General features: G+C 35.3%; 6 protein-coding genes across 10 annotated transcripts in view; 4 read left to right on the top strand and 2 right to left on the bottom strand.

Moving 5' to 3' along the window:
* Positions 1-1706: 1706 nt before the first annotated feature.
* On the bottom strand, positions 1707-6587 carry LOC125187947 (putative late blight resistance protein homolog R1B-14). Its single transcript, XM_048084629.1, has 3 exons — positions 5331-6587; positions 3731-4006; positions 1707-3643 (listed from the first exon to the last, which is right to left on the bottom strand). The coding sequence occupies exons 1-3, from the start codon at positions 6330-6332 to the stop codon at positions 1751-1753; spliced, it is 3171 nt and encodes a 1056-aa protein (XP_047940586.1). The 5' UTR covers positions 6333-6587; the 3' UTR covers positions 1707-1750.
* A 3818-nt stretch (positions 6588-10405) lies between these two features.
* Positions 10406-18382, top strand: LOC125187802 (putative late blight resistance protein homolog R1B-23). 3 transcript variants are annotated; one of them, XM_048084443.1, is made up of 3 exons: positions 10406-11709; positions 15265-17513; positions 18047-18382. In XM_048084443.1, exons 1-2 carry the CDS (start codon positions 10573-10575, stop codon positions 17467-17469), a joined length of 3342 nt encoding a protein of 1113 aa, XP_047940400.1. In that variant the 5' UTR covers positions 10406-10572; the 3' UTR covers positions 17470-17513; positions 18047-18382. The 3 variants fall into 3 exon arrangements, with proteins under 3 accessions (XP_047940400.1, XP_047940401.1, XP_047940402.1); XM_048084444.1 differs by having other exon boundaries at positions 18033-18382; XM_048084445.1 differs by lacking the exon at positions 18047-18382 and having other exon boundaries at positions 15265-17112; positions 17171-17327.
* A 9246-nt stretch (positions 18383-27628) lies between these two features.
* Positions 27629-46275, top strand: LOC125188366 (DENN domain and WD repeat-containing protein SCD1). The gene is made up of 29 exons (XM_048085163.1): positions 27629-28183; positions 29322-29463; positions 29586-29686; positions 30872-30935; positions 31076-31189; positions 32783-32997; positions 33859-33913; positions 33991-34074; positions 34182-34377; positions 34478-34607; positions 34697-34757; positions 34827-34871; positions 36449-36524; positions 36646-36719; positions 36807-36857; positions 38796-38953; positions 40193-40240; positions 41041-41098; positions 41206-41289; positions 42102-42354; positions 42431-42630; positions 42946-43010; positions 43236-43359; positions 43893-44074; positions 44198-44269; positions 44355-44515; positions 44603-44644; positions 45210-45418; positions 46060-46275. Exons 1-29 carry the CDS (start codon positions 27714-27716, stop codon positions 46153-46155), a joined length of 3630 nt encoding a protein of 1209 aa, XP_047941120.1. The 5' UTR covers positions 27629-27713; the 3' UTR covers positions 46156-46275.
* Positions 46276-55417: 9142 nt separating this feature from the next.
* On the top strand, positions 55418-59503 carry LOC125186217 (aspartyl protease APCB1). Its single transcript, XM_048082565.1, has 9 exons — positions 55418-56091; positions 56933-57050; positions 57190-57419; positions 57497-57736; positions 58074-58227; positions 58317-58402; positions 58832-58946; positions 59027-59099; positions 59239-59503. Exons 1-9 carry the CDS (start codon positions 55520-55522, stop codon positions 59364-59366), a joined length of 1716 nt encoding a protein of 571 aa, XP_047938522.1. The 5' UTR covers positions 55418-55519; the 3' UTR covers positions 59367-59503.
* A 217-nt stretch (positions 59504-59720) lies between these two features.
* LOC125186218 (probable E3 ubiquitin-protein ligase HIP1) lies at positions 59721-63071 on the bottom strand. 2 transcript variants are annotated; one of them, XM_048082567.1, is made up of 5 exons: positions 62282-63071; positions 61412-61567; positions 60520-60618; positions 60281-60436; positions 59721-60116 (listed from the first exon to the last, which is right to left on the bottom strand). In XM_048082567.1, exons 1-5 carry the CDS (start codon positions 62807-62809, stop codon positions 59967-59969), a joined length of 1089 nt encoding a protein of 362 aa, XP_047938524.1. In that variant the 5' UTR covers positions 62810-63071; the 3' UTR covers positions 59721-59966. The 2 variants fall into 2 exon arrangements, with proteins under 2 accessions (XP_047938524.1, XP_047938523.1); XM_048082566.1 differs by having other exon boundaries at positions 60520-60645; positions 62282-63031.
* A 3274-nt stretch (positions 63072-66345) lies between these two features.
* Positions 66346-68259, top strand: part of LOC125190836 (lipid phosphate phosphatase 2-like) — a 2773-nt gene continuing 859 nt past the window's right edge. Inside the window, exons 1-7 of one of the 2 annotated variants that reach the window (XM_048088241.1) lie at positions 66346-66400; positions 66901-66960; positions 67047-67288; positions 67372-67459; positions 67558-67667; positions 68054-68147; positions 68230-68259. The exon at positions 68230-68259 is cut by the window's right edge and continues 159 nt beyond it. In XM_048088241.1, coding sequence (XP_047944198.1) covers positions 67064-67288; positions 67372-67459; positions 67558-67667; positions 68054-68147; positions 68230-68259 — 547 coding nt within the window. In that variant the 5' untranslated portion in view covers positions 66346-66400; positions 66901-66960; positions 67047-67063. Of the gene's footprint in view, positions 66401-66900; positions 66961-67036; positions 67289-67371; positions 67460-67557; positions 67668-68053; positions 68148-68229 lie in introns of those variants that run through there. The other variant, XM_048088242.1, reaches the window with a different exon arrangement.

Here is a 68259-nt window from a genome sequence, read left to right as displayed (position 1 = left end):
ATGCTCACCCCTATTGAAAAAGATAAACTAAAAAGCCCAATCTAAAGTCCAAATATTATACCAAACCCTAATACCTTTCAAACCCTACACCAACCAGATCGGCGCCGCCAAGATGACCGCCGCAGCTTCTGTCTCACCGACGTTCCTTCCACTCGCCGTTTCACCACCCTGCCTCGTCAGTTGTTCCAGCTCTACTTCACGACCGATTGCCTCACATCGTCGCCGTCCACCAACCGTCGTCTACTTCTCTTTTCCTCCTTCCTCTCATTTTCTTCTTCTCGCCTTCATCTCACATCTCTCCATCGGTTTCACGCCACCGGCGATGTTGTCGTCCTGCCGCCACTGCATTCGGCGGTTGCACTCGCCGCCGTCACCCTCTTTTCCTTCACGCCGATGTCGCCCCCGGTGAGATATCTTTCTCTCAAGTTTTCAAAATTTCTAAAATAAACTCGATGTTTTAGTGTTAGATTTTGGTGGGTCTGCACTGCCTAGCAGCTATCGCCTGATTCCAAGAGCTCTGCAGTGCTGCAATCAAAAATAAAAAAATCAGTCCACAAAAATGCACATTCCCTCTTTGGTTAAAACTAAATGGTGGGTTCATATGAGTGTTTTAATCTTTTTTGAGAAGCTATTATTGCTCAATAGGAGCTGCTTTTTTTCAATCTAATGATTGCTATTTCTCAAAATGACTGAAAGGATAAACAAAATAGCTTTACATTTTTCATCCAAAAAGAGCAAAAATGTCTTTTTGATAAACTGTCTCTTTAGATTAGTAAGATTAAAATAGACAGATGAGGCGTCTGACTCTACAAATAAAAATAATGAAATGTTAGTACGAAAATATAAAACTTATTGTATAGAAAAAAGATGTAATAGGTGTGACTTTCTATGTAGCCTATCCCTAGGTTTACTTTTTGTTAGTTCTTCATATTCTAAAACTTCCTCCTATATATCTCTTCTTCCTCTCCTATTTCTATCTTACAGAATACAGACACATCTCCACGCATACTCCAGAGGACGGCCATGGCAGGGTAGTGGTTCGGTGCCGGCCAAGCCCCCACTGGAGCGGTGGCTTGGCCTGAGCTAGGTCTGTCCCTGCACTAGACAACACCTTTGATAGATACTATCAAGCTAAACATGAATGTCTCTTTGGAGGAAAGTTCAAATCGTGTGTTTGGTGGAGGTTTATCTCGCGATGCTTTAGGGAATTGGAGAACTGGTTTCGTAGCTAACATTAGAAGTTGTTCCATTAATTCTGGTTGCAGAAATATGGTGCATATTTCATGGGCTCAAGCTAGCCAAGGAGCTATGATTATGAGACGGAATGAAGTGTCTATTAATTGTCGCTCCATAGTGCAGAAGATTTGTGGCTTATTCCAAGAGTTTGATGCAGTAACGATTCACATGTGCATGAAGAAGGGAATCATTCTGCCAATTTTTTGTCACAATTTCTTGTAGTTTTCAGAGAGGTGTTCATGTTCTTGAGACGTAACCGTTAAGTCTCAGTGGTTGGTTGCTTCATGATAGATTAGGTATTTCATATCATCGTTAGTTTATTTTGTTACCAAACTTTGCCGCTTTTATTAGCAAAAAAATATATACAGATCCTATATAAAATGAAAACATGCTTTTGAAATGAAAATTCTTTACACTCTACCAAATAAGAATTAAATGGTAAATAACTTAAGTCAGCATATAAACCTGATCATGTTATGAAAAATGAGATTAATCAAAATTTTAATACTAACCTTTAATTTCTATTGAAAGAGTCATCAATTTGATTAAACCTTGAATCATTCCATGATGATCGGATATCATGTTCAAGAGTTTGTACCTCTATCCTCCAATTCTTTTCTTTCATTTTCTTTGCCCAAACCTCAGATAAAGGGTGGCTTTCAACTACTTCTATCTTTCGAACACAAGCAAACAAAAAAGATGGGAGTTCTTCCAAATTGTAGCAGTGTTTAAAGCTTAAGAACTCAAGTTTCGGGATGCCAAGCATTTTTATATCCCAACTAACCAAATCAACATCTTCTATTGAAAGAAATTTGAGTTGGCGGAATTCATGCCAACCTATCTCCCAAGTTGGTCCTAGAAAAGCATAGCATCTCAGTTTTAGCACTTGAAGATTGGGTAGTTTTCCGATTACCTTCATGTACTCCCAAGGATATCCTACCCCACTCAAACTCCACCTTTTAAGGCTTGATGGGAGCATAGAACTAGGAATAAGCGGGGCAACATCTTCTAACCCGAGATCCGGATTCACAACGACACATTTAAGTGATTCCAATTTACTAAGATGATATATATGATCTAAGTAATTTAAGGAATCACTATTGTCATCTGGTGCCAATTCAACTTGAATTCCAAGCTTTTTAAGATTAGGCATTTTTTTGAGAACCCTCATTGTACAACTATGGACACTCACACCCAAGAGTGAACACAAGTTTGGTAAAAGGGACTCCTCACAATCTGGATTAGGTAGCTTGTGACCTGAAACATGAAGATGTTTCAACTCCTTCATATTCCATATTTCATTAGGCAAATACGAAGAATTGCTCAGGGATTTTATACTCAAGTATTGTCTCACTCTCAAGTATTGTAGATTCCAAAGTATGGATATGGAAGGTGGGAGGTTTCCATCATAAGTGAGGGCAAGGTACCTTAGTTGAACCAATGTCACTACTTCAATCGGAAATTCGTAGAAACGGATTGCAAGAGCTTCTAAAACCTTCAAATTTCTTGACTTGAAACATAATGGAACTAGATATTGATGTATTGGACCGGTACATAGCAAAGTACGTATAGTTGAGAAGGCCGACATTGCATCATCCATGATTCCCAATAAAATGCTATTTGGAATACATAATCTCTGTTGGCTCTTCAAACTATCTTCCATTGAATTGATATCACCAATATTCAAGATGTGGAAAAACTTACTCTTGATGGCTTCCCTTCGTGATAGATGCCAAAATACTGGATGGAGATCACAAGTCTTGTTATGTTCCAAATCAGAACTCTTTTTAGCCATAACGGTAGTAGAATAAACAAGCTCCTTCAAGCATCTTGCAGCAAAATCCTCAAAAGTTTGAGACGAATTTGGTTCAAGAAAGCCTTCGACAAACCATAAATTGATGAGCTTAGAGGTAGGGATGTCAAACTTTTTGGGAAAACCCCCCGTGTAGAGAAAGCATGCTTTCAAGTGTTGAGGTAAAGCTTCATAACTCGGAAGCAATGAGTTTGATATTTTCATTTCTGCATCCCTAATAACCGGTACTTTTCCAGATGCTACCATGCTCCATTCCTCCAAGGTTTTCTCAAGTCCAGATAGCTTATCCGCGACTGAGAGAATCAGGAGAGGAAGGCCTTCACAACTCTCAGCAATCTTCCTTCCCATAGATTCAAGTCGAATAGGGAAAATCTCATTGCCAAACACCTTCTCGCGAAGAAGATCCCAACTTTCGTCTTTATTTAGGAAACGCAATTTCATCATTCTATCACATGGTCCAAAAAGGCCAACCTTGAATAGTCTAGTCGTAACAATAAGTTCACCCTTGATGCTAGGTAAAAAGTTTTCCAAGATATGCACCGGAGCTTGGTTCCATAAATCATCTAGCACAATGAGGCATTTCTTATGGAGTAACTGCGCGCACAAATCCATAGTTAATGTTGCATCATCCTTTATATTTTGTTTATCAATATAAGGATAGAATTGAGCTAGAGTATATACCAAGATTTCTTTTGATTTATAATTTGAGCCCACATTCACCCACGCACAATGGTCGAAACGATGCATGATTGAGAGGTCTGAAAAAATATTTCTGATAAGAGTAGTCTTACCAACTCCGGCAATTCCATATATAGTCATAATTCCCATTTTTGAAAATAACCTGTCTGGAGAAAGAACATCCTTGGTTCTCTCTACTAATATAGATATGTTGTCGTGAAACATAACTTTCGACCATACTTGATCGTCTTCTTGCATATATTTTTGTACTTTATGTGCCTGCCAATAAGGGAAAATTCACGTGAATGACGAATTTGAATGAATAAAATTAGACAAAGGTGAGAGAAAAAGCAATGTCGAGATTAATACGAGATAGAGAAGTGGGTGTAAAAGATGAGAAATAGAGAAGAAGAAGAAGAGATACTAAAACACAACCCCTATATAACACTGTAATAAAAATAAAAGTAGAATGTGTCATATTTTATCTTTACTATAAATTTTACTTATTTTGATTTACCTAGCTAGTTGTAAAGGATAAAAAGATAGCGTTAACTCATAACCCACTCATTGTAGTGTTGTAAATTACTTTTATTTTATAATCATTCAAAATCTAATAGCTAGATTGTGAATTTAATGTATTAGCTGAATACATTAAAGTCATTAAAGTCATGTTTGGTACGATGGAATAGGATAAGTGAACAATGAAATAAGGAAACGATTAGAATGGAAATTGGAATTGAATGGCTTGTGCTTGGTAAGCGCAAGGAAATTAAAGGAATGAAATTATTATTTCTCGATTGATTTCATTTTTAGGCTTGATAACTACAAATAATATACGAACAAAATGAATATGAACAATTAATCAGTGTGTGTGTGCAGTACGTGAGTTTGTGTATAGTGTGTGTTCATGTGTGTTTATGGGAGCAGTGTGTGTAGTGTTTGGGAAAAAATTTAATTATTAAAAAAATGTTTTATATCTCTCTCCGTCTTCCATTAATTGACACCAATTTTCTTTTTCGTCTATCTCCAATTAATTGATACTCTTACTTTTTACTACTTTCGGTAATAGACCTCATATCCCACTAACTAATTGCATTACATTTTATTATAAAATTAATATATAAATGTAGGACTCACTATCTACTAACCTTTTCCATCTACTTTCCGTTATATTTCTTAAAATTCATGCCAAGTCAAACGGTATCAATTAATAAGGGACGGAGGGGAGTATAAAATTTAAAATTTATAAGATGATATTTGATTGAAATATAATAGGTAATACTTCCTTTATCCCACGTTATTTGAGACACTTATTTTTTGCATTTTTTTTGAAAAAAGTTATACTACATAAATAGTTAATATGGAGAGAAGGTAAAGTAAAAGAGAGAATACGAACAAGAATAGTCATTTTTACAAAACAAGTGCATGAAAGAAATAACTCAAATAATGTGATAAGGAGAGGTTATAATATCAGTGAGGAGTGTAAAAAATGTCACGCTTGATCTTTCTGTTGATATTTAAATGTCAAAATAAAGACGTACCTGACATCGATCCTCAAGAATAAAACATTAGATCAGTGAGTTTTATATTTGTATAGTCGTACCTCTGATATTTCATCATCCATCATATAAACGCGATCATGTTGAGCCTCAGCTAGCCCGCTCCAGATCTCCGCCTCCTTCTTCATTTTCCTCAAAATCAGAATAATTCTGCCCACCACTAGTCTACAATTTCCACAGTTTCTGGCAATCTTCCTCCCTATTTCCTCAAACTCCGGCGGCGCTATGCCCTCGAAAAACATAGACCGTATGTAAGGCCAGATGAAGTCTTCATCCATCAAAGGCGGTATAAGGAGCACAAAGCTCTCGTCGTATTCAGCTACTTCACTTAATTCCGTTGTCAGCAACACCACGCTTCCGTTGTTCTGCTCTGGCAACGATCTTCTCAGCTTGATCAGAACGTCTGTGTCGCGAATGTCGTCCAATCCAACCATGTACCTCCTTCCTTCCAAACTAGTGTACACATATTCCCCCAATTTCTCCTCTCCTAATTGGGAGCTCAGGAGTAACTCGTGATCATCTACTTCTTTTATTTGAGAAATGATGTTTAAGAGGAGTTGTGTGAGGTCATATGTTGAGCCTATCCTCACCCAGGCGCTGCATTTGAAGGAGCCTTGTATGTCGTCATAGACCCTCCGGGCCACAAGGGATCTCCCGGTGCCTGGTTTGCCGAAGAAGGAGAAGAAACCGAAGTCGTCTGGCCTTATCACTCTCATCAAATGATCTTTGAAATCACTGTAGACGTCGGATAATCCAACCATCTTTACGTTACAACCGATTGTCTGTCGTGATGCATAATCATCATTTTCATCACAAGATGGATTGTCGAGATGTTGATTGTAGTCTTCCTTCATCTTCTTTGCTGCTTCCGCGAAGGAGTTGAACTCGTGCGATACTTCCTCCAAGTCTAGCTCCAGAGGAAAGGAAATGGGGGCATCTTCCTCTTCGATATTTGATACAAACTGGGATTCGAGGGAATCTTCTAAGCTGTGTATCGCATTCTGATTTCTTCTTCCAACGCTCTCAATCCGTTGCTGCGGATGCATTCGTCCGATTTTTTTAGGGTTTTTTGTAAGGATGTGAGGTGATTGTGTGCAACATCTAGGATTTCACGACTCGAAGAATCAATGGAAATGTTGGAAGAACATAGGAGTCCTTGTATAGTTTGCTTGAGAGAAGTCGCAGCAGCATAAGCCATTGTTTTTTTCTTTCTTCTGGTTGCAATGTTAATTGTGTGTTGTTTTTCGTGTGTAGTATAAGAAACTGATGTTATATTTGATCATAGTAGTTAATTTGGATTAGTTTAGTTGTGACCTAGTCCTCACCGTATGAAACCAAGAAACCAAACTTAAGTTAAATATTCTTAATCTAGTGGGTGAAGTTTAGTAGTACTCCCTTCATCCATCAAATTTTTGCCACATTTGCAATTTCGGTCCATCCACAAAATATTGTTCACTTTATTTTTTAAATTTTTAATAAATGGACCTCACTTTCCACTAACTCGACTCTCATTCTATTATAAAATTAATATTACTCCTATATAAAAGTGAGACTCGCACCCCATTAGCTTTTTCAACTCTTTTCTTCACATTTTTAAAACTCGCCCCAAAATGTAGACAACATTTGGTGAACGGAGGGAGTAGTCCATATTTTTTCGTCCAACTATATAATTTTCAATTTTGTACTATATTCATTTTAACTTTAATTTTAATTTTGGATGTTTTAATTGAAATATGTACTTATTATCAAGATTTAAGAGTTTATTGCACAAAATTACGACATTTAATTATATTTTTAGAACTAATTATTAATTATAAATTGATAGAAAAAGAAAATCAAAAGTAGGTTGTATAATTTCATAAATTTTATAGTTTTTTCAAATAAATATTATTCATTTGTTATATTATGATGAAGTCATTTGAATAAATTTGTCATTAAACGTTTACTTTAGGGGTATATATGACATGCCGAATGAGATATTTTCTGTCAATCCTAGTTTAGGAAATAATAATTTTGATGTCAAATATAGCTTGGGGAGGCACGGGTTAGGTTTAGGACTTTGGTTGATAAAATTTCAAAATAATACTCTCCTACTACTGCCTTTATTAGACCAATTCACAGAGGAGTTACTCATTTTTTACTCATATCACTTGAAATTCCTAACTACTCGCTCACCATTTCGTAATTTTAAAAATTGTTACCCGTCACTGAATTTCCCTTGATTTTAGAGTCAACACGCATGCAACTTAAATATGAAATCGATGGAGGTTATCATTAGATCACTTCTACACCCAAAGTCAAAACACAAACTAGTAACTAAACTAATTGACGGGAAAAATATACTTATAAACTTCTACACTTGTATACATAAAATGGTTGGTTGCATGTCGACGACGACTGTAACTTACCTAATACACGCAAAATATCTACTCGCATGATAAAAATGAAGATATCATCTACGTATAAAAAAAATACCATGATTGCTATGCGTGATTTCAAGATTAGTTTGTCAACCTTTCCATCGTTATGTAATCTTAAACACCTCCTTTTTAAGTTGAGTGAAGAATCTAAAACATCTGACGTCTTTAGCCTTGATCTTTCTCGCTTTACCACTTCTCGACAAAATTAATGTTTAAATTATTCATTCAACTTGAAAATGAGGTGTTTTAGATTACATTACAATGGAAAGGTTGACAAACTAATCTCGAAAAATTACCCATAACAATCATGGTATTTTTTATACGTAGATATAAATATCTCCATCCAGGCTATGTTTTTTTATCATGCGAGTAGATAATTTGCGCGTATTAGGTAAGTGACAATCGACATGCCACCAATCATTTTATGAATACAAGTGTATACGTAGAAGTTTATAAGTATATTTTTCCCGTCAATTAGTTTAGTTACTAGTTTGTTTTTTTGACTTTGTGTGTAGAGTGACCTGACCTATTGATAACCCCCTTCAATAAGTTAATGCATACATTTCAAAACAGAATCTCTTGCATATATTTCAAATATACGATTATTGTACATATTAAAGTTGCATGCGTGTTGACTATAAAATCAAGGGAAATTCAGTGCCGGGTTACAATTTTTAAAATTACGAAACGGTGAGCGAGTAGTTAGGAATTTTAAGTGATATGAGTTAATAGATATACTGTCGCTATTTCTAGTAAAATACGCTAATGAAGTGCAATTGTTTTAGTAATAAATTGGTTGTTTATTGTGGGTGCAGTTAGAAATCCACTTTCGTTATAGTTTTGAAGTGATTAAGTTAATTTTGGCTGAGCATCGAATTCATTTCTTTAATTTTGGCTGTTGTTGATAAAATAAGAGCCGTATTTTGGCTATAGAAATTAGAGTAAAGGTCAATTTTGGTCCTAAATATATAACCAAAATATGAATTTGGTTCAAAACATGCACTTTTTGAAAAACAGGTCCAAATGAAAATGTCGTCGAAGTAGTCCTTTTTTTGACAGTTCCGTCAAAAAACTAACGGTCAACGCTAATTGCACAGGGCATTACCGTTACTTTTTTACGGAACTGTAAAAAAAGGACTACTCCGACAAGGGTTTCATTTGTTATGAACCTGTTTTTCAAAATGTGAATGTTTTAGACTAAATTCTTATTTTGCTCATAAGTTTAGGCCCAAAATTGACATTTACTCTATAAATTAATTAGGGAGAGTTAAAAAATGGAATGAGTAAGTTATTTGTGGACGGATCGAATAAAAAAGTGAGCATTTCTTCCGTGAACTAAGGTAGTACTCCCTTCGTGTCCAAAGCCTTTAATTTTTCCTAGCGGCAAGGAGCTTAGACATTATTGTATGAGGTGCCGAGTTCGAGCCCTCTTGACATCATTTACAATTTCCTCTTTTATAAAGGAGTTTATTTTTAAAAAAATAATTAAAAAATAAATAAAAAATAAGGTAGTACTTCCTTCGTCCCACTTAAGAGACGCGTTTTCCTTTTTAGTTTGTTCTAAATAAGATGATTCATTCCTCTTTTAGAATCTTTATCTCTCCAATTAAAACCACTTTTTCTCATTCCTATAAAAATATCCATCTTTGTTTCTCTTTCTATTTTAATACTTACACTCACATTTTCTCTTTCTAATTAAACAATATTAACCAATAGCTCATAAATCTCGTGCCGACCAAAAAATTTGTCATCTTAGCCTGAAAGGAAGGAATAGTAATAAATACTCCATTTGTCCCAAAATAGGAGTCATATTTGGTTTGGACACGAGTTTTTAAAAAATATAAAGAAAAGTGTATTGAATAATTTAGTGGAATATGAGTCTCACTTATATATAGTACTCCCTCCGTCCCATATTAGGAGTCACTTTGATTTTTCTGCACCCGTTTTTAAAAATGATACTTAATAAATAGTTAAAGTAGAGAAATGGTAAAGTAAGAGAGAGAATACACTAAAGAAGACGCTTCTCTACATTATTCTCTCTCTTACTTTACCATTTCTCCACTTTAACTATTTATTATCATTTTTATAAAACGGGTGCAGAAAAATCAAAGTGACTCCTAATATGGGACGAAGGGAGTATTATATTTTTATAATACTCCCTCCGTCCATGAAAAATAGACCACATTGTGAATGACACGGGTTTTAATGTGGAGTTGGTAAAGTAAGAGAAAATGGAAAACAGTAAGAGAGAAGCAGTATTAGTGGAATGTGAGGTCGATGTTATTAGTAGTGTTTAAGTTTAATTGTGTTAGGTACGTAGCAAATGTGAGAACCTTTTTCAACTTGGTCTTTTTTCGTGGACAACCAAAAATAGCAAATGTGGTCTATTTTTCGTGGACGGAGGGAGTAAGTGTGAGTGGAATAAGTTGGTGGAATGTGATATCTACTTACCATTTATGGTAAAAATGAAATATGACTCTTAATGTGAAATGGATTTTATGGTAAAAATGAAATATGACTCTTGTTGTGAGACGGATAGAAACGACAAAATATGATTTTTATTGTGCAATTGGTGGAGTGTTTTGAAATTTCATCATCAAAAACCTAACTCGTGTTAGAGTCAAAGGGTAGATTAATCCGAAGGGAGTATTTAGTTGGACGGAAAAATATGGATTGCTAAACTTCATCCACTAGCTAGGTTAAAAATATTAAACTAAAAAATTGGTTTCTTGGTTTCATACAGTGAGGACTAGGTCACAACTACTACTATGATCAAAGATAACTCTCATATTACACCATCGAACACCCTAAAAACAACTCACAATTAACATTGCAACAAGAAGAAAGAAAAAAAAAAAAAAAAGCAATGGCTTATGCTGCTGCGACTTCTCTCAAGCAAACTATACAAGGACTCCTATGTTCTTCCAACATTTCCATTGATTCTTCGAGTCGAGAAATCCTAGATATTGCACACAACCACCTCACATCCTTACAAGAAACCCTCAAAAAATCGGACGAACGCCTCCGCAGCAACGGATTGAGAGAGTTGGAAGAAAAAATCAGAGATGCGATACACAACTTAGAAGATTCCCTCGAATCACAGTTTCTATCAGATCTCGAAGAAGAAGAAGAGGCTACCATTTCTTCGCTAGACCTGAAGGAAGTATCGCACGAGTTCAACTCCTTCGCGGAAGCAGCGAAGAAGATGAAGGAAGACTACAATCGTCATCTCGACAATCCATCTTGTGATGAAAATGATGATTATGCATCACGACAGACGATAGGTTGTAACGTAAAGATGGTTGGATTATCCGATGTCTACAATGATCTGAAATATCACGTGATGAGAGTGATAAGGCCAGACGACTTCGGTTTCTTCTCCTTCTTCGGCAAACCAGGCACCGGGCGATCCCTTCTTGCCCGGGGCGTCTATGATGACATACAAGGCTCATTCGACTGCAGCGCCTGGGTGAGGATAGGCTCAACATATGACCTCACACAACTCCTCTTAAACATCATTTCTCAAATAAATCCTGACGAATTCATCACCTCCCAAGGAGAGGAGAAATTGGGGGAATATGTGTACACTAGTTTGGAAGGAAGGAGATACATGGTTGCGTTGGACGACGTTCGCGACACGGACGTTCTGATCAAGCTGAGAAGATCGTTGCCGGAGCAGAACAACGGAAGCGTGGTGTTGCTGACGACGGGATTTATTGAAGTAGCGGAATTCGACGAGAGATTTGTGCCCCTTAAACCGCCGACGATAGATGAAGACTTCTTCTGGCCTTACATACTGACTATTTTTTTCGAGGGGGGTATTGCGCCGCCGGGATTTGAGGAAATAGGGAGGAAAATTGCCAGAAACTGTGGAGGTTGTGTGCTAGTGGCGGCCAGAATTATTCTGATTTTGAGGAAATTGGAGAGAGAGACGGAGATCTGGAGCGCGCTAGCTGAGGCTCAACATGATCGCGTTTATATGATGGATGACGAATTATCAGAGGTATATTCTCACTTTTTCAGTGTGCATATACATATCTCAATTATACAATTTTAATCAACACTTAAAATATAATGACGTCATTATTTATCATATATAATGTCGTTTGATACAATTAAAAAAATTAAAAAATTATTATGATTTTATATTTCAGTTTTGAAGATTATAAGCAGAGTTTTCTTCGGTTAACGAAAAATTATAATTATTTTTATAAAAATATAAATGTAAAAGTTTAATAACATTAGCAAATAACACATCGATCATTTTATTTTCGGATACTATATATTATGGCAAAACGGGGCTTTTTACAGGTAAGTTATCAAGTGTTTTTCAATATCATTACAACTTATGCTGCAGCTCTGTAATAGTTTTAACTAGGTCTATAAAATGGACGATGAAAATAAGTAGTACTCCTTCCGTTCTGCATGACATAATTCTTTTAGGCACATACATTTATATATATATATATATAGATAGTGGTGTTTAGTGGTTAAATAAGAAAATAAAGTAGGAGTGAGAACAAAGTAAAAGAGAAAAAGTAGGAGAGGGGATAAAGTAAGAAGGAGATGAGTGTTGTTTTTAGCCATAAAAGGAAATGTCTTACTTATAGTGGGACGACAAGAGTATTTAAAACTTATACCTACCCCTTCATTTCCTAAAGTGGTGAAATTAGTGTTAGTAAATTATGGGGTCAACATTTTGAATGATGTATATGGTTAGTATTTGTTTAAAACTTTTCATATTTAGAATTGGTGTAATTTTGGTGGACAGTCAAAAGTTCTAAAATTAGTCTATTTTTTTTGGGACTAAGTAAGTATAAATAGGGATGTCAACGTAGCCCGCAATCCGTGGGCCGGCCCGAATAGCCCGCCAAATTTACAGGGTTAGGGCTGAAAATTTCAAGCCCGATAAAATTACAGCCCGATTAGCCCGCACCCAATTAACCCGCAACCCGTTAGGGCCAGACCCGAAAACCCAATGGGCTGGCCCGAAAACCCGATAAAATTTCTATCGTTCTATTTATTTGACTCTAATTCGACACTTCATTGGTTATTTTATAATATAGATTACTAAAAAAATAACTTTTATTTTTATATATTAAATATATAAATTATATGTTAAATATTTATTAACATAATAATAGATATATAAATTAGAAACTTCAAATTCACTAAAAAACTATATTTAAATTTCTAATACATGCTTTAAAATTTCTTAATGTTTATGTTTTATTTTACATAAATATCAAATATTAGTATTTGATCATGTATATGTTTGAGTTTAAGCATATATCTCAAATTTATCATAATTAAATATTTTACATTATATAAATATAACTAATTTTCACCATTATCTATCGGATTCAATGCATGTTAATTTTATCGGTAGTAACCCGATTAGCCCGTTGGGCTAGCCCGAAACCGGAGCTTTTAGGGTCAGGGTTGAACTTTTATAACCCGAAAAAAGCACAGCCCGATTAGCCCGCACCCGATTGACCCGCAACCCGAATAGGGTTGGCCCGAAACCCGGTGGGCTGGCCCGATTGACATCCCTAAGTATAAATTAAGCTAATTAACATTTGATCACAATTTTTTTTCCTAAAAGTCAAGTGTTTAAATATGTGATTAATGTCTTAGTGACAATTAAATTTAATTCTAAGTTATTCAATTTCCTTAGAAGTATCCACTTCTATAAAAAAAATCAGGTAAATACATAATTCATTTAAAATGGTTCAAATTTGTTTCATATTAGTACAAAAAAATTAAAGTTTACATAAATCATACAAAAAATTTCATTCGTGTTTCAGTTTAATTCTGTTATTTTTGTTTGGATGTCGTTAACTCTTTGTCTATTTAAAGTAAAATAAAAATGTTTCATAATTATTTCATGTTGGTACAAAAAGTATTATCATTGTTTCATATTGGTACAAAAAAATTCATCATTATTTTATGGTCTGTGCATCACATAAGTAAAAAGTTAACATCATTTAAACACATATAACAAAATGTATTAAAATAAAACACGAATGAAACTTTTTGTATAATATTTTTGTACTTGTATGAAACAAAAATGAAACATTTTGTATAGTTATGTATTTACCTCAAAATTTTTACATACAAAATATTATGTGGAATTTGAATTGCTATGTGGAATAAAATTATCCATTTTGAAACAAATTAGCATAAATAATTTATTTTTATTCACTACTTGTCATCTTAATGATATTATTTTATTTTACTTGAGTATAAAGTAATCCATTTATACAATAAATGACTAAAAATAGTCCTTTATTAATTCCCTCCATCAATGAATAAATGTTCATTTTTTACTGGCTCGGATTTTAAGAAATTGTTTGACTTTGTAAAAGAAAGTGGTAGAAAAAGTTAGTGGAACATAGAAATATTAATTTTTACAATAAAATGTGAGTAAAGGGAACAAACCAAAAAGTAAAAATGAGACATTTAATGAGGACATAGAGAGTAATTAAAAACGACAACAATGAAATTAGTAGGATATTTAGAAAATATTGTTTTAAGTTCTTCAATTTCCATTGGAAAAGATAGTAATCTTTGATTCTTAGTTTGTCAAATTTTCTTTTATTTTCTATTTTGAAAAGGAAATTTGTGTGGAATAAAGGAGGAATTTTATATAGTTTACGAAATTAATATAAATAAAAAATATTATGTGGTATTTTAATTGTTATGTGGAAATTAAATACTTATATAAATTGAATTAAACTATAAATAATAATCCTACAAAATGTATAAAGTTTCGTATCTATTTTAAAATAAATTAAACTTTGGTAACCAATTTGATACAAATATTATAATTTCATAACCATTTTATGTAATTAACCTCAACTGACAGTTTGTCTACAATTCTAGCTCAAGTATTTCTTTGTGAATTGACCTTATTTTGCAATCATTTTCGGACTATTTAAAAAAATCTGATTTCATATTCCACTAAATTTTCCAACTAATTATTTTTTACTCTCTCCGTTACATAGTAATAGAGTCATTTTACCATTTTGGTACGTTCCATAGTTATACAGTCATTTTCCTTTTTAGTAAAAGTCAACACATTTTTTCACACCTACTTTACTCTCTCTTACTTTATTCTCTCTTCATCTCTCTACACTTTTCTTTTTCCACTTTACTCTCCCTTACTTAACTCACATAACACAATTTTTCTTAATCTCCGTGTCGAAAAGAAACGCCTCCATTACTATGGAGCGGAGGAAGTACATTTTTTAAAATCTGTTCCCATCAAATATAACTCTTATTGTGGAACAGGTGAAGTAAAATTTATAGTAATGAAAAATGTGAAACATTTTATTTCTATTTTTATTACTACTATGATATATAGTGGGTGTGTTTTACAATCTCTTTTTCTTCTCTATTTCTTCATATATGTTTTACAATTTTTTTCTTCTCTATTGCTCATCATTTACACTCATTTCTCTATTCATATTCATCTCAACGCTCCTTTTTTCTCTCAGCTTTGATTAATTTTATTCTTTCAAATTTGTCATTTATGTGAATTTTCCCTTATTGGCAGGCAAATGATGTACAAAAATATCTAGGAGATGATGATCAAGTATGGTCGGAAAATATGTTTGACATATCTATATTGATAGAGAAAACTAGGGATGTTCTATTTCCAGACAGGTTATTTCCAAAAATGGGAATTATGACAATATATGGAATGGCCGGAGTTGGTAAGACTACTCTCATCAGAAATATTTTTTCAGACCTCTCAATCATGCATCGTTTCGATCATTGTGTGTGGATGAATGTGGGCTCAAATTATAAATCAGAAGAAATCTTGGCGGATACTCTAGCTCAATTCTATCCTTGTATTGATAAACAAAATATAAAGGATGATGCAACATTAACTATGGATTTGTGCACGCAGTTACTCCATAAGAAATGCCTCATTGTGCTAGATGATTTATGGAGCCAGGCCCCGGTGCATATCTTGAAAAACTTTTTACCTAGCATCAAGGGTGAACTTGTTGTTACGACTAGACTATTCAAGGTTGGCCTTTTTGGAGCATGTGATAGGACGATGAAGTTGTGTTTCCTAAATAAAGACGAAAGTTGGTATCTTCTTCGCGATAGGGTGTTTGGCGATGAGATTTTCCCTATGCAACTTGAACCTGTCGGAAGGAAGATTGCTGAGAGTTGTGAGGGTCTTCCTCTCCTGATTCTCTCAGTCTCGGATAAGCTATCCGAACTTGAGAAAACCTTGGAGATGTGGAGCATGGTAGCATCTGGAAAAGTATCGGTTATTAAGAATGCAGAAATTAAAGTATTGGACTCATTGCTTCCAAGTTATGAGGCTTTACCTCAACACTTGAAAGCATGCTTTCTCTATATGGGGGGTTTCCCTAAAAAGCTTGACATTCCTACCTCTAAGCTCATCAATTTATGGTTTGCTGAGGGTTTTCTTGAACCAAATTCATCTCAAACTTTTGAGGATTTTGCTGCAAGATGCTTCAAGGAGCTTGTTGATTCTACTACTGTTATGGCCAAGAAGGGATCTGATTTGGAACACAACAAGACTTGTAATCTCCATTCTGTTTTTTGGCATCTATCACGCAGGGAAGCCATCAACAGCAAAATTTTCTACATCTTGAATTGTGATGATTATTCAATAAAAGATAGTATGAAAAGCCAATGTAGATTATGTATTCCGAATAGCATTTTATTGGGAATCGAAGATGATGCAATGTCGGCCTTCTCAACTATGCGTACTTTGCTATGTACTGGTCCACTACATCGATATCCAGTTCCGTTGTGTTTGAAGTCAAGAAATTTGAAGGTTTTGGAAGCTCTTGCAATCCGTTTCTACGAGTTTCCAATTGATATAGTGGCATTAGTTCAACTAAGGTACCTTGCTCTCACTTGTGACGGAAACCTCCCACCTTCCATATCCAAACTTTGGAATCTACAGTACTTGAGAGTGAGACAATACTTGAGTATCAAATCCCCGAGCAATTCTTCGTATTTGCCTAATGAAATATGGAATATGAAAGAGTTGAAACATCTTCATGTCTCAGGCCAAAAGCTACCCAATCTAGATTGTGAGGAGACCTTTTTACCAAACTTGTGTTCACTCTTGGGTGTGAGTGTGCATAGTTGTACAACGAGGGTTTTCAAAAGAATGCCTAATCTTAAAAAGCTTGGTATTCAAGTTGAATTGGCACCGGATGACAATAGTGATTCCTTAAATTACATGGATCATATATATCATCTTAGTACACTGGAATCACTTAAATGTGTCGTTGTGAATCCAGATCTCGGGTTAGAAGATGTTGCCCCACCTATTCCTAGTTCTACGCTCCCATCAAGTCTTAAAAAGTTGAGTTTGAGTGGTCTAGGATATCCTTGGGAGTACATGAAGGTAATCGGTAAATTACCAAATCTTGAAGTGCTCAAACTGAGATGCTATGCTTTTATAGGACCAATTTGGGAGATAGATTGGCAAGATTTCCCCCAACTTAAATTTCTTTTAATTGAAGATGCTGACTTGGTGCGTTGGGATATGAAAATGCCTTGTATCCCGAAATTGCACTTCTTAAGCTTCATACACTGCTACAACTTAGAAGAACTCCCTTCTTATTTGTCTACTTCTGTTCAAAAGATAAAAGTAGATGAATGTCACCCTTTAACTGGGGATTGGGCAAGGAAGATGAAAGACAAGAATTGGATGATGGAGGTACAAACTCTTGAACATGATATCCGGTCTTCATGGAATTAGTTGAAGTTTAATCCAAGTGAGGACTCTTTGCACATAAGTTAAAGGTTAGTATATCAATTTTGATTAATCTCATTTCTCATGTAAAGATTAGATCTACAATTACATGACACAAGTTATTTTCCATTTATAGATTATATGCTAGTGTTAAAAAATTCTGTTAAAGAAATGTTTTATATTTAGTGGTAAAAATTATGAGCGTTGATATTAGACCATTATTCCTTTTTGGGGTGTCCCAACATATTTGAGTCATTTCTATTTATGGTAAAAATTTATTTTACTATCAACTCCACTTACACCACTAAACAACATCTCCTAAATTCTTGTGCCCAAAAAAAGGGCTCTAATATCTTGGGACGGAGGAAGTACTATATTTTATTTATTTTTCACTCACTCCATATATTTTTCGGTAAGGATAATAATTTTTAGGGACGCAAAAAATATTTTGGCCAACCCTATTTCCACTCCAAAAACTCATGATAATATTATGATAATTGAAAAGCTAGTTTTCGTCACTTGGTTGAAAATGAATTACGCAGTTAAATTGGTAAAAGTTGTGCATGAAGGATGCTTTTTTTAGGGAATGAAGATGAATGGCCGAAAATCTTGTGAAGAGTTGGAGCTTGAAAAGCACGCGTTAAAAGAGGAAGAATTGAGCACAATATTGAACATTTGAGAGGGAAGGAGCTAAAAAGGTAGTCTACATTGCCTAGTTTGATAACTCGGCCAATTTGAGCGCGTCGTCAAAAGTACATTGAAGTTGTCTCGTCAAAAATACTGTGGCTGATTCTTGTGTGTTTAGTTTCGAAAACCCTTGTTTGTTTAGCTTTTAAGTTTCAATTGGTTACATGGTAATCTCCAAAGAATCATTGATTGCTTACGCTTTCTCCACGTATTGTTATTCAATTCTATACATTGATCTTCTCACTGGTTCCCGAACTATATTTTGATATAGGGTGGACTGATCTCATCAAAATTTATATGACTAGAAGATGAGACAGAAATCCCGTAAAGTGTAGGAGGGAGATTTGTATCGCCCAAGAGGAGAGGACGGAAAAATGAAGGAGGACCCAAATGTTCCTCTCATCCTTGGAAGACCATTCCTTGCAACCGGGAAAGCTTTAATTGATGTCACTAAGGGAGAACTCACCCTTAGGCATGGAAATAAGACAGTCATCCTCTCTATGTTGGACAAGATGAAACGCCACGAGATAGAGGAATCAAAGATGGTGGAGGTAGAAGAATGCAAGGTGATGAATGTTGCCTAAAGACATCGAATTGACGATAAAAAATTGCGCTATTTGGGAGGAACCCTGGAAAGGTAATTCCTGGGATTGTTTCCGTTTTAGTTTGTCTATCATATAATTCCACTTCTCCCCCAAAATTTTTTAAACTTATTCTACGCGCCTTGAATAATTTTGGGGGGGATGATATGGTGGATAGTGAGCCTTATGAGATCTTTGTTGTTTTTTTTTGTTTTAGATTGATTAGTTGTCTTTTGTTTTTTTTTTTTTTATTTTTTATGGTAGATTTTTTTTTTCTTTAAACCTCTGTGAGTTGTTTTGGGTTTTTTGGGTTGTTGAAATTGAACTTGTTTGAATTTTGGTTTCTTGGGGGAAAAGGACTAGTTGTTAATGATAAAAACATCACCCCCCCCAAGCTACCCATGGTCTTTGATTTAAGAGTTTGAGAATAGGTGCATAAGAAACAATTGCTTGTTTGCCTTGATTCATGCTTTTCCCCAGTGAGATTTGACCCAAACATTCATTTCGGTGTGATTTTATCATTTACTTTTTTTTTCTAGAACTTGCTCCCCGATCATATTAAGTCTACATAGTGAAGGGAGTTTAGGAGATGACGTTAGGCTATCTTTGTTCCTCTTTCACAAGTGCTATACCCCCAATCCCAGTTAACCCTCTTAGCCTAAAAAGTTCTCCAATGTTTTTGGGATTTGTTAAGTTCACTCTCAAAAGTGTCAATCTACAAATTTGAAAGCACAAAAGGGGGTTGGCGTTACTTAAAAAAATGGAGGTATAAGCTAGACGAAGTCTAGAAAAAAAGGGTGAATTTTACTCTTTATAATTCTACCCGGCCGGGTACGTTATTTTGGCATATTTTCTTGCCAAATACGCGATTTTTTATGGGGGGTTAATAGGAAGAACGCCTAGGGTTCACGAATTCAACATTCCACCTCCTCCAACACATTCCACACTTCCCCAAGAACACTTTGAAGAGAGATTTGAAGATTGAAGACTACAAATCGAGAGATTGGGGTCTCTAATCCATAGAATCGTTCCACAAGAGTATTTATTTGCTTTCTTTGATGTATTTGATTGAATCCATTGTTTTGGTTTTCATGAAGAACATGAGTAGCTAATTTTATTGTGGAGTTTTGGTGAAGACTACAATGGATTTTTGTGATTAATTCAAGGACTTCTTTTGATTGCTTAGCTCTTGTGATTCCTTTGTTCATTCTTGTGCCTTTTCAATTCAATTGCTTAGCTACCAATTGGGTTTGTTTACCTTTATAGTTGTAATCGAGAGATACCTATCTAGGTTTGATAAAAGAGTAAGCATCACTTTGATAATCTACACTCGAGAGAGGGGAACCTTAGTGAGGGCTTGGGTTTTTTGTTCTATGGAGTTAATCTAAACATATTAGAAGGAGACTTCAATATTAAGGGTTAATCAACGGGGTGAGTACACTCGCAAGGGGGCTCAACCTAGATTAGCGACTTTCCTAGTAATCCTAGAGACATAAAATGGGTAATCGAAATTGTTGAATCAATCACAATACAATTCCATTGTAGTTGGATCCAAAACTCTACTCTCCTCTTTGTGGTATCTTTTCACTTGTGTTTAATTCCTCTTGTTACTATTAATTCATTGTTCGTTGTTATATGCTTATAGTAGTGTTAGAACAAAATCATTGCTCTTTGGATTGTCTAGATAGTAGTCGAAATTTGTTCGTGGTACTTGAGTTGATACAATCTTGTCTCTGTGGGATACGATACTCTTGCTTGCTAATTGCTACACTAGCCCCGTACACTTGCGGGTATTATTTGTGTTAAAATAAGTTGAGCCAATTCCAACTTACCAGTTTATAAATGATAAAAAATTTATTTCAAACTTCGCTTGAAGACATTATCAAACCAGACTCACCTATGGCGCGATTCAACATAATAGTCATTGATAAGGCCAATTCCATGCATTGGTTATGAGAGTAAATTCAACAATTTTCTGGGTCTAACACATGTTTTAAGTCAGGTTGTGTAGAGAAAATCGTCAGGCCGAGGAAATAAGAGAAAAAATTTGTCAGGCAAAGGAAAGGAGCAAAAGAGCAACAATTTACAAGACGGAGGGAGCTTCGAAGACGAAGGGCAAAATAGAGAATACAAGGAAGGATCTAGAAGCCGTCTGTCTATAAATACTGGAAGCGCATACAAAATCGAGGACACTTTTTCACGCTCCAGCTTATAGTTCTTAGCTCATTAATTAAATTTTCTCTGCACACACTCTGCACCATGGGATAATTCGGGGAGGTTCGCATATCGATCGATAGTTAGTCTGTGTACCACCGTCTCTACGTAAGGCGAAGAAACAATTGCTTTAAATTTCTGTTTTTGCTACTTTTGAGTCGAGTCTTCGTTGTTCGAAGCTCGGCGACCGTTTCGTTGTTGAATCACCGTTGAACGCTGGTTTATTTTGCAATGGAAGTTTATATTCTGTTCTCGATTCATGTTGAATCCTGTTTTATGTTTACTTTGGATGCTTTTCGCACTTGATCTATTTTGTTGGAGTTGAATTGTGCTGGAATTGAAGTTGATCGGAAGAATTTGGTTGGATAAAGATATTGGAGATGGAATTTGTTGTTATTTGTTGAGGATTGCTTCGACCCAGAGCAGATGAAAGTATCCGAAGTCTAGATCTGTTGAAATTTTGCATGGTTTTGAAGTTTAGTTACTGTTTTCTCATTTACCTCGTCTAGGGATAGTAGATCTGTTCTAATTTTCAGTTTAATAGCAATTTGATCGTTTAATTCGACATGCTCTGTTCCGATTTGATGTTTTACTCTGTTTTCTGCATATGTGATCATGGATCGTTGGAGAGGATGAAGTTAGTTGTTAGTTAGAACCTGATTTGCAGCTTTATTCCGCACTATTTCTATTTTAGGATAATGGTCCCCACAGTTCATTTTTCCTCGGTCTAGCTATTTTAGGAAAATTGTTCACTAGATCTGGTAAATTGCGTTGTTGAAGTGATACTATGTTTAGATTTCTATTTTCATCATGCATATTTTCATTATGTTTTTCTTTCCCTAGGTCTAGCTGTTAGAGTAGATCATTTGCATTTACCCAGTCTAGTAGTTAAGTTCTCAACCCAAGTTTGCGTGGCAGCAGCCAAACTCGTTCCAAGTCCTCTTAACTCTCACTCGCGTCCTATTCCTCTCTGTGGGTTCGACCCTTGCTTCTCTATGCTAGTTACAGTATAGTGGGTTGAGGTATTATTTTCTTTGACAGCAGGCTGAAGGTGAGTCCGACGACCGTAAACATCTTAGTTATTGAGTTCCTAGACCTTGTAATCTAGTGAATTCCCTTGACCTGGGGATTATGAATTAATTGATATGTACTCTGCCCTCAGCTTGACCATCAGTCATTCTAACATCGCTAGATATAATTTACCACTACCCGAAACACCAAGAATCTTGGGTTGAGAAAAACCCGCATCATTTGATAAATCAAAGTAATGCATAATCAATAACGTATGTTGTGATGACCTTGAAGTCACGGGTTCAAACCCCGCCACCCACTGGGAGACTTTCGGCCTTAATTCGCAAACCAGTCGAGCAAGATTAGTCGGAGTCTGTCATAGGCGTTGTTCGGTACACCTGTGGCCAAACCAAAAAAATAACGTATCCTCAAAGCTAAATATATTGATTAAGAAATGATAGTTTATCAAGACCTCGTCTTTCAGTAAATAGCATAAAGACTTGTCTTACTGTTAGATCCGTCAGTGCTATACAACATCAATGCCATCTTATTTTGTTAATGCTTGGAAATATACGAATTGACATTGCAACCTTTCACGATAGGTGGTCAAAGCCTATCTAAGTTGTGAAATACTATTTTCATTTGTTTATATCTGACCACGTTACCTTAAAGTGAATATTGCCCACAACCGGTCTACTAAAACAAAGACTTCGACTCTTCTCAAATCTGGTTAAAAGTGGCTTGTAGAATTTATTATATACAGACAAAATTTTATTTGTGGAAACTGGTCGAAATATGTTTTTAAGTATACTCCAATCACTTTATTAACAAGATATTAAGTACATACATAAATCATACAATTTTAAATGTTAGTGACCTGCTGTGGAGACGTGAAATTGAAATGCACATATCACTGTAAGTGATGCAAAATTCAAATGTGTAGTCAATTCAACCCGAAACCCGTGGGCCGGCCCGAACAGCCCGGTAAAATGAGCGGGTTAGGGCTGTAATTTAATTGCCCGAATACAAAACGGGCTAAATGGGTTGGCCCGAATGGGTTGGCGGGTTAAACGGGTTGGCCCGAACGGGTTGGGTTGCGATTTTAATTATAAAATATTAAGTTTTAAGAGTTATTTATATTTATGAATCTTCAATCTTCATTCTACACAATTATTAGTCTTATTCAATTTTCATTCTACATTTTTTCACTCGATCCCACAATATCAGCTTTCAGGTTCCACCTCAACTCATTATTACACCGTCTCATCATCTGCCAATAGTGTCTTACCACCATCAAAGCCAATCAAGATAAAATTAAGAACTAACCCATCAAAATCTCAATATATTTTATCATTTTAATAATGATTCTTGTAAGATATGATTTTTTATTTTCATAAAAAATTAGTTACGAACAATGTCATAATAATGACACGAACACAAGCTTTAATATATGTTGTAGTTGATCGAGATGAAAAGCTTCTTTTCAAGTATTATTGAAGAAAATTATAAAAATTTGAAGATTTTTATATGATTCCAAACTAAAAAGAAAAAAAGTATCTAAAATTTAAAATCATTTTATGGAAGAAAATTTTGATACAAGAGATTATTTTCGAAAGCTTTTAGGCCCGAATAGCCCGATGGGTTAGCCCAAAATCCGGCAGGTTAGGGTTAGGGTTGAAAATTTATGATCCGAAAAATCCAAACCCGAATGACCCGCATCCAAATAGCCCGGCAACCCGAGTGGGCTGGCCTGAACCCGAACGGGTTAGCCCGATTAACATCCCTAGTAATGTCCATTGGAACTTAAAAAGCACCTCTCCTAGAACTTTACTCGTTCTTTCAACTCAATCTTCGTACTCTTCCTTTTTTTAGTTATCAAAACTCGACAAACCATTAAACAACAAATTTACAAGAACTTATATATAATTAAAACAATAAAGAATTGTAGTATTAAAAAAAATCCCACTAACATTTTTTCTGAAACACTATCAAACGAAAAACTTATACTCATCCAAACCAAAACTTTAACATTGTATTAACAAAAGTGATTGAATTAATATAGTTGAAATATACCCATCATTTAAATTGATCATATGAAAAAATAAATAATTTTATGGTCATAAAAATAGTACTACTAATACTTATGCATTGACAAATTTTAGTTTTGTATACCAACTTTAAAATATATCTGTAAATTATCAAATTAGGAATTTGTTTTATTTTTAATTATTTCACTCTCTTCGTCGTTGAGTCTATCCTTTTTTGGGTTATTAAAGATAGTTGAGTCATTTTCAGTTTTGACAAAATTTTATTTTTCTCATACTTTATTGTCTCTTCTGTTCTCTTACTTTACTTTTTCTACTTTAGCATTTAACACATTCATTTCTTAGACATGTATACAAAAGAAATGTTTCAACTATCTTGATGTCTTGCAACCAATCTAAATTATGATGATACTCCTAATATAATTTGATGGCTTAACTAGTTGAATGTAAATCAAAATAATGTTATATTTTGAAATAATGAAACAACATCATGGGACTATACTCAAAGGGGGTATTCGGCTTGCAAGATTGTATCACGGATTAAATATATAATGTGTATGGTTCATGAGATTCAATCTCACAATTCAATAATAGATGGATAATCATGTCATAATTAGTCACAGCTAACCCCTATAACTAAAATAATCTCACAATTCAATCATAGATTATATATTGATATTATTTTATCTAGGAAACCGAACACAACCTTTGGGATGGATGGAGTACTAAATTAAATAATTTTATTTATTCAATTAGAGTTTAAGGAGTACCATCATTTATATTAAAATTAAAATTAATTGTAAAATTAATTAGGAAAATCGGCGCGAAAGGGCGTGGGGCCCCGATTTGGTGTTCTCCAAAACTCGATTTAGCGGCCCAATTGGGCAACGTTTTTGGGGAATGTTTTATTCCGATATGATGTACGCTCCACCCATGATTTGTCGAAGATGAAGGGTACAACCATTAGGGGTTTGGGAACGGCGATAAGGAGCCGGTCAAAGCCCCGGCGGGGCCCCCCTAACTCGGAGGGGCCTCAGAAAAACCGTTCCCCGACGCCGACATGCGCCCAAATGGGTGCTCTATTGCTCCAAAAAAATTTTAAATTGGGAAAAAATTTCCGGGGGATTAAAAAAGGGGTAGTAATTTTTTTTTATTATTTTTTTTTTAATTATGTATTGATTTTTTTTAGGACACATTTTTTTTTTTAAATTTTAAAAGAAATTATTGCTTTTGAAAATGTGTCTAAAAAAATTTTCCCTTTTTTTTTGTTTAATTTCGAAAATTTTTTTTTTAATTTGATGGCTTAAAAATCTTTGATATTATTTTGGGGGTTTGGGCAATTTAGTCTTTTTACACTTTTAACATTTTAAATCTGATATTATTTTAGTTATGTACTAAACTTTGATATTATTTCAAATTTATCATCCTTTTTCCCTTTTGTCATCCTTCACTTTGTTTCTTTATTTCAATATTAGATTTAATTTTACAAAATTTTAAATTTTAATTTTTAAATATCAATAAATTTTTTAATTATAAAAATTATTAAATAGCAAAAATTAATAATTATAATCAATATTTGATAGTGTATAGTACTATGTAATCAATAAGGTATGACAACGCCTTAGTTTTAATCAATATTTAATACTCTCTCTGTCTCACGTTACTTGAGTCATTTCTTTTTTGCACTCGTTTTGGAAAAATAATAATAAATAGTTAAAATGGAGAGAAAAAAAGTAAGAGAGAGAATAATGTAGAGAAGAGTCTTAACTATATTATTTTTTTTTACTTTATTTTCTTTCACTTTAATTATTTATTATTATTTTTTCAAAACGAGTGCAAAAAAGAAGTGACTCAAGTAACGTGGGACGGAGGGAGTAGCTTTAATCATAAATAGATTATATAACACAATTTATTCTGAAATAAATATGCATCTAATGTAAGACTAATATAATTTTCGTTTATTAATTTGAAAACAATCAAAATTTACTAGAAAATTTCAACAAAAATACTCCTATATAAAATTTTAAGTAGGATCAAATTTTTAGTCAACTTCATAATATTTAATCACAAGCAATTATAACAACCGAACGGAGGCTAAATAGAATAACTCTTATTTTTCCATCATGATTAATGTACTTCTTCAATTCAATTGAATATTATGTTAAATAACTAATAGTTTTAATTAATATTTATAGTGTCCATGAATTAATAGTTTTCATTAAAAAAATTTATTGATATTTAAAAATCTAAATATTAAATTTAATTTTATAAAATTAAATCTAATATTGAAATAAAAAAAAATTCAGTGAAGGATAACAAAATGGAAGAAGAATGATAATTTTGAAATAATATCAAAGTTAGTACATAACTAAAATAATATCAGATTTAAAATGTTAAAAGACCAAATTGTCCAAACCCCCCAAAATAATATCAAAGGGTATTTTCGTACCAAAAAAAGCCAAAATGACCAATTTCGAGATAAACCCCTTAGTCCGGGGACTACCGACGATATTTTTAAAGTCCAGGGACTATGGGCGAGATAAACCCATAGTCCAGGGACCATTTTTGTAGTTCACTCAAAGGTCCTTTTGCACGGTTTTGAGACGAAAATGCCCTTTTGAGGGGTTTGGGGGGGTTTGGGCAATTTGGTCTTTTTACACTTATAACATTTTAAATATGATATTATTTCAGTTATATACTAAATCTGATATTATTTCAAAATTATCATTATTTATCCCTTTTGTCATCTTTCACTTTGTTTCTTTATTTCAATATTAGATTTAATTTATAAAATTAAATTTTAAATTTTAATTTTTAAATATCAATAAAAATTTTTAATTAAAACTATTAATTCATGGACACTATAAATATTGATTAAAACTATTAATTTTTATTATTTAATATAATATTCAATTGAATTGAAAAAGTACAGAAAAATAATACTCCATTAATCATGATAGAAAAATAAGAGCTATTCTAATAAGAGCTTATTAGTCTTACATTATATGCATATTTATTTAAGAATAAATCATGTTATATGATCTATTTATGATTAAAGCTATTAAATATTGATTAAAATTAAGGTGTTGCCATATCTTATTGATTAAATATTAGACACTATCAAATATTGATTATGACTATTAATTTTCGTTATTTATTAATTTTTATAATTAAAAAAATTTATTGATATTTAAAAATATAAATTTAAAATTTAATTTTGTAAAATTAAATCTAATATTGAAATAAAGAAACAAAGTGAAGGATGACAAAAGGAAGAAAAATGATAATTTTGAAATAATATTAGATTTAGTACATAACTGAAATAATATCAGATTTAAAATGTTAAAAGTGTAAAAAGAACAAATTGCCCAAACCTCCAAAACCCCTCAAAAGGGCATTTTCGTCTCGAAACAGTGCAAAATGACCGTTTTTAATATTAACCCTTAGTCCATGGACTACTGGTGATATTTTTAAAGTCCAGCAACCATTTTTGAGATAAATCTATAGTCCAGAGACCATTTTTGAAATTCACTTTTTTAATTTTGATTGTTGTGACTAGTCTATTGCTTATCCAGTTGCTTATTAGGAGGAATTTTAATGGCTAGACTATTGCTATTGAGATGCTCTAAGCAAGTTTCTCAAAGCTCAATCCGCAAATGAATCTCGTCTCATCGCTTAACCACTAAAACCCCTCCCCAGATCCGGCATCCCGATGGCCCGAATCTTCGAATATTTCGTGGTCTGCGGAATCGGGCCGGAAATCCGAACTCTCGACGGAAACCGAGGCTACCATGGCACCGGCATCATGTACTTGCCCTCCCTCCTCGATCAGTACCCTCCGTCCAATCACACGCTCTATCCTCCTCCTCCACCGCAGCTCCCCACCTGCGTGCTGCCGGCAGGCTCCCAATTTTACTCCTCTGGCTTCAATTCGCGCGATTCGTCGTCGTTTCCGCGGAGCTACCCCATTGTGCTGACTGAGGGCGATGGATCCAAAATCTACGTCACCTGCATTGCCTTTCGGGATCCCGTGTGTGAGGACATCGTGGAGGCGTACCGGTTGCCGGCCAATTCGTTTGCTGACAAGTGCATCTGCTTCGTCTCGCGTGCCCCTAGCTTTGGGGTTCTGCGCGATGCGTTGGAGGAGATATTCCTGCTGTGTTTCTCGGCTTCTGGGAGCAGGTAGTGACGTGGATATGATGTGTTTGCTGATTCGGGCGTTTGTGACAGTGGTTTAGGGGTTTGGAATGCCGTGAATTAGGGATTAGTTTAAACTGTTTTTTAATCTATATAGGCTAATCCTCACAACTAAAAGCCACCTAAGTATCTTTTTATATCATCTTCGAATCAGTTTAGGATTTACAATGGGTTCCTCTGCTCTCCACCAGCATTTGGTTTTAGCTAGTTAAATAGTGCATTGTGTTTGTTTTTGTACGATTTTTGGTGTGCTTGATGTTTATCTTATAGTAAATGATTTAGCCTGAACAATGATGGTAAGAGTGGTTATCTGGACAATAATTTTTGAGATTATGCTGATAATGGTTCCTTGTGGATTTATAATTTGGTGGGTTGGATAGATAGTTTAGTGGATATTATGTTGTATATAATGAAACTTATTAATGTGACTAGTGTTTACTTATGCATTAAGACAAAAAAGATGGATAAATCATATCCCTGACTAAGAGAACTTGATTTTCATGTCTTTTTTATTTTATTAATACCGCAGATATGTACTCCATCCGTCCCGCTTAAGATGACACGTTTTCCTTTTTAGTTTGTCCTAACTAAAATGACACATTTTCTTTTTTGGAAACTTTCTCTCTCCAATTAATGCACTCAACTCATTCCTATTAAAATATTCATATTTCTTTCTCTCTCTATTTTAATACTTACACACACGTTTTCTCTCTTCAATAAAACACTTTAATCAATAACTCCTAAAATCCTGTTCCGGCCAAGAAATGTGTCATCTTAGCCGGGACGGAGGAAGTAATGCGTATAGATTGTATTTTAAACTCAAATGGAAGAAAGAATATGCACAAATGTTGTGTGAATCAAAAACTGCCTGTAATGAATAGAAAGGCATGAGCTTTGTATCATCATTGCCTTCTACGCTTTAACCTTTATGTGTGTTGTTGGAAATAGGGGGAGGGGTTACCCATTTCACTTGGAAGGTAGTGCAAGTATAACATGCCATTGCTCAATCATGTTCATATTTGAATATCATTTTCTTGTATTTCAGTTTTCTGCTATTTGATTGTTCGATCCCTTTACTACTTTTTAGAGATTACTTGACATTCTTTGCTTAAAACTATTTCAGTAAGCCACTTTGGGATGTAATAGCATATTTGGTCTCCAATGTCCCTTTGCCTACTCCTGGAAAGGAACGGGTGTTGTTTGCTATCGAAAATAGCCTTCTTCCTTTAGAGGTTCCGCCGAAGGATGGGTTTCCTCATGTTGATGTATGCCATCTACTCTTTTTCATAGTATATTATAAATATACAAATCCATATGATATTGGAAGTCTTTTTCATTAATATGCAACATTTTTATTTGATCTTGATAGTATATCTCTTGATGACAGATATCCTTCCAGCCTCTAGTCCAGTGTTTGGATGTTGATAATCTGATCAAACTCTTTACAGCTGTGTTGCTTGAAAGACGGGTTCTGATTCGCTCAAACAAGTAATTTCCTTAGTCTTTTACCTGTAACCATCTGCAACATTAAGTATGTCATTTTCCACTATGTATGTTAGTTCTTAGAATTGGTCTTCACCTTTTACATGTAACCATCTGCAATGAAGTACTATGTCATATTCCATGATGGATCTTACTTCATATAATTGGTCCTCTAGTTTCATTTCTTAAAGGTATATATAAAGATATTCCTCCATGATGTAATTCCTTTTCTATTGACTATTCGAGAAATGTGACATCATAATAATATGCATTAGAATGGCTCCTTCCACCCCACCCCCAGTACGATTATGGCTCCTATTACCGATGCTCTTCTTAAGGGTGAGTTTGGATGGTTTAAGACTTCAAGTTTCTAAACAATCTCTTGCTATGGCTCAAAAAAAGATGATTGAAACCTGTATTCTTACATCATCCCATTTTGAACAAGGTTTCTAAAAGTTGTTTGTGATGCTTCATGCATAGGTACGTGCCGTGATAATAATCCAATTCAGTTCTTTTTAGCAAAAAATTCAAATGATTCTAAGAGAGAACTTAATTATGGTATATATGAGAAATTTTTTGTGCTTTGAACACTGGTGATACTATTTGTTCTAAAAGAGCTTGTTTTGTGGATTGCTCATGATGCCCTTACATCTATTCTATCCGTGCTTAGGAGTGGAGTAGGAGTACTTGTGAGAGAAGCATGCTAAGTAGGGGTGTAATCGAATTGATCAAGTTGAATATCATGATTTTATCTTTGTATTGTAATACTAATGGAATCAAATAGAACATATGTTTTTGAGTTTCATCATAAAATGCCAAATACAGAATATTAAAATTCGATTATGGAATCAAACACAAATCATCTTCATATGATTTTTGGATGCTTGAAAAAGTTTTTTCGTACTATAGTTCATGATTTATTTGTGGATTATCTTTAGGATAACCTTCCAGAGGCGAGTTCTTTCAAGTGGGGGAGATGATAAGTATAATAAAGTCTCAAAGCAAATTTTAGGAAAAGAATTGAGTCAATCGACAAGACAATTGGAATGCAACACTAGTATTTAGTTAATTTATCTTATTAGTTTTCCCCATTTATTGCTTCCTTTCATTATCACAACCTTTTGTGGAGAAATTATCCTTATGTTGTGTTTGTAGTTCTTTTTCTAACTCTTCCATTCAAATAACTTGCAGATATTCTCTTTTAACTCTTGTATCGGAGGCAATATGCCATTTAATATATCCATTTAGGTGGCAGGTGCGTTTTCACCATGGTTTCTATAAAAAAGAAATGATTGCACTTGTCTGAAACAGTGTAGTTCTTTATTCTTAAGATTACTATTCTTCAAATATATTAAACGAAGGTATTCTGATCCTGTTATGTTTGTTGTTCTGAAGCATGTCTACATTCCGTTACTGTTTTTCAGTGGAGTTGACTATATTGATGCTCCCACACCATACATGATGGGTCTTCATTCAGGTGTTGACACTTCTGGACTGGTTATGGATGGTGTAAGTTCATTCTTGGGTTTCTTGAATTTTAATACAAACAGATTCTACATTAATCCATTAGTTCACTGGCCTTTTTTGGTTTGGTAGGCTATTTGTGTTCCTTGCATTTTTTATTTGGTTTTCCTGCATATGTTATTTGAATTTTCACTCTGTTACAATTATAATGCAAGTTGTACCTGAAAAACCTAATGTCCTTACTCCTTGCAAATACTACATTTTTTAGTAAATTCAGTTAGTCTGATCCAACTATTGAAAGTACCAATGCCATTTGATACTTTGATAAATTCATGGAGAACCGTTTATCACCTTCCTTCTTTGTCAGTTTGTTTTAAAAAAAGTTAACTTGTCTACTTTAAGTTTTAAAGGGGGAAGTAAAATGTTCCTCTGATAGTCTGATGTGAAAAAGAGATAAAAAGAGATAAAATGTTCTGGGCTCTAGAAACTATTGGTGGCTTATATGTTATATCTCACTATTTGTGAAACTTATACCATGGGTAATGAAATCTGGACAACTTTAATTCAATTTTTTTTTATATATTCTGCTATTTTTTGGGGGGGTGGGGGGGTGGGGGTGGGGGACAGGTTGATGATGTGCATTCTTTTTTATTTAATGGTCTGTTATATTTAATTAATGAAGATGCATATTAATGATTGACTGTGATGGTGGGGTCATTTATTTAATGGTATGAACAAAAAAGTTCAATTGAATATGGCATCATTTCACATTTGATGAGTTCCTTTTCAAAGAGGTTGAGTACATGTGTTTGAGTCCAGTGACTCTAGTCTCATTTTAAAGTCGAATTATTATGCTTAGTGTGATCTTAAGTAACTGCTGACAACCCACTTCAAGTCTAAGCATTAATAAGTGTTGTTGTTTGTTTTTGAAATCATGAGGTGTTTAAGATTGTTGTGAAGTCTACTTTGATTTTTTTGACTGATGTAATATCCTTCAGTCTTCAGTCACTTTACTGTGTATACAATTCTAACTGATGTGACATGAGTCACATGTCGTTAATATAATTATCTCGTTGGTGAAATTCTTCATTTCATGTTTCTTGAGAAAGTATGTGGGACGATTGGTGATACATGACTGTGAGATGTGAATCGCAGCATTTATATACTATTAGCTAGAACTTGGTAGATGGATGATACTATTAAAAACCTTCTTTCATGTTATATTCCAATGCTACAGTGATCTGCAGAAATGTGATCACTGTAAAGCATGATCTATCTATAACCTTAGTTCTTATTTTGTCATTTTTTCTTACCTCAAATCTCAAACCGCCTACTGAGTTTCTGTTGAAGTTTCTGATTAAAATCTTCAATCTTTGCTACCTTAGTTGTTTTCATTTAAGTCTGTCATAATATTTTAACAAAAAGACAAGCATGTGATACATACTCATGCCTCATTATTGTCAGCATCCTAGAAAAAGATAGCTAATTATGTTTTACTTGATTATTAATTTATGCAATGAACTTGTGCTATGCAGTTGATTTTTTTGTTCATTCTTTGTCGCTTTAATTACTGATGTCTCTAGTGCATTCTATTTTTCACTGCTAAATTGGTTAAAAATCTGTGGTATTCCATTGCAGGTAGTTGTGGTTGACCTTGAGCATAACATCATCACCACTACTGAGGAAATACCTCCCATACCTGAGCCAGAGCATAGTTCTTTGCGCGGTGAGATATTGAAGCTGTTGTATCCTAATGTTGTTGGTATAGACCAGATGAAGTATGGTTTGTTCTCTGAGCAATGCCTTAGAGGCGATAGCAGGCCTTGGGGGGAGGATCATGATCTCCAGCTTAGGTTATGCTTCCGCTCAGTTTAAACTTTTATGTATCTATTATCAAACTGTTGATCTAGTCATCATATTCAGATGCTTAGTGATTTTTCACCCTTTCGGTGTTATGTATCAGCCTGTGTAGGATTCAACATGTTAGAAGTTGTAATTCTGCATTGTTATAATTGAAATATACACAAACAAATTCAATTTCAAATTTTAAGTTTTTGCATTAGTTGCGCAATCCTTTTCATGAGCAAATGTTCAAAATAAGATCCTTCAGTTGGTTTCAACAAAGAAAAATTCGACTGCATTGTTTTCTGAATAAAATTAATGTCATTCTTTTATTCCTCTTGCTTGCGGTCAACTTGTAGTTGAGATATTTTATTGAGTTCTTACATTCACATGTTAATCATTGACTAATTATGTTCACATGTTAGTCGTTGAGTAATTACTTTCCTTTTCTTCCTTCTCCAAGGCCTATTAGACAGCTCTTCTGACTTGCAATTACTTCAACCCACTATCCATACTTGGAGTTTGTTTTCACCATGCATGTTTTCTTAGGGATTGTGTTTTACCGTGAGCTCTTAGGGTGCCTTTTCTTCTCCAAGCCTATCAGACAGCTCTTCTGACTTTGCAATTACTTCAATCCACAATCCATGCTTGGAGTTCGTTATCACCATGCATGTTTTCTTATTATTTGTGTTCGACATTGTGCAGTAAATGATAGAATTTATATTATACTGGGATTTATTTGGTTAATAAGTCGAACAGTTCATCTTTAGTTGTTCATCACTTCACCCACTGCTTCGTCAATGTGTATGGCAAAAGACATTGTGTTGTATCAGGGCTTTCTCATCCACTAATTAATATTTTGGGTCTTGCAGGTTTATATTCTTGAAGTTTTTTGGATCTATTCTAGGTGGCTATCGCAATTTTATTGTACGCACTTTACCTAATCTTCTTTGTTGGTTTAGTGATTAGTAATCTAGGATAGCAACTGATCTATAGTTTGGTAGGAAAACACTGCAACTCATATCTTCAACAGCCAGGCCTTTCTGAAAAAGCGGTCCAGGTCAAGTAACCAGCCACCTGATGCTATGGTTAGTGCTTTAATCTATTTTCATTGAGCTGTAAAGAGTAGTTTGCTGCAACTGCTTTTTCGCTTGTTTAGTTACTCAGATAGATGTTAAATGTGCAACTTAAACAGATCAGCCAGTTTCTAGAATCCCAAGGTTTCTTTGATTATTTGGAGAGAGGTCTTGGTTCAGAAGGAAATGGAAACAACCTTCTTGATAGGTTACAAGATGCTATCGGCAGGGGACAAAATCCTTTATCGATCCTTCCATCCTTTTCTGCAGAACCTGATATTGTAACAATATCTGACCCAGGATTGGGGATTCCTGGTAATTTCAACAATCATTTGAACTGGACAGCGCTTGATATGTAGACATGTTAGAGTAGGTTTTTGAATTTTTGTGTAATTTTTTGCTTTATCTTCTACAGAATCAGGTGCCAAATATTGCTATGACAGGTTTCCTGCAAACATCAGAACAGAAGAGCAGGAAGAAAAGAGGAAACAGATTCTAGCAGCAGCTAGTGGAGCTGTTGAATATCCTGCAAAACATGTACAAAGGTACAACACTAAGAACATCGAGTCCTTTCTCTTACTAGACTTACTTGCCTTCTCTTTGAGACTGAACATTGTCCTTTTTCATTGTCTAGTTCTCCTTCACCCCGTCCTGGTAAAGATCCTAAGGAGAGCTTAAGTCCAAGGGAGAGAGCTGTGAGTATTTGTTGCTTTGCGGTTAACTGAACAGTCATACAGTAACTAAAATCTTATGAAAATTCACAGGCTGAAAGGGAACGCATGGTCCTCGACATTCAAGTGAAGCTGCAGGTACAATGTTTTTCTGTTTGATTCTGTTCTCTCCATTAAATATCCAGATTTTGGATTTTGCGTCAGTATATTTATTGATTGGTTATTTCTTGTTAGGACTAATTGGCTTATATTATAGTAAGACTGTAATAGCTCTCTTTTGGGCTAAGCCTTTATGATCTAGTATTAGTTACTACCTCCGTCCCACTCAAGATGTCCACAATCTTGAGTGACACGGAGTTTTAGGAAAAAATATTTTGTATAATAAAGTAGAGAGAGGAGAGGTGGTTGTTTGTTTTAATTAGGAGAGAAGAGAGATGAATTTGTTTCCAAATATGGAAAGTAGACATCTTAAGTGGGACAAACTAAAAAGGAAAGGTGGACATCTTGAGTGAGACGGAGGTAGTACTCCCTCCATCCCAAGATATTAGACCCCTATTCCACTTTGGGATGTCCCAATACACTTGAACAATTTCTATTTATGGTAAAAATTTACTCTACTACCAACTCCACTTACACCACTAAACAACTATCTCCTAAATTCCTGTGCCCAAAAGAAAGGGGTCTAATATCTTGGGATGGAGGGAGTACATTATTTAGTATTTCTAACTATATTATGAACGTAAGATCTTTCTTTGTTAATTAATAAGGGAGATTTCAAAATACCAGAACCCCTTGATGAGGTGTGGGATATAGCACCTTTAGTTTTATATTTGTGCTCTGTTATTTCTTTTGATTTGCAATTCTTATCCCCTTGTCACGAAAATTTCGTTCATCACTTTGATCTTCTTTCTGATAACCAACAAGAAAATTATATTTTAGGTAAGCTTTCAGGATAGCTTAGTTATTTTTATTTATGTGCTAGGGCCTCTTTAGGTCTTTTATGTCATTAAAACTTTCACATTTCTTGGTCCTTCCTAGGAGTATTTAAAGTTTGAACGCAGCATCTTTTATAGTTGGTCTGAGTTGAGTTTGAGTTCTTAAATATGGCTGTTATTTCAGTTGCTTGTTCAATGTTCAACCTGTGATCATTCTTCTTATTATTTTCAAGCTATCTCTATATCTAATTATATATATGTATAGAACGCCAGTGAAAAGAAATAGAAGATTTTTCCTGACCAATTGAAGTCCCATAATTAGTTAGTACTTAATAAATCACCAGATGCGAGGATAACTCATATTTATTGTGTAGTTTAAGTATTGAAAATAGTGTTTAAGATGTACAAAAACAATGTAAAAATACTTAAAACAAAAATATACGCATGCAATTCATAGTTCTACTGTGTAGAACTACAATATGCTATTCTGATAAGCCAAAACATTCTTTTGACATTAATACTTTCAAGTATACACATTACTATAATTTCTTATTCAAGTTATTTTTGCATCGTTTTATTTTTGTTGGCAGCATGTTGTAGAAGTTCGATATTTTATTGATATGTTGTGGGTTGTTCATCATATCCTTTCTGTAATAATAGCTGTGACTGGGGTAAAGCATGTGTGGATTTCTCTTACCATCTTCCCTAAAAAGCATAACATTTTCTTCGGATTTTGTCTAGTATTTATCATTTTCTAAACCTTTTTGGCTCCTTGGACAGGGATTATGGCTACGACTTCTGAAATTGGGGGCGACTGATGATCCTCTTTCATCATTTGAGCATGGAACCATCCTTGGTAGGCCTTTTCTGTCTTAACCAAATAAACTTAGTGACTATTCTCTTGGAACTATATTGGTTATATCTTTGTTCCTGTTGGCATAAGCGGATGTCACTATGAATTTGTTTAATGTTTTCAGCTTTGATTGAGTCTGATGCTGAGGGAATTGGTGGAAGTGGATTCGTTGAATGCATAAGAGAGCACATTCGTTCGGTATGTTCAATCTTATAAACGAAGTAATGTTCACTCATGTTGTGTTATGACTCATTTTCTGACTCTGATACCCCCAAACACCAAAAGGGATGGACCTGCCAGTTGACAGATGAGCAGTTTATAGCAGTGAAAGAACTGGTATGTCGGCTTAATAATTCTTGGAGCTATATCATGATTATCAATTGAAGCGACTTTCTTATACTATCTCAGCCATTATTTTCCTTCATCTTTGTGCATGATGTATGGCTGATGACACTGTTGATTGTTTATTTTACATAACACAAAATTAAACATAAAGAATGTTTGGTTTAATTTGATAGAGGACAAAATTAAATTAGATGTAATATGCTTTTGTTGGTTTTGTGAGATCAAGATATATGAACCTAATTCTATATATTGTTCATTTGTTTTTTTTTAAAATAAAGTTTCTTTAAAATGAGTTTTCCAGACCTAAATACTTAATTAGCAAAAGGGCTCATATTTTATGGGAAGTGTTTGTCATGTATGGTGACTTGGTCTATCTGGTTAGTGTGCAATAGGAGAATATTTGTGTTCGAAGAGATGATGAGGTTTCGAGATCATGGAATATCAGGGCCCTTGGTGGATTTAAGACCTCAATGATTTTAAAGCATTCCTTTTTTTTTATTAAATTGGCAGGCATAAATTCTCTTATTGGTGTTACAAGCTCATGCTGCTAAACTAAGCTTTGAAGTCTTCCTTGTATTACTTACTCCCTCCGTTCCATAGTAATGGAGGCAAAACTTTTCGGCACGGAGATTAAGAAAAATTGTGTTAGGTGAGTTAAGTAAAGAGAGAATAAAGTGGAAAATGAAAAAGGTAGAGAGATGAAGAGAGAGAAAAGTAAGAGAGAGTAAAGTAGGTGTGGAAAAATGTGTTGACTTTTACTAAAAAGGGAAATGACTCTATTACTATGGAACGGACGGAAATGGAAAAACGCCCCTATTACTATGGAACGGAGGGGTACTATCAAACATGAGAGTAGTGTCAGGCCAATTTGTTTTATTTGGGATTTGTAGTCGCATGTGCATGTATATTATTTATATTATTTATAATTAATAAATTCTCTGTTTTATATGTAAAAATAACATTTGTTTAAGTAGAGTTCTTGGTGTCATATTTAATTAATTTTTATTGGGAAGAAGGTTAACTTATTTTAAAACATATTTGAACTCCTCCTGACCAAATAATTGTTGAATTACATGGGATGGTTATGCTCCAATGATCCAAATATGGGAATAGTAGATACAACTTCACTCTCGGAATATTATTGTAGTGTTTGTACATATAATTCACTGATATATACTCCCCCCGTCCCATAAAAATAGTCTTTTTTCCATTTTGGACTGTCCGAGAAAATATTCATCTTCCATTTTTGGAAAGCTTTTCTCTCTTATGAGGCCAGTCCCATTCTCCACTAACAATACTTCAATCACTTGTTCTTTCTTCCTCTCTCTTACTCTACTAATTTCGCACTAAATCCCATGCCATCCCCAAAGTACCTATTTTTATGGGACAGAGGGAGTAATAAAATACTACTAGTACCTAGTGGAGAATGGAGATAATATAAAGTACGGAGTACTAGTTAGTGAATAATAATATGGATCTTTTGCTTGACAGTCACATAATGTTTGATTACAATGTCTTTTACCACACCTTTAATTCGTAGTATCATTATTATATTTGCTGGTGTATAAATTTATGTGCAACATATATAAACTATGGAAGGAGGGTGATATTATTGTAGTTTAGTTCATTATTTAATCAATATATGGTATAAATATTTTCTGTATTACGTATTCCATCGATGAGGTGGGATAATAGGTACTGGGCTTTGATTTTTAAGCAAACAAGGTATAAGCCTATTGTAAGCATCAATCACACCCTTATCACATGTAGCAAACAAGCCCTTAATATGATAATATTACTTCCCTTGGGTGGGAAAATTGTGTTTTCATTTTTGCCACTATTTGTATATTCATATCATGGATTGCTTGATTTGGAAAAGCATCTGTAAGTCAGGTATTAAGTTAAAGTAACTATTTTGTATTAATACAGCTCAAAACAGCCATCAACCGTGCTATAGCTAGGAATGATCTGACAACTATTAGAGATGCCCTTGAAGTTTCTGCTGAAATGTATAAGAAGGATGTGAACAATGTCCCGGATCATATTCAGCGCCACCTTCGCTCTCTTTCCATATGGGATGAGTTACGGTATGCATCTCTTCTTTTATGAACTTGAGATTTCATCTTCATATCTTTTATAATATTTGGTCTTTCACTATTATATGTGGCTTACTTTATGGTCTATACTCACGATTCTCCTGTTTCAAATCATTTTGGTTGTTGAGTAGAAACTGGACACTAGAACTTGATATTTACAAGAAGTTGGATCCATGAATATAAATTACATGAATCTGATCTCTAGTACATTTTTTTGCGTAGTATTGAATACAAAAGGACAGGTTGTTTGATGATTCCTTAATGATAACTTACTTAAAGGCTAGGATTAGAACACTAGCTTATTATGAAATACAGCAAAGAGTGCCTCTGCTAAAATAAAATGAGAACTTTGTTAAATAAGTCAGGTTGGGATTGCAAATGAGGACAGGTAGACTTGAGTGCCTATGCTAAAAGAAAATGAGAAATTTTAGGAATATGCCATGCATTCTACCAAAAAATTGTAAGAGAAGACTAGAGTGCTTCAAAGATCATTTGTCAAATGGCATTCTCAATTCTAACTTCTGCTATGATCTCACTTTGGGAAACACTAGATAAATTATGTAACAACTCGACACTCGAATGTTATTTAGTTTGTTTGTGATAATTAACGGAGTAGAAGTATTTTACTGCAAATGCAAAATTGACTGCATCCTAGCTACTTCTTTGCTACTTTGGTGTCCTGTTTTGTGTTCCAGTCTATTGTCTTGGGTCATTTACCCAATGGTAGAGGCCAGGGCTTTATGGTCGGTACTTTATACTCTCACTGCAGAACAGTCTAGGAATCAATTTACTGAAACCAGTTGGTTTCCAATAACACAAAGCTATTATAAGTATGTTCCTTGTTAAGACAAAAGAAATAACCATTTAGGCTTTTATGGTAGTAGAGACTATTTCAGGTCCCAGCATAGCCTTGAGCTTAAATATATGATACACTAATTCTCACTGATAACTGTACTTAAGTCTTTAATGCTTGTAAATTTCTGTATAGTTAGTATACAGAAGATCTTCTACCTCAAAAAAAAGAGTGTACAAAAGATCTTACCTATTTGGTAATGTTTGAAGATATGGAATTTCACCATGGAGAAGAATCTAACTCATCTTATTTCTAGAAAAAGATGATTAGGATGTTTATGGGCTAATCTATATAATAAATGTTTACATGTTAATATGTCTTTTGTGGCGTTGTGAATGTACGTGTATAATGAGTTCATTATCATCTGCATATTGCAGCTTTTGGGAAGCCTACTTTGATGATCTGATTGACCGCTTTTCGAGCAAGTAAGGACACTGCCATCTTGAAACTCCTTTTTTTATCGAATAAATAGAACGTATACTCTTTTTTGCTGTTCACTCCCTCCCTCCTTGTTCTTATTTTGGCACTTATGAGGCTTCCTTTTATCTGATTGATCTTAGTTGTGCTTGATCAAGTGTCTTTCATTTTGTATGGATTCGGTTTAATGTGATCCACATCCACCATGGCAGCAGTTGACATGTTTTACAACTTCTAAGAAGCAAGTGCTGCATTAGCTATAAGTTTATTATATATCGGTTCTAGAATGTTCGCGCAGGACTCCGGGATCTAGTATTGTTATTTTCAGTCTTGAAGTCAATGACCTCAATTTAGTAGAGGAGTGTGGCCAGCTATTTCAGTTTGTTGGGTAGATAAGGGATCTTGTGTTTAGAGGTGAACCCTCACCGAGTGGATGTGCTAGATAAGGGATCTTGCGTTTAGAGAGTAACGTCTTCAAACTTGAAGAGCTAGAAAGCCTGTAATGGATTAGTGTAAAAGCTTGTTTTGCCTTAGATAGCTTCTTTAGTTGAAAAGATTCACCGTAATTGGTAGTGATACATAATGTTATGTACTATTTATCAATAAATACACATGAAGTCAGTGCATGTTTTCCCCCATGAAACTAGTTGGACAGAAAGAGAAATGATGAAGTGTTTTGGCGACCTTTTTCACTTGTCAGAAATATAAAAATTTATGACATCTGTCTATTTTTTGACTTCCTTATAGACATGCACTTTACAGAATCTAGACACACTGATCAGTTATTTTTTTGTTGTTTTAATGTTAGGTCAACCAATTATGCAATGTTGGTAACAACACAACTAATCGTTCTTGCTTCACATATGGTATTTCTTTTATTCTATCTGTTGGTGGTATATATCTATTTTATTATCTCACCTTAAGTATTTGTATTCATGATCTTGATTTCAAAAATTTTCTTTCTGTGATGAAGGCTGGTTTGGGCATTGCCGAAACTGATACATGGTATATGATTGAAACAATAGCAGGGAAGAACAACATTGGATACAAACACATAGTAAGTTGCAACATTTTGTACTTATAAACGGCCACATTTTGTCTGCTGTGTTTGCTTATGGCTTGGCTTCAAAGGGTGCATGGTCTCCTTTCTCCATAAATTTGATACACTTTGCTGTCGTGAAACTACATGATTAGCAGCTTCCTGCCGCTAAACTACTTAAGAATCCATGATATAGTAATGCATCTGTAAATTAATACTCAATATATTAATAAACTCTAATACAATATACTTGTAAGACTGAACCCAAAACCATAAAAATCATAATTGAAAAAAATCAATGCACTAGATATTAAAATTAGCCCAATGACGTTCTGCATGAACTTCCCTTGAAAATGATACTTGCATGTATCATGTTGTGCTTATGTCTGAAATCTAAATAGCTGATTCTCTACTTTTGGGGTGTTGAGTCTTCAAGAACTTTCTTATGATCATGTATTCTTCTGTATTCCTGATTTTGGTCTGTAGAATGCCATCTCCTGATATCGATAGCAGGCTTACCAGCCCTCCATGAGAACCACAACTACCAAATTATTGCAGAACTACTCCTTGTCCTGTACTTTTGGTTTGAGCATTTTTGAATATTTAAAAGTTAGCTAATACATCTTTGATCAGTTGCTGGTTTGATAATTGAATATACGTGTGCTCATTAAATATGTTTAATATCAATGGACTTTGAAAAAACTCCTATCTTTGAGTCCTCATTACTGGTCATGATGAATTTACTAATGTGGCTAAGTTTCACCTTTGATATTCCTCTATCTTGCATATTTTGGTATTTTACATATGTTATTATTTATGTGCTGTATCAGATTAAGATAAGGGGATTCCTGTCACATATTCGACAAATTTGCATTGGGTATTGGGGAATCTATGCTGGAAAATCTCAATCTGTTTCGTCATTTGGTTTGCCTTCTCCACGGCCACAAGATGCTGGAGACAGCACCGAGCAATCATCTGAGGCATCTGGTGATGGAAGGAGCTGGGTTCAGAGCATGTTTAGCAGAGATAAAGCCAGTTCTTTTAGTCGTGTCCGGAAGTGGACATCTGATGGTGGAAATTCAGGTACATTTCTCTTTTGTAGAATGTAACAACCTATCCTGATCTTAATGCTGGTCATGATGAGTTTTTGTTTATTCAGCTACAAATGAGAATGGTTCTCTTTCCAAGCAAGATATGCCAGCAGCAGCACAAAAGAAGGTGCAGACCAGCTTGCGCATGCTGAGAGGTCATAGTGGTGCAGTCACTGCTATACATTGTGTGACCAAAAGAGAAGTCTGGGACCTAGTCGGTGATCGTGAAGATGCTGGGTTCTTTATCAGTGGAAGCACAGACTGCACAGTAATATTCTATTGTTCAAAATATCTTCAATGTTTTGGTGACAGCAAGACTACACTAGCCAATCCTCTATTATTTACATTATATCCATAATGATAATGTTCATCTTTGGAAGCCAAAAGTTCTACTGACCACCATTTACCTCTCGTCTAATGTGTATAATGCCCCTTTTATGACAATTGTAATCAGCGTTCAAGCCACTCTGGCAGTGGGGATGCGAAAATATTTAAACCGATTATAATTCAAATTTTCCCTTGATCATGATTCCATGAAATTCCATGTGTCTTGAAACTCATCCCATATTCATCAAAATTGCAGGTAAAGATATGGGATCCTAGTCTTCGTGGCTCTGAGCTCAGAGCAACCTTAAAGGGACATACCAGGTATCTGTGGAACATGTGTTTTCATCTCTTCCCCTCTCTGTCCAATGTTTCCTGTATTTGTGTTCTGTGTGTTGTCATACGGGTTGAAATTATAAATGTTCTTATGCATCCAGAACATTCTTGGGGAGGTCATCTTATACTATGTACAAAATTATGTGGTTAGATCTATTACTATCACATCTGAAAGTTTACGAGATCAATGATACCTTGCTATTCTATCTACAGAACTGTCCGAGCCATAAGCTCTGATAGAGGGAAGGTAGTATCTGGTTCAGACGACCAGTCTGTGCTTGTTTGGGATAAACAGACCACTCAGCTTTTAGAAGAGTTGAAGGGCCATGATTCACAGGTCAGCCTGGAGCATTAAGTTATGCTGCCTATTGCGTAATATATACTTTTTGCTCTGCGTGGTATGTATATGATTGTGGTTTTTTGTGTACATGGAAGTATCCAAAGTATTAGGAAATGCTTGATAGTTACTGAATTGTTGCTAATAATAAGGAAAATTTGTGTTCAGAAATTGAGTGGACTACTGTTGCAGCTTTCAACTGAAATAAACCTTTAGTACTGTAGAAGAAACTAGAAGTTCCACAATTTTGGAGATTCCTTCATCATATATACTCTTTTGCAGTAAGAATTCCAATTAGTATCTTGTTGAGTTGCTTGATGGAAAGCTCTCACGTATAGTATTTATGCTAGATTCTCAATCCTCACAAAATTGGTAATTTGGTATAATCCTGTTCTGTTAGAAGATTAATTTACTTTTGATATATGCGGTGTTTTACTTTAATTTCAGGAATAAGTCTTTATTAGTGTAACAGCATGTCTATGTCATTGCTATATTATCAAACTAATAATCACTAGTGTCATGCTTATTTACAGGTCAGCATTGTAAAGATGCTATCTGGTGAGCGTGTTCTCACAGCTGCACATGATGGCACTGTGAAGATGTGGGATGTAAGGACAGATACCTGTGTTGCAACAGTAGGCCGTTTTTCAAGTGCTGTTCTCTGCATGGAATATGACGACTCCAGTGGGATCTTGGCTGCTGGAGGCAGAGATGGGTAAGCCCCTCAAACTTATATTTGTAAGAAGGATATTTGTGCTGACCTCTGCCAATAGCTGGTTGTTTTCTCATTCCTCAGTCTTCTAAAATCTAGCCTATTTTTTTGCATTTTCTTTTTAAGGGTTGCAAACATTTGGGACATCAGGGCTGGAAGACAAATGCACAAGTTGTTAGGTCATTCAAAATGGATTAGGTGAGTTTATTGACCTTCAAGAAATAACGATACATCATTACATCTGATTTTGCTGATTAATAACCATTACATAATGACCACACAGGTCTATCAGAATGGTCGGAGAAACTGTAATAACAGGAAGCGATGATTGGACTGCCCGAGTGTGGTCTGTCTCTCAAGGAACATGTGATGCTGTTCTTGCTTGCCATGATGGTCCAGTTCTTTGTGTGGAATACTCTACTACTGATAGAGGGATTATTACAGGTTAATGTAAAATTTGTTGTCTTGAGCATGGATATGTGAGAAGTCACAAGTACTAATTTTTTTTCATTCAACTTTCATGTGATTCAGGATCAAATGATGGACTTGTTCGGTTTTGGGAAACAGATGATGGTAAGAGTGGTGATTTTTGTTTTGTTGATGTATAAGCGTTGTATGTCAAACAGTAGAAACACATAGAGACATTTGATGCTTTTAGCAATACCACCTCGTTCAAATCTTTCTAAAAGTGGATATACTTACCACCCACTGGTACTTAGTGTGTGGTTGTTTGGGAATCTAAAATGCAGTTTTGAACTCTCAATTCTAAGATCTCTTTGTTTTAAATTTTGATCTCCAATTTTATCAAATCTACATCTTAGTTTAGCATGTACTGATACAAATTAGTCATAGGGATGAAATGAAAAAGAAAACTTCTCTAGATTTAGTTTAATATCTATAGTCATAGTTGACTCCCCCAAACTAGTTTTATTTCACTCTTATGGCTATATTTTTTTTAACTGGCAAGTTTTTTGAGTTCCTCCTGTTTTGAGCGAGTGACTGGAAAATAAGTTTACAAGTGACATAAACTATTAACCAAATGTAGCTATCCTTAATGCTTCTGAATTGTTTTCATTGAAGTACAGGTTTTTAATGCTCAAGCATTTATCCACGTCTGACTAATACATTTTATTTACAGGTGGCATAAAATGTGTCAAGAATGTCACTCTTCATAGTTCTCCCATACTATCTATAAATGCGGGCGAACATTGGTTAGGGATAGGAGCAGCTGATAATTCGATGTCCCTTTTCCATCGACCTCAAGAGAGACTTAGTGGGCTGACGAATACAGGATCAAAGATGGCTGGTTGGCAACTTTACAGGACTCCACAAAAATCAGTTGCTATGGTTAGATTTCCCTTCCTTACTTATGAGTTGGTACCTTTACTAGTGTATTATGGAGTCATTAAGATCTTACTTTATTACAATCTGTTATCCATTTGGTATTCTCAGCAGAGCCATATGCTCATCATTTTAGTGCTCATAATGTTTTTTCTTCTCCTTGTGAGTGGCTCACCCGTTCGTATGCTCAACTTATTTCTTCAGATCTCAATAATTTTACTAGCGTTCTTATGCTTATGTTTTAAGTTATCAGAGATTCTTTTTTTGATAAATAAAAATGCTCAAGCCTAAAAGGGAGGCGAGCCAGAAACTGCTACATAGAACAAAGATATACAAAAGCCAAGCAACTAGAGCAAAACCAGACCAAAAAAAAAGTTAATTATATTCGTTTGGCTCTGTTTACATAAATGGGTCACGATTAATGTTTATGGTTGGCCATTGAAGGCATCTCACACTTGGTTGCTATTCGTTTGACTATACACAAAATGTACAACTATGTTTCTATATGAAATCTTAGTATCAGGCCATTGCCTACTAGACTGTTACTAGTTCCATTTAGATAGTAGTATTTTGCAACTTTCACACAATTATTTGCAGACAGTGAATCCTGACTACGTTAGTTCCGCATTGTTTCTTGGTGGCTACAGGTTAGATGTGTGGCTTCTGATCTTGAGAGGAAGAGGATCTGTAGCGGTGGACGCAATGGGATGCTTCGGTTGTGGGATGCAACTATTAACATATGAGTGTCTTTCTTTTGTTTGTTTTGTTTATCATGCTTGTATCAATACAACTCATGACAGATTTTATCTATACTGAATTTAAAACCAGTGCATAGTTAATATAAGAAATCATTAATTTGTGAAGGAATATCAAACTTTAGAAGTGCTATAAAATGTTGCCTGTATTTCCTACAAAAGATACAAGTATATGGTTGCACCTTTTGTGATGGAAACAGCTACATTTCTCACACTAGAATCTAACAACATTGATTTAGGTAGGGCTACAAGTGGAAATCAGGACGAGCCTTCTTATAACCTAAACTTTATCATGTCCGATTTGAAAATACTCCTTCTGTCCGTGAATAAGAATTTTGTTTAAGTCCGTCCGCGAATAAGAGTCACGATTCACTTTTTACTATAAATGGTTATATAGGTCCTCTACATTTCACTAACTCATTCCACTTACATTTCATTTAAAGCTAATATACATAAATGAACTCATATTTTTGTAGTAATTTTTTCTCACCCACTTTTTTTAACAATTCTTAAAACTCATGCCAGAAAGAAATAAGACAGACTCCTATTCGGCAGTGAGGATCACCTACGACATCCCCTACTCCACACTCGTAAACATGAGTAGTGGACCCACCATCATATTTTATGTTTGTCATGTTCCGTTTAAAATAAGTCAAGATAAAAATTTCGCTCAAAATTGAAACAGTTAAAATTGAAGCTCACTTGCAAAGGGATGCCACATGGGGGTGCGTGTGTGACAGCCTGCCTCGCCTCACCCATCAGCAAGACGTGCTCCGGGAGGGGTTGCATGTAACGTATCCCAAAAAAATCCAAAAAAAAATTCCCATTTCCCCAAAATATTACTCCTTCTGTCCGCCATTAAGAGACTCGGTCACTTTTGCGCAATCGTTTTATAAAAATGATACTCCCTCCGTCCCCTAAAGAGTATGAAATTTCTAATTTTGAAAAATTCAAACAACTACTACCCCTACATATCATTTTATTTACAATTTATACCATTACCAATAACACTAATACCATTATAATAATATGGACCTCACTCTCCACTAACATTATTTCACTACCCTTTCTCTCTCTTACTTTTCTCCGTATTTATTAAAACTCGTGCCGAACCCAAAGTTCATACTCTTTGGAGACTGAGGGAGTAATAAATAGTTAAAGTGGAAAAATGGTAACTTAAGAGAGAGAATAATGTTGAATTCTCTCTCTTACTTTACTATTTCTCCATTTTAACTATTTATTATCATTTTTAAAAAATGAGCGTGCAAAAGTGACCGGGACTCCTAATGGCAGATGGAGGGAGTATCGTTTATTACCATTTTTATTTTTATTTTTAAAAAAAATTATCCTCCAATTCCTTCAAAATCATCTTTAAATACATCATTCATCACCCATATTTTTCACATTAAAAAAATATCCCCCACTCATTACTCTTCTACTTTGTTCATACTTTTCACATTAAAAAAACTATCCCCCACTCATTACTCTTCTAGTTTGTTCAAACATATTATTTTGCATCGATTGAAGAAATGGATCTGAATGCACTTTTTCGGTTGATTACACAAGTGGAGCAAGAACAACAAGAGATTATCAACAATACTATGCCAACCTTAATATCCGTGACCCAAATTTTATATTATTACATGTAGGTTGTCAATATACGAAAAAAATATACTAAGTGGGTATGGTATGGTAATATTTTGCAACAAGACGACGATAATTAAATATGGCTAAGCACACATATATACACATGTGGGAGGTAAATATATTATTATTATAGTAATATAATATACCATATTTATTATGTATATATATATATATATATAGGGATGCGATCATATCATAACTCATATTTATGTGATAAGCTAATAAACATATCATTTTATGGGTCAAAAGTATTATTTTTACTAAAAATAATATTTATATATGATAAAATGATATTTTTTCAGCATGCATAAAATGATACTTTTACTCCATAAAATGATATTCTGTTCCATAAAATGATATTTTTCGTCCATAAAAAAAGAATTATTAGATTATCACCATAAATATGGGTTATGATATGATTATATGTGCATATATATTTTTGTGTTAATATGTGGAAAGTAGACATATGTAATTGGATGCATATATACATATTGTCTTAAATATTAAATTAAAGTTTATATTTAATTAGGAAATTAAATGGAAAAAAATGGATAGTGACGTGTGTAAAGTTCATGCATGAAACAACACATTATAAAAGAAACATGTGTACATCTATATTAGTAACTTGGTTGACGAGGCATTGCTATAGCTAAATTTTAAGAGAGATATATAAAATAGAAAAAGAATATAGCAAAAAAAATGGGTGATCATACCGACATAGTATGATTGGAGTAGTATATAAGTTATATGCTCAGTTAAGTAGAGGGAGTTTTTGGATGCCTATTTCTAGTGGAGAAGAAACGTATAGGGGCAAAGAAGAAACAACTGAACGAATAGTTGATGATTAATGGGATTAAGAACCATAGAGTGGGAAGAGGAAATCAGCTGTCCGGCTAGAGTATTCATCGTGGGTAAAATCATACTTTTAAGGGTTTTGGCTTTTTAAATCAAAACCTTTCCCCGAATTTCGGTTTTTCCCATGAACTATGAGATTTGTTTTTAAAACCACGAACTTTCATTTTGTTAGGATTTTCCCCTAGCGGGTCAACGACGAAACCCGGTTTGTCTACATGTCAATTTTAATCCTATTTGTCATTAAATTGATTACTTGGATACTATTTGGCACAATAATACATACAATCACAATTATTACATAACAAATGACAACTTTTGGATAAACAAAACACAACTTTAACATTTTGAATTATGCTATTCGGGTCGGAAATGTGCTATTTGGGTCGGGTTGGAAAAATCCTGACGAAATGAAAGTTCGTGGTTTTTAAAACAAATCTCATAGTTCATGGGAAAAACCGGAATTCGAGAAAAGGTTTTGGTTTAAAAAGCCAAAAACCCTGCTTTTAATTTTATATGTGTTATATGATTGATTGTGATAGGTTGAATTGGAGTATATATTTAAATTATGTGTAATTTGATAATGATGGTGGAATATAATATGGATATGTAGTCGATAGAATTGATATGTTTTACAGATGGTATTGAAAGTACATAAATCATATGATTAAAGAAGATTTATGACGGTCTTGTCCTGGATCTGAAATTACTGTTGGGAAATAAACACAAGCAATCACGAATATAAAAGGAGAATGAAAACAACGAATTGTTTACCCAGTTCGATACAAAGTGTATCTACGTCTGGGGGCGATGCCAAGCCAGGGATTTCACTATATAATTTCAGGATGATTTTACAATGAGGGGACACCTCTATTTATAAGCAAAATAGAGAGCCCTAATTCTAGTCAACTAGGAAACATATTCCATAAGGAAATATCTTCTATGGAATAAATCTATCACAAGGAAATATACTTCTAGGAAACAAATCTTAAATATGGTAGGAGATTAGGCTCCATAATTAACAATCTCCCACTTGGAGACTAACAACTCCTACGCCACCATATCCTCGTGATCTCATCCCTGCATCCGCTTAGCATCGCCTAACCTTCTCTTCAAGTTTCAAGGCCAATTGAAGCTATGCATAGCTTCAATTTCTCTAAGGTCACCACCTTAGTAAACATGTCTGCTGGATTCTCACTTCCAAGTATCTTCTCAAGTTGCAGGATTTTCATCTCCACTAGGTGTCGAATGTAATGATACTTCAACTCCACATGCTTTGTCCTAGAATGAAACGCCGGATTCTTTGCCAAGAAAATAGCACTCTGACTATCACTGTAGAGTCTGCTACTCTTGTTCTCCTTCCCAAGTTCATCTAAGAAACTCTGCAACCACACCATCTCCTTGCTTGCCTCCGTCGCGGCTACATATTCAGCCTCCGTAGTAGACAAAGCAACGGTCTTCTGCAACTTAGAAGTCCATGAAATAGCAGTACCACCAAAAGTAAATACATACCCGGTTGTGCTTCTTCTCCCATTAAGATCATTGGACGCCAAGTCTGCATCCACATAACCTGCCAGCTCGACATTCTTGCCATTGAAACATAAGACTCTTTCTGTAGTACCTCTCAAGTATCTAAGGATCCATTTAACCGCTTCCCAATGTTGCTTGCCCGGATCACCCATGAACCGACTCACTACTCCCACTGCTTGTGCAATATCAGGCCTCGTACACACCATTGCATACATAATACTGCCAATTGCTGAAGCATAAGGAACTTTCTTCATTTCAACACGTTCTTCTTTTGTACTCGGCGACTCCTTCTTCGACAGCTTGAAGTGACTGCCCAAAGGCACACTTACTGGCTTCGAATTATCCATGTTGAATCTTTCCAAAACCTTACCAATGTAAGCAGCTTGCAAAAGATACAATTTTCCTGCCGCCTTGTCACGTTCGATTCTCATGCCCAAAATTTGATTAGCCTCTCCAAGATCTTTCATGGAGAATCGTTCAGACAATTGCCTTTTCAACTTATCCATCTCCTTTGGATCACCTCCTGCGATCAACATATCATCAACATATAATAACAGGATAAGATAGCTCTTGTCAAACCTCTTGTAGTAACAACAATGGTCAGCGTAGCATCTTTTATAGCCAATCTCCATCATGAATCCATCAAACTTCTTGTACCACTACTTGGGAGCTTGCTTTAAGCCATACAAGCTCTTCTTCAACTTGCACACAAGATTTTCCTTTCCTTTTACTACGAATCCCTCAGGCTGTGTCATGTACAACTCATCCTCCAAATCACCATGAAGGAATGCCGTCTTTACATCCATCTGATGTAACAATAGATTTTCTGCAACTACCATACTCAACACTAAACGAATAGTAGTCAGTTTCACAACAGGAGTGAAGACATCTGTATAATCAATACCGTATCGTTGCTCAAATCCCTTGACAACCAGCCTAGCCAGCTTCACCTTTGATTCGATAGACCCACTTGCAATGCAATGCCTTTTTCCCTTTTGGAAGTTCCACAAGCTCCCATGTGCCATTCAGGAGAAGAGAGGCAAACTCGTCATCCATGGCAATTTTCCACCTTCGTTTATCAGGGCCTTCTCCTGCCTCTGCATAACACTCAGGTTCACCACCATCAGTAAGTAACAAATAGAAATTGGAGGGCGAGTACCTATCAGGTGCACGTCGCTCTCTAGTCTGTTTAGGCAGCGGAATAATCGGTGGTGGAGTGCTTGGTTCTTCTTCAAGCACCTCTTCAGCATTCTGACTCTCCTTGCTCCCACTCGAGTTTGAGATGTCTAGCTCGACTACTTGGGGCTCAGAACTGCTGGAACTCGATGCCTCCAATCTATCCTTGTATAATACCTGTTCATTGAAAACGACATCTCTACTGCGAATAACCTTACGGTTCTGCTCATCCCAGAGCCTATAACCGAACTCATCGCCTCCATAACCAATGAACGTACACTTAATAGATTTTGCATCCAACTTACTTCTCTCAACAGAACTAACATGAGCATAAGCAACACAACCAAAGATACGTAGGTAAGATAGATTCACCTCTTTTCCTGTCCAAACCTCCTCGGGTATCCGAAACTCCAACGGAACTGATGGACCTCTGTTGATTAGGAACGCAGTCTGTGTTGACTGCATCTGCCCAAAAATTCTTTGGCAATCCACTTTTCAACCTCATGCATCTTGCTCGCTCATTCAATGTTCTATTCATGCGCTCCGCGATTCCATTCTGCTGTGGAGTTCCTTTCACAGTCTTCTCCATGCGAATTCCATTCTCTGCGCAAAACTCCTTGAACTCTGCAAGTTCATATTCTCCTCCATTATCGGATCTTAGACACTTCACCTTCAGCCCGGTTTCAGTTTCAACAAGGGCTTTCCACTTCCTGAAAGTATCAAACGCATCAGATTTACTCTTCAGAAAATAAACCCATACCTTTCGAGTGGAGTCGTCGATGAATGTCATATAATATTCAGAGCCTCCTAGGGACTTCACAGGTGCTGGTCCCCATAGATCGCTATGGACCAACTCCAACTTCTGCGTCTTCAAGTTTCTGCCTCCTCTTGAGAAACTCACCCTTTTCTGTTTCCCAAACACGCAATCCTCGCATAGGCCAACTTCAACTGTTTTCAGGCCCGGCAGTAAACCTTTTGAGCACATTATCTTCATCCCTTTCTCGCTCATGTGGCCAAGACGACAATGCCACAAATCTGCATTATTTGCTTCACTTGCAAGATCAATGCATTCTTTGGAGTTAGTTGTGGTATACAACGTACCCTCCTTCTTACCTCGAGCTACTATCATAGCTCCCTTGGTAATCTTCCAATTGTTGCAGCCAAATGTTACCGTGTACCCTTCTGCATCAAGCTGCCCAATCGAAATCAAGTTTCTCTGTAATCCAGGAATGTGTCTGACTCCATTCAGTTTTATTACGGATCCATTGGATGTCACTACCTTCTCACTAAATAATTTCAGGATGATTTTACAATGAGGGGGGACACCTCTATTTATAAGCAAAATAGAGAGCCCTAATTCTAGTCAACTAGGAAACATATTCCATAAGGAAATATCTTCTATGGAATAAATCTATCACAAGGAAATATACTTCTAGGAAACAAATCCTAAATATGGTAGGAGATTAGGCTCCATAATTAACAATTACAGAGGGACCTATGAGTCCAACTAGAGGGACCTTCGAGTCAATTACTCAGAGGGACTTATGAGTCCAACTAGAGGGACCTTCGGGTCAATTATAGAGGGACCTATGAGTCCAAATATAGAGGGACCTATGAGTCCAATTACAAAGGGACCTTCAGGTCATAGAGGAAACCCGGGCAAATACCAGGCTTGATTTGTCACAGAATAATAAATTGAACAGAGAGACATATGCATATGGATGTGCAAATTGTTTATGATATTTAATGTTTATAGTTATATGTATTGAAAAAAAAAAGAATATGTTTGATAATTGTGTGATGCGAAATTAAAGGTAGAGTTCATATAACATTGATTTGTGATTCGTATAAATGACAAATACTTTTAAGAGTAAGTTACAATATTTAAAAGTAGGTATTTAATAAATGTAGGCTTTTGGAATTAAAGTATTTGGGTGGTCTTCTATTTGGATACGTGATTACTATATTTTAAGTTATAATTGTCAATTATAAATATATATGCATAAGAGGGGTTGGGTGTGACACTGCCCACCGTGGAGACTCCGGTATTACATCCCTTGTGAGTGGAAGGGAGTCGGTGAAAGGTTTGTTCATGATTATTTTTGCGAGCAACTACTGTTCCCAGAATACTACTTCAATTGTCGTTTCCACATGCACTGGAAATTACTTCCGTGCATTGCTAATACGTTGGCGGCTCGTGAGGAGTTCTTCCAAGAAGGATTCAGCTGCACTTCCTAGAAGGATTGTCGGCCGAGTCTTACCACTTTGCAAAAGTGTACGTTCGTAATCTGACAGCTTTCTACTGGGCAAATGTCATATCTTTTCGACAAATACTTGAAAACCACTGGCCGCAAATGCTTCAAAAACTTTTACAGAGGCATTCGCGAAGCGTTCGGTGCAGAATACTTGCGGAAACCCACCACCGCCGATCGCCAACAGTAGCTTCATCTCCATGAACAATGTCACGGCTTCCTCGGCATGCTTGGCTACATTGAACGGAAGAATTTCCCCATGGCATGGAAGTTGCAATACTTAAGCGGCCACAAAGGCACCCACCCAATGTTCATCCTAGAGGCGGTCGCCGATTACCGACTATGAATTTGGCATGCATATTTCGGTGCGGCCGGATCGAACAACGATCTCAACGTGCTCAACTCCTATGATGTCTTCAACGAGGAATTGAACGGTATAGCACTGACGATATTCTTCACGGCCAACGACCGACAATACAACATGGGGTACTATCTCGACGATGGTATCTATCTGGGGTGGCCGACGTTCGTGAAGATGCTCAACATGCCACAAGAACCCAAACAAATTCTTTTTCTGCAGTGACAAGAGCAGCTCGAAAAAATGTCGAAAGAGCATTCGGAGTTCTTCAAGCACGATTCAATATTGTCAATGCCCTGAGTCGAATGTGGTACATAAACAATCTAACCACCATCATTTATGTGTGCAAGTGTGTTATCCTACACAACATGATTATTGATGATGAAGGCCAAGGTGCAACAAATTTCTTCGACGATGATACCCTGAAAACTCAATCTCAAGCAGTTCCCCACGCCGGGGTGCGCCAGCAACATTTAGCGAGGGCATATACCGTAGGCACTTGCACGTGATGCCGTTGTCCACGTCCAACTCCAAGAAGATCTAGTGGAACACATTTGGGTGAGATTTGACAACGAATAGGCGATTCCATGAAAAATATGTATTTTATTGCTTTCAATAAATTGTAATTTTAGCATTTCAATTATGTCATTTTACTTTTAATTATTTTTTAAGCGTAATGTCTTTTTTAAAATTTTAATACTATTGTTTTAAGGAAAATAAATAGATTGGAAAAAATAAAAAAAAGAAATAAAATAGTGTAGTATTGTTTCTTTTTTTAATAAATACTCCCTCCGTCTTTCATTAGGAGTCTCATTTTTTGACGATACGGGTTTTAAGAAATGTAAAGAAAAGTGGGTGGAAAAAAGTTAGTGGAATAAGAGTTCCACTTGTATATGTTAGTTTTAAATAAAATATGAATAGAATGAGTTAGTGGAAAGTGAGACTCTATTACTATCTCCATCCACCAAAATTTGTCTCACTTTGACCCGGTACGGGTTTTAAGAAATGTAATGGAAAGTGAGTTGAAAAGGTTAGTGGATTGTGAGTTCTACTTTTATATATTAGTTTTATAATAAAATGTGAGTAGGAATGGGTTAGTGGAATATGAAGTCCACTACCAAAAATGATAAAAGTGAAATTGGACAAATTTTGGGTGACAGACGGAAATGGAAAAATTAGACAAATTTTGGTGGACGGAGGTAGTACCATTTATGGTAAACGCGAATCGAGACTTCTATTCACGGACGGACTAAAATAACAAAACGGGACTCGTATTGAGTATAATTAATAGTTTACTTATTTATGACGTTGATGTGGCATGATTCAGTCGTAGAAGAAAAAGTTCACCTAATACCCAATATTTTACAAATAATTTCCCGGTAACTCCAGCTTCGATATCACGACTCATCCGCTCCATTGACTTTGAAAATTTTGGCAATGAAAAATACAGCTACTGTTGTTTGAATCTTCACTCGTCAAGCCCTTCTCTCTCTCTCTCTCTCTCTACTCTGATCGAAGAGAGAGACAAAGACTGGCGATGGCGGACGAGACTGATGAACCCTCCCCTCACCTTACTGGCATAGTCATCATCACTCTACCCCCTCCCGACAACCCTTCCTTTGGTAAAACCATCACTGCCTTCACTCTCTCCGATAATCCTTTTTCTTCTACTACTTCACAATCAACTCATCCACCAACCGATCCTTCTCCTCCGCCGCCGCGTCGTCAGTCTCCGTCTTCGTTGGGGAATTTCAGCCACCGCCGCCCGAGCACTATTCTGCCGATTCTCTGCATCTGCTTCATCGCCTTGTACTGCTGGAGCTCAATCTCGCAGGAGGAAGTCTTTCGGTTGCGCGATGATTTTGACAATGATGATGATGATGACGGTGATCACAAAAACAAGTCGCGGACTACGTTTCTGTTCCCCTTGTATCGGAAGCCTTACGGAGGCAACGGTGATGTTGAGCTCAAATTGGGGAGATTGAGGGGTTTGAAGGATAGTGCGATGCCGATGCGTGCTCCCAAGATTAATAAGAAATCGGCGTCTGCTACTTCTAAGATTGACTCTGCCTCTGTTATACCTGTTGGAGGTAACATTTATCTTGATGGGTAAGTCTTGTTATTACTCACTCATCGTTTTCTGATTAGTTACACTGAGTTTTTCACTTTTTTTCTTTTTCTCTTTTTGATTAGATAGTCGTTGACTAGTTTAATGTGTCACCAATCAACTTTGACTGAGTATTTATGATTTTGATTTGATTCTATTGTAGAGTCTTGGAGTTTGATGGATGTTAACAAATTTGAGTTTTCTTTTTTTCTACTGCAAAAAATACTTTTCTGGAATATAATTTATTGATTATAAGTGGTGCATAAATTAATTATATGTGATAGGTGAAATATCAATGTTAATGGCGTGCAGAATGTAGAATTTAAGGTTAGTTCAACTACAACTGATCAGAATTTGGAACTAGTATACAAGATTACTAGTGAACCATTTGGTGTAAATGTAACTGAGAATGTAAGCTGTATCATTAGCTGGAATGTACCCAAATTTGGATCGGGATAAGGTTGGAGTAGTGTAAGAATGGGCCAAAGTGAAGTGTAACTCTGTAATTTTATAAATCTGTTCTAGTATATATATGAGCTGTATCATCATTGATAGTTATGATATCTTGAATGCTACTGCTCCTTGAAGTCGGAAGCTAGCTCAACTTATTGTGAAGTTCCTAGCTTGACATACTATTGTCTTGGCAATTAAAGAGAATAGATCATTAGTGAGCAGAAAAATAAGTAACCAACAATAGTGGCAAATTCTCGTATCTTTGAGAAACTAAGAAGTTTTTCCTTTTGGATTTAATGCCGGTTTCTCATGCAGATTCAGTTATTTATCATTTTTGTTTATGTAAGATGCAATAAAATGATGGATTGCATTGTTTTTATTTCATTGCAGGCTGTATTATACATACTTGCATTTTGGGAATCCTCCAAGACCTTACTTTCTTGATATAGATACAGGGAGTGACTTAACATGGGTTCAGTGTGATGCTCCTTGCACTAGTTGTGCCAAGGTACTTCTGATTGCTTCATTAGATATAGGAGAATGAGTGATCAAGGATGATATAAATGGATTAGAAGTAGTTGTCTTCCAACCCAATTTTGTAACATTGTATAATGGAACATACTCACATAGAGATAAATGCTTTGCAGGGAGCTCATCCTTTCTACAAGCCAGGGAAAGATAACATCATATTACCTAAGGATTCTTACTGCCATGAACTCCAAAAAAACCAAATGAGCAAACACTGTGAGTCTTGCCTCCAGTGTGATTATGAAATAGAGTATGCAGATCACAGCTCCTCCATGGGAGTGCTTGCTAGGGATGAGATTTCTCTAAACATTGCAAATGGTTCTTTAGTCAAGTCAAAAGTTGTTTTCGGGTAACATTTTCTAGTTCTATGTGAACAGAGCTTACAATATTGCAACTCTTTATTTATGATCTATGGTTGCATTTCAGTTGCGCGTACGACCAGCAAGGTTTACTTTTGAACACACTGGGAAAGACAGATGGAATTCTCAGTCTTAGCAGAGCAAAGATCAGTCTGCCTTCTCAGTTAGCAAGTGAAGGGATCACTAAAAATATCATTGGACACTGTCTTGCTACTGACACCGTCAGTGGTGGTTACTTGTTCTTTGGTGATGACTTTGTGCCCCACTCACAAATGGCATGGGTACCAATGCTTCAGAGCCTTGATTCGTGAGTGCAGATAAGTTTCAAGAGATTCTTCTACCAAATGTTTAAGATGTAACCATGTTAGCGATAAAACATGAACAGAAAAATGAGTGAGTGCAAGTACTGTGAACTAGTCACAGGCGCACAGCTTATTATCGGCTTGAGCTCACTAAAAAATCGAAGTGATCTTTCAGTGGTGCTGAAAATGCAATAATTTTCAATTATTCTCACTGATATTACTTTTAATCATGCATCCATGTGACTTTTAATTGTAGATTTGTTCCCTTTTTCTTGAGATTGCTTGCTGCTGTCTCTCTTGATGACACATTCATTAACGAGGACTATTTTAATCTATGTCCAGGAACTCTTATCAGGCAGAAATTATGGAAGTGAACTATGGGAGCAGACAAATTGATTTGGGTAATGTTAAAGCCAGACAGAGAAATATAATTTTTGATACTGGCAGCTCCTATTCATACTTCCCAGAAGAAGCATATAACAATCTTGTCACTTCAGTAAGTTTTTTAGAGTGTCTTGTCAAAGGTCTTTAGACAACATAATTATCATCATTCATATGCATTTATCCATTAATTTTTGGTATCAGCTTAATGACATTTCCAGTGAAAGCATTGTCCTTGACACATCAGATACTTCGTTACCTATTTGCTGGCGTTCCAAATCCCCTTTAAGGTACAATATTTTTGGGTTTTCTGGTAGAAAACTTGTGTATCTCAACTGTCAGCGACTGGAGACCCATTTTTCTCATGCGGCATATGGGTCATTTACTGTTTTCATAGTTCTTCACATAGAGAGTCACAACAGAATTCATATTGCTTTAAGTACATATTCTATCTCCTATATTGAAATCAAAGATGTCAGCAACTGCAAGTTCATTGAGACTTCCTTACCTGGACTGAAAAATTATTCTGTTGTGCACACACAGCTCTCTATTCGAAGCCTGTGATGTTTATAAGTATCCAGGGAAGCATTTTCAAGCTGTTTGTCTCTATGCATTTCAGTTGTGTCACAGTTCGCTAAGTTTTTAGATGCATGAGTTACATCTTACCGTTTCCCTGATAAGTTCGGATTAAGACAAGCTTTACTAATTTATCTTTGTAGGTCCGTGAAGGATGTCAAAATGTTATTCAAACCATTAAACCTTCATTTTAGAAGCAAGTGGTGGATCCTTTCCAGAAAGCTTCAAATACCTCCAGAGGGGTACTTGGTGATCAATGTAAGTATTATCTTTATATGTTTCTTCTACTAGATTTACCACTGTAGAATCAATGTAAAACAGTGCTTGAACTGCTACAGAGAAAGGGAAACGTGTGCTTGGGCATCCTTAATGGAAATAAAGTACACGATGGATCCACTTTTATACTTGGAGGTATGGAAAATCAACTAGAATATGCTTCGATGAATTTGACAGCAACATCACATATATTGTTGAAATAACAAGTTTCTGTCTGTCCATCTGTTATAACCTTCATTTTGTTTGTTTTTGGTATCTATCGGCATTCACTCAGATATATCGCTACAAGGTCTACTGTTCGTGTACGACAATGTAAACAAGAAAATTGGGTGGGTTCGATCAGATTGTGCCAGGCCAAGAAGATTTGAGAGCAATTTTCCTAATCCAGACGTCGGATTATGACAAAACACCAGCATCAAGGGCATTTCTGTCCTCTGTAGATAAGATTATTTTCCTGCTGCTTCTACACAGTTTTCTTTGTGTAACATAATTTAAGACATCATTTGAGGAAAATGGTTGAGAGTTGCAAGTTTTGTTTATGTGCTTTTTTGTTCCTTTGTAGTACTGGCAGTAGAAATGATAATTCAAGAAAAGGTAAAGTAAAAAATACTGGTTGTTACAACTACTGCATTTGCACACAAAACTAGTACTACTATAAATAAATAAAAAATGACAGAATAAGGCTTTGTTTCCAATACAACTTTAATAGCATAATTCATCAACCTCCTCACTCAGCCACCAATCCACAGACAGATAGGTACATAAACAAGTAAAGAATAGATTATGGTGATTTGAATTTTACAGTTCAATCAACACCAAATTTGCCAACTAGCAAAATTGGAAGGAAAAAAAAATTAGCATCCTAGAAATGTAGGAACCAAATTTCCACATGAAAAAAACGAAGAAAAAAAGAAAAAAGAATGCCCTCAGTTTTCAAAGATTTCAGAATCTATACAGAGAGATTCGGAAGCAGCAACAGCAGCAAGATTTTAAAGGCCAAACCTATTTAGCTTCTTCTTCAGTTTGCGACGCGACCAATGTTTTGCAAATCGGGCAGCTACTCTTCTGCCGGAGCCACTGCTTTATGCAGTAGATGTGATAGAAGTGTCCACAGTATAGCTTTCCCGTCTCGTCATCTGCTTCGTATTCCTCCTGCAAAATACCGAAACAGACCATCAAAAAAACACGAGGGAATGTGTGCCAGTAGGCTTAGCCATAGAGTGGCTGCCTGAGGTCAGAGGTCTCAGGTTTGAATCCACTGTGGGGCACGAGAGCATAAAACTACGTGCCTACTGCAGCAGCGGAGAGAAACTAACCTGGCAGATACTGCATTTCCTCTCCATCTCCGAGGCAAACTGCAACGATAAATCAGTCGAAGTTGCAAGCTTGGCCGTCCCCAAACAACGAGCTATCTCATCGTCTTTCAGTCCGGTGCTCACATACCCGATCCTATCACCGAGCTCCAGTAACTCCTGTTTGCATGATGATAACAGAACTTCAAGAACACAAATACCAATAGCAAGCCTAACTAGACACTGTCGTGTTACAAACAAACCTCGTACGACATGTTGTCTGTGTCGAGTCTGAGGTCCCTGTACCGGTCGAGCCCGTCTGGTCTCCCAGCCATCAAGAGACTGTTTTGGAGCATTACAGTCTGCAGCCGTAAGCACGTCGTAAGCGACTGGAAAGATTGCCACCAAAAAACAGACTATCAAAATTCAAAATAATACAATCTGATCATGAAATGATAATTTAGCTTTTCTGAGAGGTAAAAGATAACCCTTATCGTCAAGTACTTCTTATTCTAAGGTTATGGTCCAAAACTCTTCAGCACTATTTCAACATACAAAATTCGGATGGGATGGTCTGCCCAGCTCTATGTCCTATCATCCATGTCCCACTATCAATTTACTATAATAAATAAAAATATTCGTTAGACAAGACTAGTCTTACGTGTCGTTGTCTAGAAACAAAGTAGTATTGGGCCAGGTCAATCCAACCGAATAATGGCATATCATAAGACTAGACAATCCACCAAATCAAACATACACTAATCTCTCTGTAGAATGATATCTGTTAAATTCTCTAAAATTCCGTCCCACATCGACTTGGTGATGATCTTATCTCATCTATATAAGGATGGATAACCTCCCCCTTATAAGGCCTTTTAAGGGTGAGTGGCCCATTTCTAATAATATCCATAGTAACTAAAGTAGATAACACAATAACTCATTATAGGGAAAAAAACAGTAGTACTAGTATTTTGCAAACTAACAACCAAATAAGATTTTGCTAGGGTACGGACAGAGTAAAATGCTATCTGAAAAACTCTGAATTACATTATGTCATGAGCATTGAAAAGTAATAGGAGCTGAAACATCATTATCGTCAGAGAAGTAGAACACTACGCGAACACTACGCTCTACAATAAGGAAGAAGAAACTAACCTCACCAAGTCCTTCACGGAAGCCATGCCTGACATGACGATGATGAGGCCTAGATCCAGTAACATCAGAACGAATACGAGCTAGTCCAACAGAAGAATCAGAGTCAAGGAAAGGGTTGTCTTCAGGGGTAACCATTCTCCTCACGTTGTACGAACGCTGGCAATCAACAACAGAAAGTTGAACCCATTGTATAACGTAACTTTAGTGTAACAAGTCGATACAACACAGGAAATACAAAAGCATTAGAAGTAAAGCAATGAACATAAACAAACTTAATCATACAAGCAAGCAAAAGAGACCACAGATTAAAAGATAGGCATGCGGTTAGAAATTGCAAACAAAACCAAAATAGTATAAACAGGCAACTAAATGCATAGACAACTCATCAAGTTAAGGATGATAAAAACACTATGTCTATATACATAAACTTTCACCAAATTCTAGTTTTGAACATGAATGAAAAAAAAAATTGGTTAGAAATACACCAACTTTCAATTGTTCTGATTTTCACATGTTTGTCAGCCTTCAAATTCAAACTAACGTTGAAGTGGACACCTGAAATGTATTAAACAAAATAGTTGGATGTCTCCTCCAATTCAACAAGTCATGATGGCATAAATTTGTCAAATCAAGTTAGTCATGATGACATTAATTAGCTTGAAAGTGAAAACTTAGAAACACTGAAAGCTACGTGTATTTGGTTGCAAGATTTTTAGATCACCTGCACACCCAGAAACTGATTGAACAAGTACCAGAAATCACAGAATTTTGACACAAAAATAGAATAAAGTTTCAATCTTTAGCATCAATTAGCGTCACAATGTTCGTATTAAGCTCTAATTTTACAGATACAGGAAGGAAACAAGCTACCTCTCTGGGAGCAATAGCGTTGATTCTGTCATTACCATCAACCTTCCCTCTCGAGGGCCTCCTCGAAACGACGCAATCGACGGAGGCAGCGTCGGTGCTGAGGCCGATTCCGGCGCCGCACCAGACATCAGGTGCGCCCACGCAGCTAGAAGACAACGCGAGCGAGAGCGAAGACGATGAGGATTGCAGCGGCGTATTAATGGCGGTGGGGTTTCCGGGAATGGGAAGCTGATCATTGGCGGTCTTCTTAGTCTTGAGCCTCTTCTTCTTGAGCTTCTTGGCCTCCCAATTGGCCGAGGTCCTTATGACCGCGGGGACTGAGACCTGCGGCGAGGCGGCGCAGCCGAGGCCGCGGAATGTGGCGGAGGAGAAGTTCTTTTTCTTGGAGGCGGCGTCGGAATTGGGGCTGGAGGAGAGGAGGATTGAGGATATGGTGGTTTTGGGGCGGCTGGAATTGGGATCTGTGTCGGGATTTCTGGGCTTCCTGTGGCGAATTTGCTCCGCCGTTTCCGCCGCCGCTGTAGGCATGGCTTCTTGAGAGAGAGAGATGGAAAATTGGAATTGCGTGTGATGGAAGGAGTGGAGGAAGAATGGGGAGAGGTGGGCAAGTGGGGTGTTGATGGAATTTGAAGAAACTAATTTTTTTTTTCTCAAGAGTACTAGAAATGAAGCTCTATGTCTGTGTCTGATAGAGAGAGAAACAAGAATTTGGCGTGTGAGAGTGAGGACAGAAGGTGAGGTTATTTATGTAAATTCTCTATGGAATTCTGTGTAGAAGAATAAATTAGAAAGAAAATGAAAATAATTATGGAAATCTGATAAATGTGTGAATTCAAATTCTACGAAATTAGCTATTTATTGGTTTTGAGATGTATCAAGAAAACCAGTTATAGTTATACACTAGAGTCTTTGACCACTAGGAAGACAAAAAGAAAAGAAAGTGAGGAATGCTCAAATATTTTATACACTTGATGCACATAATATAAAGACCACAAAAAGGGGGTGTGGCTAAGAAAGAACAAAACTTTTGCTTAATTGGTGGGGAGTGGAGTAGATAATATTAGAGGCTCCCTATCTTTAATTGAGTTACTTTGTGTTATGGTCATTGCTTACTTTTCTTGGATGGTTAGGTGGGCCACTCTATTGTTCCCCCTCTCCCTCTTCATATAACTATTGAATTACAATACTCACTCCGTCTCGTATAAATAGATTATTTCGGATTAGCATAGTTATGTAATTGATAAAATAAAAAGAAGGAGAAAAAGTAATTAAAATGATGTACTGATGTTGAAGCTCATAAATAATAAAATAAAAGATAAGAAAAAAAATTTATCATAAATGAATATGAACTAGTCAGAGGTAATATTATTTATTATTCTTTTTACTTAAAATGAATAATTTCTCTTTTTTAATAAAAAATAGTAATAATATACCTTTTTTTTTCTCTTACTTATTTTATTATTCTCTCATCATTCTTTTCATTTTTCTTTTTTATACTTTACTTTTTCTTCACTTGACTTTTTACGTACTCCTATTAATTTTAAAATTATGTGCAAAAAAAGTGTCTTGCTTGTGAGATAACGAGGGAGTATATTATTTATTTGCTTTTTTGTTCCTCTTGAAATATGAGTATTCAATATTCTAGTTTGGCCATTAAAGAATAACACCTTCCAATAATTATTACTACTTTTTGTTATTATTGATGGGACAAATTTAGAGTGACCAATGATCTTTACATTTCCAACTACTTTTGTTATTATTGTATTTAGTGTTTTATATATTACTTATTATATTGAAAATAACCTACTCTTCAAAAATAAATATGAAAACCTAACTTCACACTAAATTCCTGAATACTTGGTCGTCCGCAATATATTCCTTGCATTATTTGGTTCGTCTTGTCTATGATTTCATAATTACGGGTTCAATTTAACTGTCAATTAATTTCATTTGGTTCTCAAAGTTTTGTATTAGAAAATTCACGCACGTGACATTTTTGGGTATACAATGAAATATTAGGGATTCTTATATACTTTAAAAATAAATTTTGTCCGAAACTTGGTATTTACCATAAACTTAAACATGATCACAAAAATCATGAACTTAGATCTTGTAGTGAATTTTCTATGATTGGAAATATCTAAGAAATTTGGGAGTCATTTTTAATGTTAAGCGATGCAAATGGACTCCAATCATGCCCATCATCAATAAATTTAGAGGAGGTTCAGTGTACTGACCGGTCTGCCCACATACATAATTCGCCGCGTCATATAAAATTAAATTAAGGAGAAATCAAACTCGTGGAAAATTTGGTACAAATTTTAAATTCATTATATTAAATGGTTTAAGTTCGTCAAAAATACCAAATTGAACCAAAGTTTAGGGACCATTACCCCTATTCTCAAAATTCTAACGACTAGCCCATTATAGTTGGGTCATATAATAAAATTAATCTTATTTAAAAGTATATTTCAAATAAAATAAATAGTTTTAATTGATCAATTCAACATGCATTTTTAAGCTTGGAAGCTCAATTATATTGATTAATTCGTCTTGCATATTGGAATACTCCAACTAGACTAAACCCATTTACACCCCAAATGCTCATAATTCCATCATCAACATTAATATATCTACTAAAATGATTATGTGTACTAAACGACTAGTACAATGTAGCACTTTTACGCTATCAATGTACACATTAATATGACCATAAATAGAGTTATAGGTCAAGATTACTCATGTTGGAGCATATTTGGGCATATTTATAATAAATGTGATGCCCCATTGGGCTTAGCCCAATAAACAGACTAACAGTGACAAAGGCCTGTTCACTGCCACCTAGCAGCAACATTTACATAAGTACAGTAATTAATAACCTTGTGAAATATACACTACTATTGTATTTGTAATTGCAAAATTAATTCGTTGTGTGATAGATGAAAGATATTGATATTCGAGTTTTATCAGTATGTAATTATTATTATTATATAAAAATGTTAAGTCGAATAGCATTTATATCCTGGAAGTCTGGCAAATTTTAACAATTTATTAACCACGCGGAAATTAATTACTTATAATAATCATGAACTCTACCACAACTTGTGAAAAAAGACAGAAATTGAACAAAAAAGGAAAAGAAAATTGATATTACATTATTACACCTCTTGCTTTAATTTACCGAGACTATGATAATTTGTAAAATGAACAAAAAAGGAAAAGACATAATTACTTCCTAACTCAAAAAGTTTTTTGAATATTTACTTTTTGTTTCCAACTCAAAAAAGAACTAACTTACACCCCCAAAATCTAATGTTAATAATATACTGTAATAGATTACATTTTACTATAACTATAATTTTGTACGACTAAATTTTATTTCAATTAAATAATTTATAGCATAAACTAGTGTTTCTATTTTTCAGTGATATACTTAAAGTTTAACTAAATTCTCGGCAATTACAAAAAATAATCTAACTGGTAAGTAATAAAAATGGCCAGTAGAAATAAGGGTTAAGTTAGAACCAATAGAAAGAAATAGAAAGATAAAAAGAAGTGATAAGAAGCAAAAGAAAAGGACTAAAATAAAGAAACCCTTATTGATTTATACTCCATAACACAATTCAATAAAATAATTAAGAAATAAAGCGAGTGTAAAAATGATAATTTCTCTCTTTTAAGGCTTAGTAGAGGTAAAAAAAAGAAAAAAAAAATGACTTCAAATTAATATTTTGCATTTTCCTTTTTCGAGTTCAATAAGGTTATAAATGTGGTCCGATATCAAGTAAACTTATATTCATTGAATTTATGTTTAAAAAGTCTATTTAACTATGATCTTCTTGTGGATAAAATAGAGCTAGATCAATGGAGACATTGCAATGTTTTCTACGCAAATTCGATTCTCATACCTATAAATCCTTCCTTTAAAAAGTGTTAAAATACATCCAACAAGAATGGTGGATAAAAATCGGTGAGTTATGCATCAATATTTTCTTATCACTCATTTTCATATGATACATATTTATTAAAGATGTTTTTCCTTATAAACTGGCGAGGCCTTATTCACGAGACATCCGAGTGAATTTCCTGTTTATTTTTGGGTTTTCTCCTTTGTCGACGGTACGTCCTTAATTTCAACAATGCCAATTCCATTTGATCACGAACTTCCATTTCTGGAAATTTGAATTTGATTATGATATGGTTTTGTTCTCATGCATGCATCCCTGGAGAATTGTGTTTCGTTGTATTTGTTATTCCAAGAATTCATATATTTCCAAAGTTTTTGAATCATTAGGAAAACTTTTTTGAGACGAAATGTTTGTAATTGTTGTTATGATAGCCATTACAGAATAGTATTGTATTTTTGTGTGTAGAAATGGGTCATTCACCCCCTTCAAAGTCTTAAAAGGGAAAAGGGTTATCCAAGAATATATATATTCTTGGATAACCCTCATCTTTAAGGAGGTGACTGGTCTATTTCTAATGTATATATATGATTGAATACGTTAGTGATTTAGTGTATTTATGATGAGATTTTTTTGGTATATTTAATGGAAATATTTATACAATATTTTGGGGTTGAAATGTCGTTTAATCATCGAGTACTTGGAACGGAACAGAACACGCAAATGCATGTGTTCGTTGCAATCAAGATCACACATCAAATTTCAAAGTTTAAGGTAGAATGTGTTCCATTCAAATACAACTAATTGCTTATTAATTAGTATTGCTATGTCTGGTTTAAAATTGGTATAGTTTTGTGTAGTTGAATGAGATTGTGCGATGAGTCCGCGGGAGGGCAACTTTGTGCGGCACACGGTGCAGTCACATGGAGCAAGGCTGGCAAGGCTGCATATGCAGGATTGGCTTATTCTGCTCCTCCTTGCCGGAATTGATGGCGGCCTCAACATCATCGAGCCCTTCCATCGCTACATAAGCTCCGACCTCATGACTGACCTCAAATACCCTCTCAAAATACCAGACACCGTCCCTATGTGGGCTGTCCCAGTATGTCTATATATATACATAATAATTTTAGGTGTTTCTAATTAACTAAGTGATTGAATTGGTTGTGGGAATATATATGATAGGTGTATGCTGTGATCTTGCCATGCTTGGTGTTTTTGATTTATTACCACCGAAGAAAGGATGTTTATGATCTGCACCATGCTATTCTTGGTAAGTTTTTGCATGTGTGTATAAATGGAACAAGAAAAAGGATTATTAATTTGTGATGTTGTATATATATAGCTAACTCATTAATTGTGATATGTTAGGGCTTGCTTATTCTGTTCTTATCACGGCAGTCATAACGGATTCCATAAAAGATGCTGTTGGACGACCTCGCCCCAACTTCTACTTTCGGTGCTTCCCCGATGGAATCGCGGTATGTATACGGAGTAATTGTTAGACCATTTTACGTGTCAATATTCGTAAGACTGACATGACCAATTTGATATATTTTGATTCGTTCTTCTACTAATCAAAATATATATATCAAATTGGTCATGAGACTGTTTTACGAATATAGAACATGAAAAGAGGTAAATTTGAATAGTGGTCATGCAAATTGAGCGATTTCGCATGACAAACTAAGTGAAAATCATTCAATTTTCGTGATCACACATACCTCTGATTTTTGCATGAATTTGCACAATCACGCGAAACCGCTCAATCCGCGTGATCATGTGAACATTCAATTTTCGCATAATACGGTTTTTAGTGTTATGCACAAATGGACATGCTTAACAAGAATGATGGTTGTGTGACTAGATATTTAACCCTAACAACGGGGACGTTATGTGCACCGGAGATCGGAAGCTTATAAAAGAGGGATACAAAAGCTTTCCTAGTGGCCATTCTGCATGTTGGTAGCAACAAAATTACTCAATAATTATAGAAAAATTATGTATAATGGAAATTTAATTAGGAAAATGAAAATGGTGCAGGGTCATTTGCGGGGTTAGGGTTTCTGGCAT

The sequence above is a fragment of the Salvia hispanica genome, chromosome 5, assembly GCF_023119035.1.
Source record: "Salvia hispanica cultivar TCC Black 2014 chromosome 5, UniMelb_Shisp_WGS_1.0, whole genome shotgun sequence".
NCBI lineage: Eukaryota > Viridiplantae > Streptophyta > Magnoliopsida > Lamiales > Lamiaceae > Salvia > Salvia hispanica.
The sequence above is the reverse complement of the archived record's forward strand: the minus strand, read 5'-3'. Positions and strand labels throughout refer to the sequence as shown.

Bases quoted from the DNA above. Each gene is read 5' to 3' on its own strand.
- LOC125187947 (XM_048084629.1), bottom strand. From the start codon at position 6,332: ATGCATCCGCAGCAACGGATTGAGAGCGTTGGAAGAAGAAATCAGAAT. The intron at 4,007-5,330 runs GTACGACTATAC...CCTTATTGGCAG, and splicing joins TGGATGATGAAATATCAGAG to GCACATAAAGTACAAAAATA. The intron at 3,644-3,730 runs GTATATACTCTA...TTGTGCGCGCAG, and splicing joins ATAAATCAAAAGAAATCTTG to TTACTCCATAAGAAATGCCT.
- LOC125187802 (XM_048084443.1), top strand. From the start codon at position 10,573: ATGGCTTATGCTGCTGCGACTTCTCTCAAGCAAACTATACAAGGACTC. The intron at 11,710-15,264 runs GTATATTCTCAC...CCTTATTGGCAG, and splicing joins TGGATGACGAATTATCAGAG to GCAAATGATGTACAAAAATA.
- LOC125188366 (XM_048085163.1), top strand. From the start codon at position 27,714: ATGGCCCGAATCTTCGAATATTTCGTGGTCTGCGGAATCGGGCCGGAA. The intron at 41,099-41,205 runs GTATTTCTTTTA...TCTGTGATGAAG, and splicing joins TCGTTCTTGCTTCACATATG to GCTGGTTTGGGCATTGCCGA. The intron at 42,631-42,945 runs GTAATATTCTAT...TCAAAATTGCAG, and splicing joins GTGGAAGCACAGACTGCACA to GTAAAGATATGGGATCCTAG.
- LOC125186217 (XM_048082565.1), top strand. From the start codon at position 55,520: ATGGCGGACGAGACTGATGAACCCTCCCCTCACCTTACTGGCATAGTC. The intron at 57,051-57,189 runs GTACTTCTGATT...AATGCTTTGCAG, and splicing joins CTTGCACTAGTTGTGCCAAG to GGAGCTCATCCTTTCTACAA. The intron at 58,947-59,026 runs GTAAGTATTATC...GAACTGCTACAG, and splicing joins AGGGGTACTTGGTGATCAAT to AGAAAGGGAAACGTGTGCTT.
- LOC125186218 (XM_048082566.1), bottom strand. From the start codon at position 62,809: ATGCCTACAGCGGCGGCGGAAACGGCGGAGCAAATTCGCCACAGGAAG. The intron at 61,568-62,281 runs GTAGCTTGTTTC...GTTGATTGCCAG, and splicing joins ACGCTATTGCTCCCAGAGAG to CGTTCGTACAACGTGAGGAG. The intron at 60,646-61,411 runs GTTAGTTTCTTC...CAATCTTTCCAG, and splicing joins TCCGTGAAGGACTTGGTGAG to TCGCTTACGACGTGCTTACG.